Source organism: Mustelus asterias, chromosome 2, assembly GCF_964213995.1.
Source record: "Mustelus asterias chromosome 2, sMusAst1.hap1.1, whole genome shotgun sequence".
NCBI lineage: Eukaryota > Metazoa > Chordata > Chondrichthyes > Carcharhiniformes > Triakidae > Mustelus > Mustelus asterias.
The window spans coordinates 132,165,136-132,237,224 of record NC_135802.1 but is presented as its reverse complement, the minus strand read 5'-3'; the positions used below and the strand labels follow the sequence as shown (position 1 = coordinate 132,237,224).

The following is a 72,089-nucleotide window of genomic DNA, read 5'->3' as shown; positions in this document are numbered from 1 at the left end:
TCCCAACCTTGGTCACCTTGCAAACATGTCTCTGTAATGGCTATTAAGTCATTTGTATTTTTTTTCTAGCTGTGTTAATAATTCATCCATTTTGTTATGGATGTTACATTGAGATATAGAGCCTTAAATTCTATCTTTTTATCATTTTTGCAATCTCTGGCCTTACCTGCCAGTTGTTACAATCCCAGATGGTGTTATAACTGGACAGGAAGATCCCATAATGGAACCATGGCTCAAAAGATCATAACTTCTTATTTTTTTAGAAAACATGGAGGAACAGAGTCACAGGACTGCTAATGAAGTTTTACAACATGAAAAAAACATTTATTAAACATGAAAAGTTTAATTATGACACAATACTCCTTCACTCCCCCTTAGCTTCACAAATGTACACAGATTTTAATGTTAACATAGGTTACAAAGTATATCTTCAGCTACAATGGTCTCAGTAACATACAGTCCCTTTAAACACACAGGCTGGCTGTGGCCAGACACACACAGCTCTGAACCTGACAGAATTTCTGTGGAATTTTCCTCAGAATCTTCCCAGATATTATTACACAATGATCCACTTTGTCCTACTGAACTCCAGCTTCCACATGAGTGATTTCTAATTCCTCTTTAAATAGCCAGAATTCTCCGACATTCATGCCGGTGGAATTCTCTAGACCCGCTGTCGTGCGCTCCCTGCCATGGGTTTCCCAATGGTGTAGGGTGGCTCCAATGGGAACTCCCACTGACAGCAGTGGGACCAAAAGATCCCGCTGTCAGCGACCGGCGTGTTGCCTCCCTGAGAAAATGCTGAGGGAACGCTAGAGAATCTCGCCCATATTTTCAGATCTTTTAAACAATGCTGCATCCATCAAAATTTTGCTTTCAAGTTTTACACCACCCCCTTTTCAGGATTCCTCTGTCTCAACTGTTACACAAACTCTTCACAATTGCTTTAATTATCAATTCTCAGACTGTATTAAGATGGCACCAAACTTTTGATTTACTTCTGAAGTCTGCTTTCCCACTTTAAATCTGGTTACGGCAGCTGTCTCTTTAATCCAGAATACTTTAATCTGCTTTTCCCTTGAATTCTCCCTTGTTCAGTTTCTTTGTCTCTGTTCCCTTGACTTCAGTCTTCCCGAGACATTCTTCTGTCCCAATTCCCTGGTTGTGTGGACTTTATCTGGGAAGTCTGCCTTTTTGCAGCCCCCTTTCCTGTCCAGCTTTTCTTCAAGCTGGGCTGAGAGATGTTTACTCTCCAGTGTCCTATCTCCAACCGCAAATGAAATCAGCCAAGAACAAACCTGAAAACTACTCCAACCTTAAAAGGGGCTTCGGTGCCGATAACAACTTTATGCTTCTGCTGGCTACTATATCCTCTTCACACCTTAACTTCTCCAAGCACAACAGTTGTCTTGTCAGCTTGGATCGGAAATGTCTCAACTTGTTGAGACTCTGAATTGGACTTGATTTGATTGAATTGGAAAAGTATAAAAAAAAGAAGCACAGTTTGAATGGAAACCAAAACCCCACCACACATAGCACAGCAGTTATCACTGCTGCCTCACAGTGACAGGGACTCAGTTCTATTCTTGGGTGACTGTGTCGAGTTTCCTAAAGCCTCTGTTACAACAACTTAGCTCTTTTTCATTGCACAATGCTAGATTTAAAATAACCTGTTACCTAGTTGATCCTCAATGTACTGCTCTAGAAAAAACATCTTGCATACATTCCAAGACTTTGACCTCCATAACATTAGTACTAATAGGTTCACCCAGTTTATATGTAGATTGAAATCCCCATGAGTACTGTAATATCCTTGTTAAAAAGACCTCTAATTTCCTGATTTATACTGTGGTTTACATTATCACTGCTGTCTGGTGGCCAATAAAGAACTCTCAGCAATGTTTTCTGCCCCTTGCTGTTTCTTAGTTCCACCCATACTGATTCTACATCTTGATCTTTGGAACTAAGGTAATCTCTCACTACAGTATACTAATACCCTCTTTAATTAACAGAGCTACCCTACCACCTTCTCCCAGCATCCTGTCCTTTCTGAATGTCAAGTACCCTTGGATATTCAAGTCCCAGCTTTGGTTTTCTTGTAGCCACTGTACTATTTGAAGTTAAATTCCAATTGTATTCATTTGAAACTTTAACCACACTGGCAACAGGAGACAGTTTGGTGAAGTAACTCAGGACATTTTAATAAATTGTAAATTAATATTTATCAAGACAGGGCAGGACTTTACAAGTGCACGACCGTTCTTGCTTTCGGGTTTAACCTTGGATGCAGGTTGACACACAGTCTCTGTTCTCTCCCCATTACTTCTGCTTCCCCGTGGTCAGCAGGCTCTGCAAACTTCAATTTCAAACTTGCTGTGCACCTTGGTTAGTGAAAGCTGCTGCTTATTAACTCCTTCCAAGTCACAACCCACTGCGTGATCAGTGATATAATGACACTTTGACCAGCCCAAATAAGATGAGACTATCTCCTTATCGGGTGGCACAGTGGTTAGCATTGCTGCCTCACAGCGCCACAGGGATCCAGGTTCAATTCCAGCCTTGGATCAATGTCTGTGTGGAGTTTGCACGTTTTCCCCGTGTCTGCCTTCGGGGGCTCCTGTTTCCTCTCATCGTCCAAAGTAGTGCGGGTTAGGTGGATTGACCATGCTAAATTGCCCTTTAGTGTCAGGGGCACTGGTGGGGTTGCAGGGATAGGTCCTGTGGGGATTGTTGTCAGTGCAGGCTTGATGGACTGACTAGCCTCCTTCTGCACTGTAGTGATTCCATAAATGGTCCCTTAGTGTCCCAAGATGTGTAGGTTAGGGGGGTTAGCAGAGAAAATATGTATGGTTACGGGGATAGGGTGGGGAGAGTGCCTGGGTAAGATACTTTTAGAGAGCCAGTGCAGACTCGATGGGCCGAATAGCTTCTTTCTGCACTGCAGGGATTTTATGGATTCTATGGACATAGAAACACCTTTTTCCAGCAGGACTTGAACTCTAGGTTTACCCTTCCTTTTTGTACACAAAATTACTAAATTAAGCCCACTTAAAACTGTATCCATTTCTCATATTTACTAATACAAATATGTATCCCTTAAAACTACCTCTGTTTTCCTGACATGCTGCAGTATTAAGTTTGTATTCTCTGTCCCTTCCTGCCACATTTCCATTGCTCATATTGCTACCCTGCTCTATCATCTTTCCATTTCCCTTTAATTTATCACAACTCTCGTGATCCCCCCACCCCCCCCATTACTTAGCTGAAAGCCCTCTCTATTGCCCCAGTTATACAACAAGAACACTAGGCCCAGCATGGTTCAGGTGAAGACTGTCCCAATTGTACAGCTCCCCTTTTCCCAGTAATGGTGTCATTGCCTCATTGCCCCACGAAATGAAAACCATTTCTTCCATTTCTCTTTGAGTCACGTGTTCATTTCTCTAATCTTAATTACTCTACGCCAATTTGCTCATGGTTCAGGTAATAATCCAGAGATTATAAATTTGAAAAACAATTTACAGGATGTGGGCATCACCGGAGCAAGGCCGGAATTTATTGCTCATCCCTAGGTGCCCTTGAGCTGTCTTCTTGAACTGCTATAGTCCATGTGCTGTTAGGGGGTGAGTTCCAGGATTTTGAACCAGCGATAGTGAAGAAACAGCAATATACTTCTGAGTCAGGTTAGTACATGACTTGGAGGGGAATTTACAGATGGTAGTGCTTCCGTATATCTGGAACAAAGGGTGGGATTTTCCGGCCACGCTCACAAGGCTGGAAAATCCTGCCCGATGTCAACAGACCTTTGCATGGTCTGTGTCCCACCCGCTACAATTCCCTTGGCGGGCGGGATGGGAAAATTCCACACAAAGTAACCAGGTAACTTTTGCCTTCTCTGATGCATCGCCATGTCTGTAACTCATCCTCTAGGTCATTGACTCTGAGCCGAAGCTCCTTGAGCCACAAGCACTTACTGCAGATGTGGTTGCCGTGGATCACATTGCTGTCCACTAGCACCCACATACTGCAGCCACAACACATCACCTTCCCTCCCATCCTTGTATAATTTATTTTACTGAATCAATCTATCATTAACAAACGCTATTCCAAAAAAGTAAGGTTTACCACTGCCAGTAAGCCTTACTATTAATCAACTCTTCCTAATAAATTACCCGAGTTTCAAATGATACCTATTTTAGTATTTCAATTCAAGTTATACTGACCCTGATTAAAATGTCTTGGTTTAGATAACAGAAAAAGAAACCCTTTTCCCTTAACAGAACAATTAGTTGGAATCCTTCCCAGGACTTTAAAATACAAACAAAATTGAACAGTGCGCATAAATCCTTTCGGCACCATGGCCACTTTACGGAAGGTATTGATGCCTAATTTGCTTACGGACAACGAGTGTTGGTTCTGCTGAGTATTTGCATGTCACATCTGATCTGGGTGCTGCAACAATGTCAAAGTTTACAGATAAACCTTTCCACTGGTTGGGAAATTGACCTTCAAAATTTATCTTGAGATAAAGATAATCCCTCTAAAATAAAGCTGCCTCCACTTCCCTATAAAAATGATTAATAGAGGTTGGGAGCCAGAGGAAGAAAAGTCAGTGAAAGAGTTGAAGGTTGAAATAAATAATTTAAAAAAGCATTGTTGTATGCATAGCATTGCTACATGAACAAATATTGTCCACAGAGTGTTTATATTTCAATGTAAAATAATCATTTGGATGTGGAATTTAAAGAAGGACTTAAATTATATACGTTTAACAACCTCACAAAGCATTTTACAGCCAATTAAATACTTTTGCAGTGTGATCTTAATGTCATTTCAGCCAAACTGCTGTTTGTAGGTCATAACTGCAGACAATGAAATATTAACCAATGTTTTTAACAGTATTCATAGATCATAGAATCCCTACAGTGGAGGAGGAGGCCATTCAGTCCTTCGGGTCTGCACCAATCCCACGCAGGACCTAATCCCGTAACCCCACATATTTACCGTACTAATCCCCTGACACTAGGATCAATTTAGCATGGCCAATCTACCTAACCAGCACATCTTTGGACTGTGGGAGGAAACCGGAGAACCCGGAGGAAACCCACGCAGACACGGAGGGAATGCGCAAACTCCACACAGACAGTGACCCGAGGCCGTAGAAACATAGAAACCCTACAGTGCATAAGGAGGCCATTCGGCCCATCAAGTCTGCACCGACCACAATCCCACCCAGACCCGACCCCCACATATTTACCCGCTAATCCCTCTAACCTACGCATCTCAGGACTCTAAGGGGCAATTTTTAACCTGGCCAATCAACCTAACCCACACATCTTTGGACGTAATTGAACCCGGGTCCCCAGTGCTGAGGCAGCACTGCTAACCACTGTGCCACCCTGCCGCCCAATTCTTTGCAAAGCAAAAACATTTGTTTTCTATTCATTCATGGGTTGTGGGCATCACTGACGGACCAGTCCTAACTGCCCTTGAACTGACTGGCTCATTCAAATATTTCAGAATCAACCACATTGCTGTGGATTCAGAATTACTTGCAGGACTTACTGGCAAGGTGGATACAAAACTGGCTCGATCAAAGAAGACAGAGGGTAGCAGTGGAAGGGTGCGTTTCTGAATGGAGGGCTGTGACAAGTGGTGTTCCTCAGGGATCAGTGCTGGGACCTTTGCTGTTTGTAATATATATAAATGATTTGGAGGAAAATGTAACTGGATTGATTAGCGAGTTTGCGGACGACACAAAGGTTGGTGGATTTGTGGAGCGATGAGGACCATTAGAGGATACAGCAGGATATAGATCAGTTGGAGACTTGGGCAGAGAGATGGCAGATGGAGTTTAATCCGGCCAAATGTGAGGTAATGCATTTTGGAAGGTCTAATGCAAATAGGAAATATACAATAAATGGCAGAACCCTTAGGAGTATTGATAGGCAAAGGGATCTGGGTGTACAGGTACACAGGTCACTGAAAGTGGCAATGCAGGTGGAGAAGGTAGTTAAGAAGGCATACGGCATGCTTGCCTCCATTGGATGAGGTATTGAGTTTAAAAATTGGCAAGTCATGTTGCAACTTTATAGAACCTTAGTTAGGCCGCACTTGGGATATAGTGTTCAATTGTGGTCGCCACACTACTAGAAGGATGTGGAGGCTTTGGAGAGGGTACAGAAAAGATTTACCAGGATGTTGCCTGGTATGGAGGGCATTAGCTATGAGGAGAGGTTGGAGAAACTTGGTTTGTTCTCACTGGAGCGACGGAGGTTGAGGGGAGACCTGATAGAAGTCTACAAGATTATGAGAGGCATTGTCAGAGTGGATTGTCAGAAGCTTTTTCCCAGGGTGGAAGAGTCAATTACTAGGAGGCATAGGTTTAAGGTGCGAGGGGCAAGGTTTAAAAGAGATGTACGAGGCAGATGTTTTACATAGAGAGTGGTGGGTGCCTGGAACTTGTTGCCGGGGAGGTAGTGGAAGTGGATACGATAGTGACAATTACATGAATGAGTTGGGAATAGAGAGATATGGTCCCCGGAAGGATAGGGGGTTTTAGTTAAGTCGGGCAGCATGGTCGGTGCAGGCTTGGAGGGCCGAAGGGCCTGTTCCTGTGCTGCAATTTTCTTTGTTCTTTGACAGACCAGACAAGGACAGCAGGTTTCTTTCCCTAAAGGACATTAGTGAACCAGATGATTTTTTAATGACAATTGTTTCATGGGACTTCTTTAAATTCCAGATTTTTATTGAATTCAATTTTGCCGTGGTGGGATTTGAACACAAACCTCCAGAGCATTACCATGCGTCTCTGGATTACCAGTCCAGTGACAATACCACTACGCCACTGCCACTTGGGAAGGCAGATACTGCCTTAGTCTTATAAATGAGAATCAAGGACCAAATGAGCTGCGGTTGACAACTTAGAGTTAGTTATATTACAGTAGCATGATTTCCTCTATTATGAATTAAGCATGGACTTGCGTTTGGTGTCTGAAAGTGCTTCCAATACAATTAATTACTTTGAAATACACATAATTAAGTAGGCAAATACAGCAGCTTTTTTTTTGCACAGCAATTTTCCATTAAACGATATCTTGGTGGTATTGGATTTAGAAAAGAACATTAGCCAGGAGTCTGAGGTAACTTCCTGTTCTTTGGATTGCATTATTATATCAAATCACAAATGTTTTAACAACAGAGTTGAGTGCACTGAGTCAGGCTGCCACTTGGTTGAGCTGACGAGGAGCATAATGGCTGCGATCCAAATGTCAAGTGTCAGATTTCAGAAAAGGTTCCACAGATGCCAGTAATAAACAACAAAAGCTCTGGCAGATGTTTCCTATGTAACTAAAAACAAGCACATGGCAAAAGTGATTTTCTCATGTCCTGTTGCTTCAATCCAGCAGTAAAAAATTCTGCTTCCAATTGGAGGACTTCAATGTGCATTCCAGTTTGAATAATAGGAATGCTTAATCCAATACAAGAAATTTACATCCACAATAATACACTCAACAACTGAGAATGATTTGATTTTTGCTGCCTATATTTTTAACATTAAAGGTACTTTAATCAAACATGAAAATGTTTACTTTATGCTTATTTGTTTTTTGATAGGCAATGCTATGGAAGAGTTCATGATTGAACTTTAGTGATACGCATATTACTTTCAGCATGGAGTTTGTATGTTTCATTGCTAATTGTTCAAGGTATTGTAGGAATAAATAAAGAGCATACAGCCCCGAGAGGAAATCTAGCGTCTACACTCCCTTCAAAAACCAGTATAAAAGATCCCTGATACTCTCTAAAATCAATTAATCTTCCTTACATTCCATTATCTTAATGATAGTTTTCATTTTCGTTGTTTTCCCCAGATCTTTCCAAAGTCACTCACTTCTGGGGTACAATCCACAATGTCACTCACCTTCAGGTACTCCAGCCAAGTGGTTAGTCATCATTCATGAGCGTTGGCCAAATAGCAAAACTCTTGCCTCTTGAATCAGAAGATTGGGGCTCAGCAACTCACTCCAGAACTTTAATTCAGGTTGATGCTCTCAGTGCAGTCCTGAGGGAGCATTGCACTAAAGGATGTGCTGTTTTCTCAGATGAAAAGATCCCATGTACCATGTGGAAGCAGAGGAAAAATTATCATAAGAATCCCTACAGTGCAGAAGGAGGCCATTCAGCCACCGACAACAATCCCACCCAGGACTTATTCCCGTAACCCCACGTATTTACCCTGCTCATCTCCCTGACATTAAGGGGCAATTTAGCATGGCCAATTCACCTAACCAGCACATCTTTGGAGCGTGGGAGGAAACCGGAGCACCTGGAGGAAACCCATGTAGACAACATGCAGACTCTGCACATACAGTGACCCAGGGAGGGGAGCTTTTCCCTGGTGTCCTGGCCAATATTTATCCTCAACTAATAATACAAATATAAGCAGATAATTTGGTCATTATGTGAGGAAGCTTGCTGTTGTACAATTTGGCTGCCATGTTTCCTGCACTGCCACAATGATTACAATTAAAAAAGTACTCAACTGGCTGTGATGTGTTTTGGGATGTCCTTTGTGGAAGGAGTTATTTAAGTGCAATTCCTTTGCTTTCTTTATATAAGTATCCAATGTGCATGGTCAGGCACACAGAAAGTAATCTATATTTGTATTGTTGAATACTATATGATGATATTGTGCCTTTGAGAAATATGTTTTGCATCATGTATCTTGTGCATTATTTGTTTTAGCAATCAGTTCTATTAACTGGTGCCACTTTGGCTGTAACTGACAGCCCCTGTTGATACAGCAGAAGCATAATTGCTCCTAATTGCTGGAATGTTTGTTTTAATCTGGGTTAATGCTGTTGGTTATTTTAGTATTTTCACCTAACGTTTTTCAGAGTAGGGCTTGATTAGATTGACTGACAGGAAAAATCAGGTGATTGGGCAGGATGAGACTTACACAGAGAAATCAAGTCAGCTGCTGCTTGGGATCTTCAGAAAGAGGTAGCTTTCTCTGTCTCTCCTACTCTCTCTGGATTTGATCCTGGGACTGCCAGGAAATATGTCATTTTCTCTGGAGGCTGCTGTATGGGAATCAGGAGACAGGTGTCTTTCTCTATCTCTATCAGAGGGGCTAAAAGGCTGGAAACCCATGTGAGTATATCTGTTCCTTGTGCTAACTGCTTCTGAAGAAGGATGTATGCTTGTGGGGGATAATGCTTACATTGAAACTATAGAGATAGTTAACTGTTAAGGATTATACCTTGTCGTGTTTAAGTATTTCAAATGGTAAAAGTTATGCTAATTTTTTTGGTTATATTTTAACTGTGTTGTTAAATAAAGTTTGTCTTAATTAACAGCTAGTTAAATAAACTAGAGAAACGAAGAAAAGCTTTCAAAAAGTCTGAAGTTAAAAGAACAAAGAGAAACTGCCTTTTTGAAGCAGGATACTGCTCAGGGAAGTCAGAGTCTTCTGTGGGAGACTGAGTACCTGAGTTTGTGTAGAAATTTGGATCCTTTTTGCAATTCAAGATAAAGGAAGCCTGAGAGGTGGAAAACTTGGTGCTGGATTTCTTGTTAAAAGTGGAGTGGGAAGCTTTGTTCGAAAGGATAGTTTAAAAACCTGGAATGGATTCTTAATGCAAACAGCTAATGGAAGGCATTGTTTGAAAGAAGATATTAAAGTGTCTCTTTTTTGGAGTGGAGTTTGGAAACACTCGTGTGACAATCATCTGAGGGGATTGTGAGAAGAAATCCATGGAAGATTGGTTGGCTTCAGAGTGGGGTATTACCATTGAAAACTGTACATATTTGTGAAGCTAAAGGGGAGTAATGGAGCATTGTATCATAATCAAACTTTTCATGTTCAAAAACTTGTCTTGTTGCTAAAACTAATTAGTGGTCCTGTGGCTCAGTTCTGCCATGTTTTCTAAAAAAATAAATTATGATCTTTTGAGTCAGGGTTCCATTCTGGACCATCCAGTAGTGGCAGCAACTTGGATAATAATAGCACATGTAAAGCACCCACTGTTAATACATTATCAACCAGTGTACATATGTGTATAACACAAGTAAGCAAGAAGACTACATGTGCCAATCTGAGCTCTATAAATTAATAGAATATTAACTATTTAAACTTGTTTATTAGTATCACAAGTAGGCTTACATTAACACTGCAATGAAGTTACTGTGAGAATCCCCTAGTTGGAACACTGTTCGGGTACACTGAGGGAGAATTTAGCATAGCCAATGCACCCAACCAGCATGTCTTTTAGACTGTGGGAGGAAACTGGAGCACCCGGAAGAAATCCTGCAGACATGTGGAGAAGGTGCAAACTCTGCATAGCCAGTGAGCCAAGCTGGGATCGAACCCGGGTCCCTGATGCTGTGAGGCAGCAGTGCTAACCATTGTGCCACCCCTACTTGGGGGGGTGGGGGGAGGAAAAATTGAGAATGGCAACAACTTAAAGGGAGAGGCAACTCATGTAACCTACAAAGAATTATTTTAAAATACCACGCTGTTGTGTCTCCCCTCCAATTCGATTTTCAAGTTTGCTGACGACACCACTAATGGGTCGGATCTCAAACAATGATGAGACAGAGAATCTGGTGAACTAGTGCAGCAACAATAATCTCTCCCTCAGTGTCAACAAAACGAAGGAGATTGTCATCGACTTCAGGAAGAGTAAAGGAGAACATGCCCCTGTCTACATCAACGGGGTCGAAGTAGAAAGGATCAAGAGCTTCAAGTTTTTGGGTGTCCAGATCACCAACAATCTGTCCTGGTCTCCCCCCCGCCCTCCCCCCCCCATGCCGACACTATAGTTAAGAAAGCCCACCAATGCCTCTACTTTCTCAGAAGACTAAGGACATTTGGCATGTCAGCTACGACTCTCACCAACATTTACAGATGCACCATAGAAAGCATTCTTTCTGGTTGTATCACAGCTTGGTATGGCTCCTGCTCTGCCCAAGACCACAAGGAAGTACAAACGGGTGTGGATGTAGCCCAATCCATCACGCAAACCAGCCTCCTGTCCATTGACCCTGTCTACACTTTCCGCTGCCTCAGCAAAGCAGCCAGTGTAATTAAGGACCCCACGCACCCCGGACATTCTCTCTTCCACCTTCTTCCGTCGGGAAAAAGATACAAAAGTCTGAGGTCATGTACCAATCGACTCAAGAACAGCTTCTTCCCTGCTGCTGTCAGACTTTTGAATGGACTTACCTTGCATTAAGTTGATCTTTCTCTACACCTTGGCTATGACTGTAACACTACATTCTGCATTCTCTCATTTCCTTCTCTATGAAAGTATGTTTTGTCTATAGCACAAGAAACAATACTTTTCACTATGTTAATACATGTGACAGTAAATCAAATCAAATGTAGTAAATCTACAGTCGAAGCCATGTTAAAAGAAACTCAAGTTTCAATCATTGGAATTATTGTTAAAACATTTATTGTACAAGTGCAACGTGAACAAGATATCCGGAGATCTATAGAAAACAGACTAAAAGTAAGCAAATTTAATTTAGAGTATCATCAGTATTTTCCCTGACAGAAGTGTCCAAACCAAAACTGTTCAATAATCCATGTAGTACATTAATACGAAGGATTCCATCTAGTTAATTAGCAGCAGTTGTTCAGTGCAGCACAGTAACTCAAGCAAATTAGATCCACATCAACTGATAATCAGTAATATTTTGAAAAAGTGTGCTTTAAATGAGGTGTTTGGATAATGTTGCCCAAGTCAACAAGAACTGAAGGAAAGCTCAGACACATTTTCTCAATCTTTGGAAAGTTTAGATACTGAATTGAAGTCTCTAAGTAATATGAGTGTTCAGGTTCTCAAGAAAAGATGAATATTGAGGCCTTGAAATAGACAACTTTTGATTAAAAGGTAAAGAACAAAATGATTTAGAAAGTATTTAAATATCACACACGACAAAAGTGAACATTCTTGTTTTTTGTAAATTAAAAACTACTTGGGATTGCTGATTTTGACTGGCATACTTCTCCCTTCAACATTTCCTTTTACCTTAAAATGACTATTGCAGCCTTAAGTTACATCTGTTCCACCAAATACCACTTCTTGTAGCAAAATCTGGTGAAATGTCCCTAATGCAAGGCTGAAATAGTTACCTTGCCTGTTTTGCATTCAATTACACAATGTGGTAATGATCTGCAGGAGGCTAGATTTCCAACTGGTGATATTTCAATATCCCCATTAAAATAATAATTGGGAAATCCAGGCTAGTGTTTAACATCAGCAGTAACTATCACAAGCTGAACCAGACTGTTCTTAATCTTATCACATTCATTCATTTCCCAACTGAGCTTCCAACCCATCTTCTCCATCATAGAAACACCCGTCTTCATAATATTATCTGCCTCTATCTCTATCTCAATGCATCTTCTGTCAACATCCTCATCCAGGACTTTGCAAACTCCAAACTCTAGACTTGCTTCAGAATTCAAGAGGAGCTGTCGTACTTGACTCAAAATGTTAACTGTTCCTCTCATCACAGAAGCTGTCAGATCTGCTGGCTGGAATGTTACTGCCCTGCCTGCCATGGGAATTGGAGCGGACCATGGGAAGGTCCGTTGACCTTGGGCAGGATCTTATGGTTTCCGGGTGGAGCGAGGCCATAAAATCCTGCCCACTGAGTATTTCCAGCATTTTCTGTTTTTACTTTAGCTAACAGCAAACTGTTGTTACAGGCAAAGAACTGGTTTGTTTAAACTCTCACACTGCTGTTCTGGGACTAATGTCACAACTCTAGAAAGTGTTGATTTAATGAAAAGATTCCATTTGGAACTCTGGGTTTTCCCTTAATAGTTGTAAAGTAAATCCACACAGCTATATTAGATACATGTACACACTGTTCAGTCTTTTTATTTTCTCATTATCATACATTATTTTCCAGCTTATGTAAAATATGTGGATTCCGATGATATAAATTTTCAATGATAAAGATTTTGCCTCATGTCAATCTTGAACAACTAGAGTAATTTCCCTCATGCAGTAAGTTCTACTAAAGGGCAACATGGTGGCACAGTCATTAGCACTGCTGCCTCACGCCAGGGACCCGGGTTCAATTACAGTCTCGGGTGACTGCCTGTGTGTTGTTTGCAAGTTCTCCCCATGTCTTTGTGGGTTTCCTCCCACGCTCCAAAGATGTGTGGGTTATGTTGATTGGCAATGGTAAATTGCCCCTTAGTGTCAGGGGAGATTAGCAGAGTGGAGTTACAGGGATAGGGCTTGGGTGGGATTGTTGTTGGTGCAGGCCTGATGGGCTGAATGGCCTCCTCCTGCATTGTGGGGATTCTATGATGGAATACTAATAGTGCTACTGGCAATCAATAATATTTTGAATGCGTGTGTTTCAAAAGATAAATAACATTTGAATGTATTCACTGTTTTAAAAGCCTCTGATAGCTCCAGGATGGGGGAGTTTATTTTTATAGCTGTGAGTGCCATCTGTAAAATGTCCTGATCTTTATGGAACCTGTTGCTGGCTCTAACAGTCCTTACCCCACCACAGTGATGACGTAAACCGCTTCCATTCATTTCACTTTCTTTAAAGAGGCTAAAAATCTGGAAAGAAAACTGGCCTGTGCAATCTGAGAGATACACGTGTTTTCTGACACAGCCGAATTCTGGTAAAGATCACCCCCAAAGTCTCCACTTTGAGCTTGCACTATTTATAGCACAATAGCAAAACAAATGATATTTGGGTCAGGGTCAGAGCTCAGTGGCTCCCAGAAATTTCTTTGTAGCACTGGCCAAGGAACTAGGAAATGCAATACTCAAATCCTACGGCATCACCAATGGGAAGGTATCATTAAACAACGTAATATTTTCAACGGGGCGTTTCATTCTCAATGTAGGCATGAGAATTGATGAAAAAGGTTTGTGCAGGGAGCATACATAGTTACGAGATTATGTTCAATGATTTATGATCATGAGTAAAAAGCACAACACTGACATTACAAAGTACAATGATATCATGTTCCCCAACATTTTCACAATAACATACTGAACAATTAATAAACTGTTTAACAGTTTTAAGTTCATTAGTGTCACAAGTAGGCTTACATTAACACTGAATGAAGTTACTGTGAAAATCCCCCAATTGCCACACTCCGGCGCCTGTTTGGGTACACCGAGGGAGAATTTAGTATGGCCAATGCACCTAACCAGCCGGACTGTGGGAGGAAACCAGAGCACCCGGAGGAAACCCACGCAGACACAGGGAGGACATGCAGATTCCGTACAGACAGTGACCCAAGCTGGGGATCGAACCCAGACCACTGTGCCACCATGCCGCCCTAACAGACAGTCACATACGCAATGTGCAGTCAATTACTTTTATTTTGTCAACTTGCTGCGCAGATTGAGGATGCTGCTTTAAACATAATGTCGTTGACCTTTCCTCTGTATTCAAGCTGCATAGTGCAGCTGACACTATCATGGTCAGCATTGCTTGACCAGTCTTCTCTCAGCTATGGGCTACATCCCTGCTATGGGAAAACTGTGGATTATATTCCTGACTTTAATTAGTCTAATCATTTTTTTTGCAGTCAAGTGAAAATAGAAAGATGTTGAGGATAGCCCACAGTCAGTAGCTTGACGAAGGGTCATCCAGACTCGAAATGTTGGCCCTATTCTCTCTCCACTGATGCTGTCAGACCTGCTTTGATTTTCCAATAATTATGGTTTTTGTTTGAATCCAGCAACTTTTTGCCTTCACCATTTCAACCCACACCTGTTCAGTCAAATATTCCACCATCTATATACAGTGAAGGAGACACTTGGAATAGGTTGAGCACTTCCTATGCCTTGGCAACCACCTCTTTCAATAGACCACCATTGGAGATCACTGGATCAGCTGTGCCCATTCATCCTTTTACAAACTACAGCAGCGAGTGTTCGACATCAAAGGCCACCACACGTCAACAAAAGTCTTGTGTACAGAGCAGTTATCGTCACACACTCTCTTGTACTGCAGTGAGAACTAGACTGGACCGGAGACACACTGGAGAAATTCCATCTGCAATGCCTCCAATGCATCTTCCGGATTCAATGGGAGGACTGTCAAACAGGCAGAATGTGAGCATCCTTCTTGAAGCCAGGCAGAATGCTTGCAAAATCAACTACAATGGATCAGCATTCCAGGGGAGGACAAATAAAACACTTCAAAGACATTCTGAAGCTTCTCTTGAAGCACAGCAGCATTGATAAAATTATAGAAAAAGTTTGCAATGTCCCCCTCTTGGCACTTCATGCTGATCTATTCTGCCCATCCAAAAGGACAACTCCCACACAGAATGTCAACCCAAATTCCACCTGGACAAGTGAATGGAAATCACTGGACAGAACAAGTACCTGGTCTCAAACACAACAGCTGTCTGGTTTCAACTTTCCAAAGAAAAAGTAGTCCATCCTCAACGGGCTCAGGACTGGCCACAGCCCCTGCTTGGCCAACCTCCATAAATGGGGCATTAGTGTCAGCCCCCTATGTGCCTGTGGGAGAGAACAAACAATGCACTACATCATTGAAAAGCGTCCAATCCGTAGACTCAGCGAAGGCCAATCCAGCACAGCAGGACCAGAAGAAACTGCTTGGCTTAGGGATTTCGCATTTGCTAAATAAATTGACATTAATGCTTGGGAGGAACTTGCTCCCAATCATTAAAAATGATGACAACTTGTCCATCAATCTTTCTTAGAAATTAGGAGCAAGAGTAGGCCGCTTGGCCCCTTAAGCCATTCAATAAAATGAAGCTGCTTCAAGTCCAAACGTCTTGATGATGACTGGCAGCAAAGGAGAAATCTCATTATTTCCCTCCCCCACATGTTGAAAGATGTGCAGTTGAGAATCAACAAGTTCAGTTACATGAAGACCCAGAAACTTGTGACCCTGCATCGAGGTCAACCTCAAATCGAGGGACAGTCAATGGCAATGACGATGACAGTTTAGGTAAACTCACAGCTCTGCCAGGGAGGCAGTTCTAGGATTTTGACCCAGTTACAATGAAAGAACAGCGATATATTTTTGAGTTAGGATGGTGTGAGATTTGGAGGGGCGCTTGTAAGGGATGACAGTTCCTTGTGCCTGCATCCTTCCTCCTCCTAGGCGGTAGAGATAGTGGGTTTAGAAGGTGCCTTTTGCTGCCACTGGACCAGTGGTGGAACGATTGAATGTTTAAGGCAGTGGATGGGGTGCCAATCAAAGCAGGCAGCTTTGAGCTTTTTAAATGTTGTCAAAATTGTACTCATTCCAGCAAATGGAGAGTATTCCATCTTAAAACTTTACTTCCTTACTTTCATACTCGATGACCAGCTTGGAAAACCTTGGATCCTGTTTTGCTTTTTTTAAAAGCAGCCTTCTCAGTTTCTTCTCCCATCTGAAAATCCTGTGTACACCCTCAAAATTGTAACGTCACCACTCTTCCCAAAGAAACTGGTGTGTTAATCCACTGCTTTATACTGCTGAGCCACACTATCACACAGGTTCTCAACATTCTACACAGCACATGTAAACTGTATCTTCAGCTGCAGTCAAATATTCATAATTCTATATTTTCATGTTCCTTAGGAAGCAGAACATGGATTCCAGGAATGTCAGCATGATAATTTCTGAATATCCTCTGTAATCACATACATACTGTGGAAATGGAAACAATTTCTAAAATGAACAAAAATTCCAGTGCAGTCTGAATTGTGCACCACTAACAATTATACAAATAAAACGGTTTCTAACAACCCAATGACAGATGGATGGAAAATATAACACTAGTAACAATCCATTATGAATGCCAGTAAGTCTTAAATGAAAACAATTATTTTTATAAAGTACATTTAACAAGTGATATCTATATTGAGACTAAAATACAGTCACAAGTTATTACGGTACAGAAAACACCCATTCAGCCCATTAAATCCATGCCAGAGTGGAGTTTAAAGGGAATGTTTTGGTTAATCAACATATTTTCCAATCGGTGCTTATTCAACCACTGGTTGCCAGTGGAGTCCTATTTAAAATATACTGAATTAACGCTGGAGGCAAAATAGGTCAATCAGAAATTCTGGGTTCCTTTGTTTAATCCTTATTGTAGTTACACGCAATTTGTGGAATTGCCCATTTCATGAACTGGGCACTGAATGGGTAACGAAATAGGCCGCTTGACTGCTTGTTTCATAAAGTGGCCAGTGCATGAGTTTGAAAATCTTTTTTGTGGAATTGTTGCTCAAGGTTGTTGCGGTATACAAGCTTAACATCATGTACCAAGTGGCTCAATAATAGAATGAATAATGTAAATTTGGGAAAGAAAGTTTATTGCCGCACTGGCGGTTGGTGGAAGGTGTAAACTTTCATGCAAATTTCAAAAGGACAAGTTTATCGCTCTATTATACATAGATGAAAATATGACAGCATTCACACCCCCTGTAGAATAAGTCTATAAGCACAGAGATCTATACTAACTAACTTAACCCCAGCAAACACTGAAGCTGGGTGACTGCATTGAGAGCTGTTGTTTTGTGATCCGCTGAATATGAACAGAAGGTTATTGCTGTCCTTAAGTGTGGGAAAACTGGACTGAAACTCTCAAGAATATCACATCCAGAAAACTATCATGCTTGCATATCTATGCAACAAGTCCACATTGAAACTGGCCATAGTGGTAAAAAGACTTACAAGAAACTTTCTGAAAAGTATGCAAACATTCCATGATCCCTGGTAGGGCAGTACATTTGTTACTGATAGAGATGCACCTAAAAGCAGGCAGGAGACAACAGCAGAGGTGGTTGTGAGACCTCTGTCTGTCAACAACTTGAGTGAACGTGGACAATTAGACCTGGTTGACATGCAGACCTATGAAGGGCAGAAGCTATTGTTTAATACTGCACTACATGGAATACCTAACTAAATTCCTCAAAGGTGGCACAGTGGTCAGCACTGCTGCCTCTCAGCACCAGGGACCCAGGTTTGATTCCAGCCTTGGGTGAATGTCTGTGGGGAGTTTGTATGTTCTCCCCATGTCTGCGTGGGTTTCCTCTGTGTGCTCTGGTTTCCTCCCACAGTGCAAAGATGTGTAGGTTAGGTGGATTAACCATGCTAAATTGCCCCTTAGTGCTTCAAGATGTGTAAGTTAGGGGAATTAGACATTGTAAATATGTGGGGTTACGGAGATAGGGTGGGGAGAGGGCCTAGGTAAGATACTCTGTCAGGAGAGTTGGTGCAGAATAGTCTCCTTCTGATTCTATGACCTTCTTTGACTAGCCATTTCATGAAATGGGCAGTTTCACAAATTGGGTGTAACATATAGATTATCCAAAGGGTATATCAAAAGCACAAGGTGTAACATGTAACATCCAGTCAATCACCAATCCGCTGATCAAGATCATAGCTTTGGGCCAACTAGTATTGTTAAAAAGTGTATTAACTAATATATTATTGATTCATCTGGTAATGTTAGCAGCTGGTCACTCAATAAATCCATAAATATATTCCCTTGAATGTGAATATAAATTTGACGCAAGTGTTAACATGTTTAAAATAAATCAACCAGCACCTGCGATATAATAGCAGATAGAGGAACATAAAACTAATCATCATCAGTACTAATTTCTAGACTCAGAACAGTATAGTGATACAAGAAGCAACTACATTGTTTTGTTAATAGTTTAGCACAGTGTAAATGATTAAATGTTAATTTTCTGTCCACTTCAGTGGGATATATTCTCCCATGTGAATTATATGCACACCGGAATATTAAAATAAATACAATTCTCTACTACAAAATATGGAAAATATACAAAATAAAGTATTAATTACATTTTTTAAAAGGTGGGGCATGTGCCCAGATCCCCGGTGAGCAATCCCTATACACAGTGTACAGTATGTCCAATTTTACAACCACTAATACAACACTGCTTAAAACCTTTCCTTTTGCCTCTACAAAAAATATCTTCATATCTACTTACACAATTCCCAAACATAATTAAGCTATAATTACATTGCAACAGTAGCACACAGGTCAAGACTGTGACAAGAAAAGTTTTTGGGGTGAAACAAGGGTCAGAGCCCAAGCTGACTCCAGCAGTTCACTCCGAAGTCAGGTCAAGAATCACAAGACAAATTTAGAATTGGTACAAAAGAACACCGTTTAACACTGATACTAGAAATGCAATGGAAATGTAACTTGACTCATCTTTCCTCCAATTAGAATAGAATTAGCTCCCTTTGGCTCTCCTTAGACCTGATGTCATTCTTATTCCCTTTCTTTGATTTTCCTTTCAGTGTATCAGTCACATTGCAATTATTGATCAAACGTAGATTATAATACTTTTATGTTGTGTTTTACCAATGAGTAATAGATTGTGACAAACCCTTTCTTGAATTTATATTCGCTCCATGAATTGAATTGTAGATTCTAAAATATACAAAATATTTCTGCCCTTTAATGAATTTTCTTTCAACACTAGATTAATTATTACACTCAATGTTTTTGCAACACCTTACTGAATAAAATTCAGCTTATCCAAAACTCTGCTATCTCTATCCTAGCCTACACAACGTTTGACTCATTTGTTACCTCTATCCTTCATAATCTATTCTGGCTCCTAGTTACAAAATGCAAAATTATTTTCCTTGCATTTAAAATCTATTCGTGTGTCCTTTGGACTTCTAGCTTATTACCATCCCACATTCCTTTCACCCCACCTAGGTGGCTGTGCCTTAAACCAACTAGGCTTTAACTCTGGAATTCCCTCAATAAATCTATTTGCTTCTTTATATTAAGACGCTCCTTAAGCCCATCTTTTTGATTAAGCTTTTTACCATCCTCTGTAATACCTCATTCTTTGACTGGCATTCACTTTTATTTTACTATGATTCTGTAAAATGTCTTTGGAGGCAGTGGGCAGCGTTCCTGACTCTAAGGCAGAAGGTTGAGGTTCAAGTCCCATTGCAGGACTTGATGGCAAAGGTAGGCGCAATCAGAATGCGGCCAAACAGGTTGAGCGTCAACCTGCAAATCTTTCCAACATACGTCAACGACAGGCAGTAACAGCAGGAGACATCTCTGGTCAGCCATGTGAAAGAACTTTGGATCCTCTACCATCACTATCCATAGCTCCAGACTACAACGTGCATATAAAAATCCATGCTGCCACAGCAACTCGGACTCCCTGAGTGAACTGTAACTCACCACCACCAAAGTGCCTTTGGGTTTGTATCTACAGTAAAGTACAAGATTATTTTCTCTATATTCCTCACCAGCAGTTATTTTGTCAATACTCAATGCTGTTACATTTTTCAATATCAACAGTGATTTATCTGCTCAATTCCTACTTACAATACTTGGGAGTATTTTCATCATTGTCATAATTACCTGGCACAGTAATGCCTCCAAGGCTAGATTCCTTTTGGACTCAAGTGACCTATGAGAACTAAAACAAAGTACCCTCTGTTTCCTATTAATAATAAAATCAACACCGTACTCCCCTTTACATGAATCTTAACATCTTTGGCTTTCATTGTAGCTGTAAATCTCAAGTGGTGAACCTTATACCAACTGCTTTCTGAAAGTTGTTATATAATATCCAGTTTCTTTAACCTCATTAACTAATTGTTCCATCCTCAGAAAATGCCAATAAAATTTGTTAAACATTAGTTTCCATTCATTGACATATTAACTTGGATTAAGTTGCTCTCTTAATAATATACTCCAGTGTTTGCCCACCATAGTTACCACATTAACAGTTGATCATTTCTAGGATTATGCACAAGGTTTTTAAAAAACTCGCTTTTCTCCTCACACCGCCCTGTGTCCGAGTGGCTAATCTGCTTCTTCTTAAATATTCCACTGCGGTTTGGTGCTTTTTGATCAAGCAGCTGAGAGTTCCTAAATTAATATTCACTTGGTGGCCCCTATTTTCTGCATGAAATTGGATACATCCTGTTGCTTTAGTTGCCTGCTTGAGAATACTGCCAATGCTGTGTAGAAAATAATTTGTCGCTCCATCATATTGACAGCCTTCGTGTTGCATCCTTTGGATGGGGTACCAGTGAAGGAGGCACTGAGCAGGCGGAAGAGAAGAGAGAAAATAAAATAGAGGTTGCTCTTCCACATCTTCTAGCCGATGATTGCCCAACATTATTGGCAGGGACTTTGGGAGTGTTGGCCATCCATTCCTTCACTTCACTCTCAAATGATGCTCAACACAGAAGCCAAGAAGTTAAACATGAGAAAAAATATATAAAAATCTCAATGAGATACAAATTGGAGGACAAGGGAAGCAGCTAACGTTTAAAAGATAAGATAACGTTCAATCTAACCACATCGGATCATGGAAACTCTTTCTTTTCCGTGCCTCTTGTACATTTGGACCTCCTATCATTTCAAAGGAATGCTGCACTCATTGTTTTCAATGTCAAAGAAACACTTGTTGTTCTTAATGTGCCATTCTGGCTGAATAGGTACTTCAGACTGAGACAAAGTCCTTGGTCTTAACCACCGCTCCATGCACTGGGCCACTAATGGGTGGCTGTTGACCTCAAATTTGTTTGCAAATAAACTGTCCCTTTGGGCAAGCCATTCCAGATCTCCCAGTCCATACACACAGATGCTGCGAACATAGTGACCTGAAGGAAACAAAACAGATGAAAAAGGCAATTTAATTTATGTACAGTGATAGTTTTAAGTTCTATATTACAATTTTAGTCACAATTCAAAAATTAAACTGCATTTGTCTCTGACCTAGGCGGTGAAGGACAATCACCGTCAATGTTAATCAATAGGAACAAAGACTGAGGTACAAGAATTCAGCAAAAAGAAATCTAGATCAGTCGTTTTGGGAAGGCACAGTAACATCACGAGGAAAAGCCTGCTCACACTGGTTAAATTACCTGCCAAGCACCTGACAATATAAAGTACGAAGAATAAAGAAATGTCCAGCACAGGAACAGGCCCTTGCCTTGGGCCCTTCAAGCCTGCGTCAATCATGATGCCTGCCTAAAACCGTATACCCTTACCGAGTCTGTATCCTTCCATTCCCATCCTATTCATGTATTCGTCTAGTTGCCCCTTTAAATGCTGCTATCGTACCTGCTCCCACCACCTCCCCAGGCAGCGCGTTCCAGACATTCATCACCCTCTGTGTAAAAACACTGGCCTCTCACATCTCCTCTAATCTTTTCCCCACGCACCTTAAACCTATGTTCCTTAGTACTTGACTTTTCTACCCTAGGAAAGAGCACCTGACTATCCACTCTGTCCATGCCACTCATAATCTTGTGGACTTCTATCAGGTCACCCCTCAACCTCCGTCGTTCCAGTGAGAACAAACCGAGTTTATCCAACCCCTCCTCATAGCTAATACCCACCAGACCAGGCAACATCTTAGTAAACCTCTTCTGTACCCTCTCCAAAGTATCCACATCCTTCTGGTAGTGTGCACAATAGAATTGTACACAATAGTCTAAATGAAGCCTACTAAGGTTCTGTACAGCTGCAGCATGACCCACCAATTTTTATACTCAACGCCCCGACCAATGAAGGCAAGCATTCCGTCTGCTTTCTTGACTACCTTATCCACCTGCGTTGCCACTTTCAGTGATTGGTGAACATGTACACCCAGATCTCTCCACCTGTCAATACTCCTAAGGGTTCTACCATTTGCTGTATAATTCCTACATGCATTGGACCTTCCAAAATGCATTATCTCACACTTGTCCGGATTAAACTCCATTTGCCATTTCTCCACCCAAGTCTCCAACTGGTTTATATCTTGTATCCTCTGACAATCCTCTTCACTATCCGCAACACCAATTTTTGTGTCGTCTATGAATTTACTAATCAGATCAGCTACATTTTCCTCCAAATCATTTATACTACAAACAATGAAGGTCCCAGGGGAACACCGCTCACAGCCTCCCATTCAGAAAAGTACTCCTCAAATGCTACCCTCTGTCCTCTACGGCCAAGCCAGTTGTGTATCCATCTTGCCAGCTCTCCTCTGATCCCGTGTTACTTCACCTTTCATACCAGTCTACCATGAGGTACCTTGTCAAAGACTTTACTGAAGTCCATGAAGCCAACATCCACTGCCTTTCCCTCATCTATCATCTTCGTCACTTCCTCGAAAAACTCGATCAAGTTGGTGAAGCACGACCTCCTCTTCACAAAACCATGCTGTCTATCACTAATAAGTGCATCTGTTTCCAAATGTGAGTAAATCCTGTCCCTACGAATCCTTTCCAATAATTTCCCTACCACTGATGTAAGGCTCACCGACCTATAATTTCCTGGATTATCCCTGCTGCCCTTCTTAAACAATGGAACAACATTGGCTATCCTCCAGTCCTCTAGAACTTCACCTGTAGCCAATGAGGTTACAAAGATTTCTGTCAAGGTTCCAGCAATTTCCACCTTTTGCTTCCCTCAGTATTCTGGGGTAGATCCCATTAGGCCCTGGGGACTTACCTATTTTAATGCTTTTTAAGACGCCCAATGCTGCCTCCTTTTTGATATCGTCATGACCCAGAATATCTACACACCCTACCCTAGGCTCCTCATCTATCAAGTCCCTCTTTTTGGTGAATATTGAGGCAAAATAATCATTTAGTATCTTGCCCATTTCCTCTGGTTCCATGCATAGATTCCCTCCACTATCCTTGAGTGGACCAACCCTTTCCCTGGCTACCCGCTTGCTCTTTACATACGTATAAATAGTAGTTTACTGTTTTCAATTTAGCTTGACATGTCTAAAGATTATGTGACAGAGGCTACATAAGAATAAACATGCATCGAGATTAGAGAGAGCAAACAGTCCAATGGATATAATGGACGTGCTGGATATTCCTTATGCAATGCCGCAAAGTTGTTAGTTGTTAGCGTGCTTAATCAGACGCAGGTGGTGGACATTAACTAAGAATCAATTTGGGTTCCTATAAATAGGAACAGATTGAAACTGGGGTGAGAGTTTAGGAAATGTTTACGGTTTAGTCTGTAAAGTGTACTGTGAATAAAAGCTAATAAAAGTATCCAAAGATTGGCTTCTGTTTTATCATTCACCACTGGGCTTTCTGGATTTTAACATGGCTATAATGGAGAGCTGATGAAGAGGATGGTTGGAAACTAAACAACAAATTTTCCAGACAGAGAAACTAAAATTCTAGTGGTCATTGTAAATGGTAGAAAGCAAGTACAAATGGCTGGGATACTCTCTAATGTTCTCAAAACCTGAACCACAGGACCAGTGGAAGAATGAAAGGGACATGTGGACATAGGTTGCATTGCCACCACAGAAAAAGCAAGGTATGGCCTCCGTCTTGTCACTTTACACAAATATTTAGTGAGATGGGTGTCAATTAGTTGGATCGTGATGAAGACGTGGACTTTCTGTTTGGAAGCTCTTGGAGAAAGTTATATAGAAAGATCTGTTAAATGTCTATGAGACATGGTCAGAATTTGATAAGAGTTCAGAAAACAGCAATAAGAACAGAAAATGCTGGATAAACTCAGCAGGTCCAGGAATATCTGCGGAGAAAGAAACAGAATTAACATTTCAAACGTTAACACATCTTCCTGGTTCCCCAGTGTCGCACTTGGAGGGTATCCCAAAGATGTGCTGGGGAACCCCTCTGGGAAGTTCCCATGTAAGTATTTACCCAGCAATTGTCCAGAAGGGCTGACTTCCCCTGGACAATTGTTTTGGGCTGGGAACCATTGACAAAGCAATTTAAATCACTAACTTTGGATGGTTGCACCAGTTTTACATTTACTGTTACTCTGAAGGGTGAGAAGGGAAAAAAAACACTTTGAATTTCAGAGTAAGTTTATTAAACATCCAGACTGAGCCCCCACCCCGCACACACCCCAACCCCCAACTGGGCACCCCACTGATCACGGTATTTCCACCCACCAAGAATTCTCACCATCTCCCCTCCCCCACCCCACCAATCCCCAAACTGAATGACTCTCTAATATGCCATTGGCAATCGATCTTAACTGGGACATAAATGTCAGAGGAGTTGTATTACATGTCTGCTTTCTCAAAAATAATTCCTGGGGCAAAAGTAGTTTCCTTTAACTATGAAATTTTAGATTCAACAGTATGCATGATTGGTTAAATAGTTATCTTGTTTCACTAAGTAGTGAGGGTCGACACAAGGTCAAGCAATGTAAAAGTAATACTTGTTTCAGGTTTGCTGGTGACAATCCATTGAGGTTAGTGAAGAGAGTTGGTTTGCTCCAGCCATTTTATATGGAACTCTCTTTTATAATTGTATACGTAGCAATGCTGTTGAGTGAATGATCCATGAGCAAGGTACAAAGGAAACTTGAAACAGAGAATGACAAGACAAATTCTTTTTGGAAAGTTGGTGATCTGCAGCTTATCCAGTCAGGGTGTTATTAAAACCTGCTGTTTCTCAGCATGTTGGACATGTAATAGCACTGGGTGATGAGGTAAAACAAATTGTCTAAAATTACATAGGCATTTTGCTTCACCTTGTCAAAGGTTAAAAATCCTGCTAAGATGTAAATGTAGTTGAAGAGGATTATACGAGGTTAATAGAAGTGACTAGTTAAGAACACAAGAAATGGGAGGAGGACATTCAGCCCTTTAAGCTCACTCTGTCATTTGATGAGATCGTGGTTGATCTTCTACTTTGCCCGTTTTTCTTGCACTGTCACTATATCCCTTAATGTTTTTAATATGTAGAAATCTATCAATCTCAGTCTTGAACATGTTCAATTACCGACCCCATCTGGGGCAGAGAATTCCAAAGACTCGCCACCCTTTGAGTGAAGAACTTCCTCTTCATCTCAGCCCTAAATGACTTGCCCCTTATTGAGACCATGACCTCGGTTCCAGACACTCCCAGCCTGGGGAAACATCCTTCCTGGACTCTACCTGATTGAGCCCAGTAATTCTACACTCCAGAGAATAAAGGTCTAGTCTATTTAATCTATCCTCAGAGGACAACCCCTCCATTCTAGGAATTAGTTTGGTGAATCTTTGTTGCATTCTATTGCAAACATATCTTTCCTTAGATAAGGAGACCAAAACTGCACACAATACGCCAGGGTGTGGTTTCACTAAGGATCTATATAATTATATCTTTACTGTGATACTCAAATCCTCTTGTAACAAAGCCCATCATACATTTGTTTTAACTGCTTGCTGTACCTGCATGTTAGGTTTCAGTGACTCATGAAAAAGGACATGCAAGTCCCTTTGAAAATCAACATCTCCCAGCCTCTTAATAAATACTCTGCATTTGTTTTTCCTATTGAAGTGGATAACCTCACATTTCTCCACATTGTATTCCGTTTGTTAAATTTTTGTCCATTCACTCAGCCTCTTCAAATCTCCTTGAAGCCAGTTTGCATCCTCACAATTCTACCTCATATCACTTGCAAATTTGGAATTATTAAAGTTTAAGGTTTTAAAGTTTATTTATTAGTGTCACAAGTAGGCTTATATTAAAACTGTAATGAAGTTACTGTGAAAGTCCCCGAGTTGCCATGCTCCGACACCTGTTCGGGTACACGGAGGGAGAATTTAGCATAGCCAATGTACCCAACCAGCACGTCTTTTGGACTGTGGGAGGAAACTGGAGCACACAGAGGAAACCCACGCAGACACGGGGAGAATGTGCAGACTCCACACAGACAGTGACCCAAGCCGGGGATCGAACCCGGGTCCCTGGTGCTGAGAGGCAGCAGTGCTAACCACTGTGCCACCAATTACTACATTTCATCACCTCATTCCAAATCATTGATATAGACCGTGAATAGCTGGGGCTCAAGCACTGGTCTTTGTGGTCACTCCCTGTGAACCTGAAAATGACACATTTACTTCTACTCTGTTTTCTGTCCATTAACCAAATTCTCAATCCATGCCAGTATATGTCACCACCTCCTTCTCTCTCTTCCCCCCCTCCCCCACCTCCCCACCATCCCATGTGCTCTAACTTGGTTTACTAACCTCATGTGTAGAACCTCATCAAAAGTTTCTGAAAATCTAAATCTATCACATCCACCGATTTCCCCTCATCTATTCTGCCAGTTACTACATCCACAAAAACATCAACCGAGTGTTAAACATGATTTCCCTTTCAGAAATTCATTGATTCTGCCCAATCCTTGCATTATTTTTTAAGTGTCCTGTTATCACGTCCTTATTTTAGCATTTTCCCGATGACTGATGTTAGGCTAACAGTTCTCTCATCCCTGTTTTTTTTCTCCCTCCCTCTTTTCTTAAATAGTGGGGTTAAATTTGCTACCTTCCAATCTGCAGGCAACATTCCAGAATTTATAGAATTTTGAAAGCTGATCACAAATGCATCCACCATCTCTACAGCCACCTCTTTCAACACTGGGCTATAGATCATCAGGTCCAGGAGATTTAACTACCTTAATCAAATTCATTTCTCTAGTACTATTTTTTTGCAACTAATAATATCCTACAGTTCCTCATTGACACCAATCCCTTGAATCTCCATTATTTCTGGGAGGTTTTTAGTATTTTCCTCTGTCAAGACAGACACACATGCTGGAATTTTACCACCCCACCCGCTACGGGAATTAGAGGGGGGGGAGGTATGGACAATGGGAAGGTCCGTTGACCCCGAGAGGGATTTTACAGTTTTGGGACAAGTGAGGCCATAAAATCCTGCCCAAAGTATTTGTTTAGTTCCTTAGTAATTGTTTACTCCCCATTATAAATACTCTCGACTTTGCTTGTAATGGGCTCTCATTTGATTTTGCTCATTTTCTCCTTTGTACATACCAATAGAAACTTTTACAATCCACTTAGGTTTCTCACTAGTTTATTCTCGTATTCTGTTTTCCCTTTCTTAATCTTTCTCTTTGTCCTCCTTTGTGAAATTCTAAAATGCTCCCAATTCTCAGGCTGAATATTTTTTAGCAACTTTATACACGCCTTCCTTTGATCCGTGCAATCCTTGATTTCTTTCACTATGGTTGGAACACTCCCCTTGCTTAATTTAATGCATTTTTGCTATAAACTATATATTAGTTCTTTAAAATGTTAGCCATTGCCTATTCACTGCCATATCTTTCAACATAGTTTCCCAATCCACCGCAGCCAATTTTCCCCTCACACCATCATAGTTTCACTTGTTTAGTTTTATGACCCTAGTTTCTGATTCAACTACATCACTTTCAAACTCAATGTGAAATTGTTTCATATTACGGTCACACTTTCCTAAAGGTTCCTTTACAACAACTTAGCTCTTTTTCATTGCACAATGCTAGATTTAAAATAACCTGAGACCAGTTGGTTCCTCAATGTACTGCTCTAGGAAAAACACTTTGCATATATTCCAAGAATTTGACCTCCATAACATTAGTACTAATCAGGTTCACCCAGTCTATATGTAGATTGAAATTCCCATGATCACTGCACTATCCTTGTTACAAAGGCCTCCAAATTTCCTGATTTATACTGTACTTTATATTACCACTGCTGTCTAGTAACCAATAAAGGACTCTCAGCAATGTTTTCTGCCCCTTGCTGTTTCTTAGTTCCACCCAAACTGATTTCACATCTTGGGGGAGCCAATAGTCTAGTGATATTATCGCTAAGACTATTAATCCAGAAATTCAGCTAATGTTCTGTGGATGCGGGTTCAAATCTCGCCACGGCAAATGGTGGAATTTGAATTCAATAAAAATACCTGGAATTAAAAATCTACTAATGACCATGAAACCATTGTCGATTGTTGGAAAAACCCATCTGGCTCACTAATGTCCTTGAGGGAAGGAAATCTGCCATTCTTACCAGGTCCGGCCCACATGTCACTCCAGAGCCACAGCAATGTGGTTGACTCTCAAGTATCCTCGGGCAATTAGGGACAGGCAATAAATGTCGGCCAGCCAGCGACACCCATGTCCCACAAATGAGTAAAAAAATCTTTGGAATTAAAGTCATCTCTCACTACAGTATACTAATAGCCTCTTTAATTGACAGAGCTAAACAACATCCTTTTCCCAGCATCCTGTCACTTCTGAATGTTAGGCACTCTTGGATATTCAGGTTCCAGCTTTGGTTTTCTTGTAGCCATTGTACTATTTGAAGTTAAATTCCAATTGTATTCATTTGAGACTTTAACCATACTGGCAACAGGAGACAGTTTGGTGAAGTAACTCAGGGAATTTTAAGACGTTGTAATCCCCATTACTTCTGCTTTCCTGTGGTCAGCAGGCTCTGCAAGCTTCAGTTTCAAACTTGCTGTGCACCTTGGTCAGTGAAAGCTGCTGGTTATTAACTGCTTCCAAGTCACAACCCACTGCTGCCTCACAGCGCCAGGGACCAAGATTCAATTCCAGCCTAGATGATGTCTATGTGGAGTGTGCACATTCTCCCTGTATCTGCTTCTGTTTCCTCCGGGTGCTCCGGTTTCCTCCCACACTCCAAAATGTGAGATTAGGTGGATTGGGCATGCTAAATTGCCCCTTAGTGTCCCAAGGTGTGTAGGTTAGGGGGATTAGCGTATCCCGCTAATAAGGCATGCAGTGGGTCTGGGTAAGATAGTGTGTTGGAGAGTCAGTGTAGACTCGATGGACCGAATAGCCTCCTTCTGCACTGTAGGGGTTCTATGGATTGGCTCAAGGAGTGTGTGATCAATCTGTGATTGGTCTGGCTGGTGCATAATCAGTTTCTGATTGGTTTCTTGAGGGTGATGGTCATCGATTGATGTAATTTCCTGTTCCTGATCAAATCAGACAATGATAACCTAAGGAGTGCGATCTCCTTCCAGAACAACGTGCCCAGGTCATTTTCCCCTCCTGGACATGTTGCAATGTCTGTAGCTTAGCCTCCAGTTTGTTAACACTGATTCAAAGTTCCTTAAGCCACAGGCACTAACTGCAGATGTGGTTTCCATGGATTGCAGTGGCATCCAGGAGCTTCCACAGGCTGAAGCCATGATCCATCGCTTGTCTGGCTATGCTTACTGTGTTAATCAAATTTGCTTTTCTTAATTGTAATTCCTCTCTTCACCAAACCCCCTCACTCACCAAATCCCCAGCGACACACACTGTGCACTCAGACAGCACTCAGTGCAGACAAGAAGCACTCAGAGACCCGGTGGGGGTAAATCATTTAGGACGGAGATGAGGAGAAATTTCTTCATTTAGAATGTGGTGAACCTATGAAATTATACTAGAAGCCAAATTACTAAATATGTTTAAGGCGGAAATAGATTTCTAGGCTCCAAATGTGTCACGAGGTACGGGGAGAGCGCTGGAGTATGGCATTGTGATCGAGGATCAACCATGATCGTGTGGAATGGCAGAGCAGGCTCGAAGGGCTGAATGGCCCACCCCTGCTCTTATTTAAATGTGTCTATGTTTACACTCTCTGAAAAATAATGAGTCAGCTCTGCCACAGCTCAAAATCCAGTTTAAGCTACCTACCTACCTAGTTGGAATTGAAAATCTGTTTTAAAAAAAAAAGTTCCAAATTATGCTGTCTGCTCCATTCTCTAGGGTGAGATTTGAAACCACAACCCTCTGTTATAGAGTCAGGTGTGCGACCAACTAAACCCTGGCTGGCACCTACATAAGCGAAGGTGTAGTTTCTGCAAAGTGGTGATTGACATACTTGGCGGATCTATCTATAAGTATTGTAAACTTCTGCAGATAATACTGATTCATTCTAATCTCTTTAACCTCCTGCTCCTCTCGCAAAAATATTTCAAAATCTTCACAACATTGCTGCACTGGGGAAGGTTTGGGGCGTGACTGGGGGAGAAGGGAAACAACATACTGAAATGATTAAGATTTATACAGAAAGTAAGGGAGGGGGAGAGTATCACCAGTTACAAGAATTATGAGTTGGAGTTAGTCAGCTGCAATGCCAACATAAAATTATTTTAAAAAAAATCAAATCTGACGGTGTGAACAATCTGCGAAAATGGACACGCCCAACAACTAGTTTTGGTGAGGCACATAGTTTTACATCTAGCTATAGCTGCTTGTGAAGATTAGTGCTTCCAGAAACAGTCCACCCTCACTCGAGTATCACACAAAATCAAACCAATCTCTTCAAATTTTTAAACACAACAAAATTAATAAGATCTCTGCTTCATGTAGATGATGTTAAAAGACAAATACCAGCTTTAAAAGTTAGAGTCAGTGGAATTCATATTCAACTTGACACCTTCATTTACTTGGCTCCAGGTTAAGAGGAACAGACAGTCACTTTTTATTACCGGTTCTTTGGTTTTCGAATCATGACCAAAGCTCTGTGGCTATGCAATAACCAAAGGTTCCTGTGAAACTGTGCACTGGGACCTTTAGTTATTGTGTAGCCACACATAGTTGTCATGGGCTTAGATAGATCAAATTAAATAAATACAATTCTAAAAAAATATATAGGTACAGTACATGGGGAACCTAGATCGCAGGGCACAGTTTAAAAATAAAGTCTCTCATTTAAGAGGGAGGTGAGGGTCATTAATCTTTAGAATCCACTTCCACAAAGAGCAGTGGAAGCTGGGTCATTGAATCCATTCACCGCTGAGTTAGATAGGCTTTTGATTTACAAGACAGGCAAGGGGGTTATGGGAGAGCAGCAAAGTGGAGTTAAGGCCACAATCAGATCAGCCATTATTTTATTGAATAGTGGAGCAGGCACGATGGGCTGAATGGCCTACCTCTGCTCCTATTTCTGATGTTCTTATGTATGGTGCACATGAACATTCATTGCACAGTGGCACGCACAGCTGCCTCACAGCGCCAGCGACCCGGGTTCGATTCCCAGCTTGGGTCACTATTTGTGCGGAGTCTGCACGTTCTCCCCCTGTCCACGTGGGTTTCCCCAGGGTGCTCCGGTTTCCTCCCACAGTCTGAAAGACATGCTGGTTAGGTGCATTGGCCATGCTAAATTCTCCCTCAGTGTACCCGAACAGGTGCCGGAGTGTGGCAACCATGGGATTTTCACAGTAGCTTCATTGCAGTGTAAGCCTGCTTGTGACACTAATAAATAAACTTAAAACCCTAAATTTATACAGGATATTTTCTTCCGTTTACACTTCACCTTGAATGTGGAGCATGAATGAATTCAGTAAAGTCATCTAGAAGATGCACCAGTTCACATTAAGCTTCCCACTTTCACTCAGTTTCGATACAAATTACCCCGGTTCAGTTGTGAAGCCTATTGGTTCAGATGTGAAGAGTATCGACTTCCTGACTCGGTATGATTTTATATCTTTGTTGAAGAGGAGCTCCACCTTGTGATAGAGTTGGGAGAAAAAAATCCTGCCCGACTATTTGACATAAAGAGAGATCAGCTTTCTGTTGTGCAGCTGAGAATGTCAGGAGTGTTTTCAGCTACTAATTTAGGTAGACCTTGCAGAGAAATCACAGAAAGTGGTTTACCTGGGCTTACCTCATACTTAAAATGAATAGAAAATACAACACATTCAGCAAATGCCTACATTTTAACGGTAAACATTGTATTGGGGAGAAGCGCTTGCTTTCGGTGGATTTGGATTTTCCTGCATTTCAAAAATCATAACCAATATTCCAAGGCTACTGCCAAGAATCTAACCCTGTGATCTCAATGGAACTCACCACTTGAGGGACCTATTACAGGGTTAACATGTGTGACTCCACTAACAATCATACTTAAAAAGTAATCTTATTGAAGCAGATAAGATCCGGAGGGGACTTTGATAGGGGGATACCGGGAGGATGTTTCTACTTGTGGGGGAGTCTTGAAATGGGAACAAAGTTTAAGAATAAGAGGCCTCCCTTTTAAAGGTGGAGATGAGGAGGATTTCTTGCTCTGACAGGGCCATTAGTCTGTGGAATTCTCTTCCTCCGAAACTAGTGGAGGCTGGGTCATTGAATATATTCGGGGGCTGGAGAGGGGGGGAATGGAGTTGAGACCACAACAAAATCAGCCATGATCTTATTAAATGGCAGAGCAGGTTCAAGGGGCTGAATGGCCTCCTCCGAGTTCTATGTTCTTCTATTACTATGTTACTATACCCAAAATGTCACATCTACCAAGAGGCTACTCTGGTCAGGAGAAAATACCCGAATTTTTGGCTTCTAAACTAAATTAGTGCCATACTTTTCAAGTAAAGAATTTCTCCTTAAAGTAATGTTTCCTATCTCTGGACAATTTTGTCCCCTTTACCTCTGACAGGATGTAAACTGTAGTAATTCCATAGCTGACAGTCAATAGTATCTCACCCAAGAAAGATGTTTTTGTCCCTTCCTTGCCTCTCCAACATGTTTTTGACTCCTTGTCACAGATATGATTTGTGGAATGCCAGTTACCCTCCTACATCATGCCCACGTGGCCATTCTCCATGTCAGTCTTGACAAGTATGGCATAGCTATACACAAATGGGGCAGCATTCCAGGTACATCCCATGTTAATACATGTGAATTTCCTACAGTGGACCCTGGATTGCAGGAGCCTGGGTTGATTTTTTGGGGGGAGAATTGTAGGCATACTTACCAATGCCCCAGCTTAAAATCAAAAGATCAGGCAGAAACAGAGAGAGAGTGTAATACAGCACAACTATCTTTTTTTTTTCAAAGCACAGGTTAAAGAGATGTGTATTTGTCTCCAGACAGGACAGCCAGTGAGATTCTGCAAGTCCAAACCCCCACAGCTTGCCTCCTGGACTTGCAGAATCTCACTGGCTGTCCTGTCTGGAGACAATACACATCTCTTTAACCTGTGCTTAATGCTCCCTCTACTCACATTGTCTGTATCTTTAAGACCTGGTTGGCTGTAGAGATTCGCATTTTAATTAGTATTCTGTAACTTGATTTTGTGTCTCTGTATGCCCTGTTTGAGAGCAGATATCCACTCCATCTGACGAAGGAGCAGCGCTCTGAAAGCTAATGGCATTTGCTACCAAATAAACCTGTTGGACTTTAACCTGGTGTTGTTAAAACTCTTACTGTGTTTACCCCAGTCTAACGCTGGCATCTCCACATCATGAAAGCAGTAATCCCATACTAAAAAATAAATCTAAGGGATATATCAGAATAGGGGATGAAAAACCATTCCAACCTTAGTAAAGATTCAAAGGCACTTCAACCCGTAAGCTGCATTCAGCAAGACGAAAGGGAACAACATGAATCTGCAGGCAAGTAAGAGGGTAGACCAAGACCTAATTCCCTATTTAACATGGAGATGGTGCTGCATTGGATGATTGTGGGGAATGTGGCACTGTTTTGCATTAAAAGTTTCACTCCCATTTTTCTCACTTCTGCCACCTCTGGACATGATTTCTCTAATGCCCACCTTGCTGCCCGCCCAGTCCCCATAAACATTTCGGGCAAAACTTCTGCTCCCGAGTCTGGAAAATTCCCAACTCCACAAATCCAACTTGGGAAAAAGTACTCCGGATAGTTGGATTTTCATTGGGGGTTCAAATGGGAGTTGGACCCACCATCGCCAGAAACAATGCAGAAAACAGGCTGTCTGAGACCCCCATCTTGGTTTTGTCCCAGCTGGAAAGATGAACAGCTCTTTAGCCCTCACTCCTCACCCCCCACATACTCCTCAACCATTCCAACTCATGCCACCTCATGTTCCCTCACACACTGCCCTTGGCCCCTCATACCCTCCATGCCAACCTGTGGACCCTACCCACCAGCCATGGCCCTTAATAGCCCCTATGCCAACTTAGAGTCAGGACGCATTTTGGACATCCCATTAATGAAAATTGTATCTGTTGAAGGCAGCACTTTTACACATGCAGCTGCTTCTGTTTCCCCCCCTTCTCCCGGCAAAAATTATTGAGTGTTGGGTTTGAGAGTGGGGCTTCTGGAATTTGGGCACTGGCGCAATTCCTGTGAAAACTGATGTCCTAGTCCCAAACCTAGCTAGCCATACCCTGTCCTTGGGTTAAATCCAGATCTGAAGAATTCAATAGTTCAATCATACATTTTTTCACCTATAGTCCACTGGGGCTGGGCACTGTACAAAGTGAGCAGAAAGTTTGATGGATATTCCAACATTATACTTAATACAGTGCAAAAGCAAGCCATTTGGCCCACATGGTCTATGGTACTGTTATGCAGGAGCCTCCTCCCACCCTCTTCCTCTAACTTTGCCAGATTAACCTTCTATTCCTTTCTCCTTCAAGTTTATCTAGCTTCCCCTAATATAAATAATATTATGAAGAGAGGAGTATATGGTCAGTTCCTTGACCCTGTTCTGCCATTCGATGGGATCATGGCTGATCTGCATCCTATCTGCTTTAGCTTTGTGTTCCTGTGTACATGTGTACATGTGATTAGCAGAAATCAACCAATCTCAGATTTAAATTATAATTGAGCCAGCATCTACAGTGTTTTTGTGACAGCGTCCCACACTTCTACCATCCTTTGACTGAAGTGTTTCCTGACTTCTCGCTTGAACAACCTAGCTTTGATTTTAATGTTCTCTTCTCATCTTAGATTCCCCATCAGCAGAAAAGGTGCCTCTTTATCTTCCCTGTCAATTTTTTTCAAAATCCTACAAAAAGAATTCATTTGCCTTTTTGCTTATATTTTTGTATCTGACTTGTACTTTATCTGATTTATGCACATGGACTCTTAATGGACCTTCATGCTTCCTAACTTTTTCTCATTTAACTAAAATTCTGATCTATCCTTTCTTGGTTCAAAATGGATGACTTCACATTTAGTTGCATTAACATCCATCTACCACAAATTTGACCATTCTCTTATCAATAATTCTTTGTAATTTTATCAATCCCATCTATATTATTTACTGAGTAATTTTTGAGCTGTCACCAAACTTGGATATATGGCTCTCTATTGTGTTATCCAAGTCATTCATAATTTAATGAATAGTTTGAATAGTTAAGGCAGATCCTTGTGGGACACCACTTGGGGTGGGATTTTCAGCCCTGTGGTGTGTTTCGCAGTGGTGGGTGTGGCCGTCCCACCGGTGGACTTCCAAGCCCACCGCTGTCAATGGGATTTGCCATTCTTCAACCCTCTGCTGCTGGGGAATCTGTTTCAGAGGGTCGCTGTCAGCAAGACTGGAAGATCCCGCCGGTGGAAATGGCCGGAAAATCCCACCCTTGTAGTCTGATTGGAAGGAAGTGACAAACCTATTATCTCTATGATCCATTCTTCTACAATCACTGTCTGTGCTGATTGTGCATGTTCTCCGTGTGTGCGTGTGGGTTTCCTCCGGGTGCTCCGGTTTCCTGCCATAGTCAGAAAAACGTGCTGGTTAAGTGCATTGGTCATGCTAAATTCTCCCGCAGTGTACCCAAACAGGCATTGGAGTGTGGCGACTCGGGAATTTTCACAGTAACTTCGTTGCAGCGTTAATGTGAACCTACTTGAGACACTAATAAATAAAAAACCTATCCAATTCCCTAAACAGGTCAATAATTTGCTTTCAATTTCATGACTGTTAATCTTAGCGAACAATCTATGTTGAATCTTATTGAATACCTTCCGGAAGTCCTTTTTAAATTACATCCATAAACATTTTCATCTACCACTTTGGCTGCTTCCTCAAAAAAAAATCAATTCAATTTGTTAGACATGACCTACCTTTTACAAGTTTGTCTTGGTTCTATCTGATCAACTCCGATTTCTCTACATGCTCACTTCTAACTGCAGATTTCAAATAACCTGCCCACATCAGATATTAGACTAACAGGTTTATAATTATCTCATTTTTTTGCTCAGCTTTTAAAAATAATGATGTTCCATTTGCTTTATTCCAATCTAAAGGAACAATTTGTAAATCAACAAGAGCTTTGGTAGATAATGGCTCGAAACATTGACTATTTCCTCACCTGCTTCTTTAGAAATTCTGGGCAGTCCCTTGTTCTTGTCATCAGAATTTGTTAGTGGTATTACTTTCCTGAATACTCTTTCTTTACTTTAACTTTCGTGAGTTCAATTCCTTGATTCATTGTTTGCTTTCCTGGAATGTCAGGCACATTATCCTCTTTCTGAAGACTGACACAAAGCAAGTATTCAACAAGTCTGCCTCTTGCTTTTTATATCTGCAACATTAGACACATTTGTTTTTAAAAGGGCTGATATTAACATTGACTATTTTGTTCTTTTTCTTTTGTACTCTTTTATATAACTATTGAAAACATTTTGTATTAATTTTGATATCCATCAGTTTCCTTTTGCAGCTCTTACAATCTTTTCTGTTTGTTATTCTTTATATGCCCCCCAACCCCCACCCACTTCTGGATCTACACTATTATTTGAGCTTTTATTTGTTCCCTACTTTAGTTTTATGGTACCACTTACCCATTTTGTTGACCATAGCAGTTTTATGCAATCCACCTAACCTGCACACCTTTGGAGTAAACAAGAGCATCCGGAGAGAATGTGCAAACTCCACACAGTGACCCAAGGCTGGAATCAAACCCAGGTCCCTGGCGCTGTGAGGCAGCAGTGTTAACCACTGTTCCACCGTGCCGCTCATCGAGGGGTATATACTGGTGCTGTATCATTATTATTCTGAAATGACCTTGATGGTTCACTCCAGTTATGCCTTAACTGGTGTGACACTTAGGGTGGAATTTCCCCGTCCCACCCGCCACAGTGGGCGGGACAGAACCGTGCAAAGGTCCGTTGACATTGGGCAGGATTTTCTGGTCTTGGGGCGAGCACGGCTGGAAAATCCTGCCCTTAGTGTTTCAGAGTTCTTGTCAGTATGCCCAACCAGGGCACTAATATGGTCCGGGAGAAAAGTGACTTGCACCGCAAACCATGTAAATGCTGCAATGCATTATGAGACAGCAGGACATGACCAAGGCTGCAGTACTGTGTTTACAGCAATGCAATCCCCAACACATGTACATTGTGTGCAGTACAGAAACAATCATTTGGGTCTATGCTAGCATCATGTTCCACATGAGCCACCTCCTGCGATAGCATGCTCCACATTCTTACCATAGGCTTGGGTAAGGATGTTTCTCCTGAATTTCCCATTGGATTGAATAGTGACCATCTTATATTTATGACCTCTAGCTTCAGGCTACTCCACAAGTAGAAGCAATTCCTTTAAGTCTACCTTGTTGAACTCTTTCATTATCTTGAAGACCTCTATCAGATCACCCCTCAGTCTTTCCTTTTCTGGAGGATGGAGCCTCAAGCTGTTCAGTCTTTCTTGAGTTCAAAACTGGTATAATTCTTGCAACCTTTCTGTATCTTCTCTAAGGCCTCTGTATCCTTTTGATAATATGGAGACACAAACTGGGCACAGCACTCTAAGGTGTAGTCTAACCAACTTTCTTTATAGATTTAATATAACTTCCCGGCTTTTCAATTCTATTCCTTTAGAAACAAAACTTGGTTAGCTTATTTTAACCACCCCCATTAACTTGGGTGACTACATCTAGTGATTTGTGTCCCCGGATCTCTTTGCTCCTCTATCCATTCAGACTATTATTCAGTTGTATGCAGCCTCCTTTTTCTCCGACCATATGCACCACTTCTTATCTATATTGATGTCAATTACACACCTATTCTCTAAGTTTTTTTTAAATGGTTCCCATTAAAAGTATACTTCCTTTGTATACCTCCCAATTTGGTGCCATCTGCAAATTGTACTTCCAATTTCTGAGCTCAAATCATGAATGTAAACTGTGAGCATCACTGGTTCCAACGCCAATCCCTGTTGAACATCATCTCCCACCTCTTTCAATGAATATCCCTCCTCTCTGTTTTCTGTTTTGTAGCCAAGCTGCCATCCGTTCTGCTTCTTGTCACTATGCTCTGACTGCGGATTTAAGTCTATTATGCGATACCTTACCAAAGACCTTTTGCAAATCCAGATATATTACATCTATTGCAATACTCTTGTCTACATTTTCTGTTACTTCTTCAATATGGCCTTCCCTTTTGAGATCCATGCTGGCCACTCATTTTTTTATTACATATTTTGAGTAAAGATTCCACTATCTTTCCTACCATTATAATTCCCTGGGCTTGTTCGAATTGCTTTTTTCAACATAGGAATAACAATAGCTGTCTGCCAGTCAAAGACTCCATTTTCTTTTCTAGTGAATTTGAATTCACGAAGGTAGGGCAAAAAATTCCAAAGCTCCCTGGATGAAAAGGAAGGTAGAAATTCAGATAAAGAAGAAACAGTGTGACAGGTGTCAGGTAGAGAATACAATTGAGAACCAAGCAAAATACAGAAGGGAGGTGAAAAAGCAAATAAGAGGAATAAGAAAAGACTGGCAGCCAACATAAAGGGGAATTCCAAAGTCTTCCATAGGTATATAAATAATAAATAGGCAGTAAAAGGAATATTGGAGCTGATGTAAAGACCAGAAAGGGGATTTACACATGGGGGCAGAGGACCTCATGTTAAATGAATTCTTTGCATCTGTCTTTACCAAGGAAGCAGTTGCTACTCAGGTCATGGTGATAGAGATGGAAACTCTGTCACTAGAAGGGTTCAAAATTGATAAGGAGGTGGCACTGGATAAACTATCGCACTTAAAATTGACAAGGCACCGGGATTGGATAAGATGCAGCCAAGGATATTGAAGGAAGAGAGAGTGGAAATTGCAAAGGCGCTGGCCACAACCTTCCAGTCTTCTCTAGGCTCAGGAGAGATGCCAGATGACTGGAGAATTGCAGACAGTACACCCTTGTCCAAAAAAGGTTGCAAGAATAAGACCAGAAATTACAGAGCAGTCAGTTTAACTTCAGTGGTGGAGAAGTTTCGAGAAACAATTATTCGGGACTGAATTAATTAACACATGGAAAAACATGGGTTGATTCGGAAAAGCCAGCATGGATTTCTAAAGGGAAAATTGTGTTTAACAAACTTGCTGGAGTTTTTTGAGAAAGTATCAGAAAGGGTTGAGGGTAATGTTGTTGTGCGAATGGACTTTCGAAAGGAATTCGATATAGTTCCACACAACAGATTTGTGAGAAAAGTTCTAGCTGGAATAAAAGGGGCAGTAACAACGTGGAATCAGAATCAGTGGAGTAATAGGAAACAATGCATAATGGTTAAAGATTATTTTTCAAACTGGAGGATGGTTTGTATCGGGGATGGCATAGGGACCCTTGCTTTTCCTGATGTATATTAATGATCTAGAGCTTGGTGTGCAGGGGACAATTACAAAGTTTGTGGATTATACAAAACTTGGAAGCATTGTGAACTGTGAGAACAGGAACCTGGGTGTACAGGTACATAAGTTATTAAGGGTAGTGGGACAAATGGAGAGAGCAATTAATAAAGCATACTGTTTCCGAGATATTATTGATAGTAGCATACTGAACTAGTATAATGCAATAGGTTACTTCTCAGCTGGAATATTGTGTACGATTCTGGGTACCACACTATAGGAAGGCACATAGTGAGCGCATTGGAGAAGGTCACAGATCCCTATAGTGTAGAAGGAGGCCATTCGGCCCATCAAGTCTGCACTAACTCAGCATCTTACCCAAGCCCACGTAGCCCCCCACCCAATCTTCATAACCCCTAATTCACCCTACTTACAAACTTGGGACACTAAGGGGCAATTTAGCATGGCCAATCCACCTTACCTGCACATCGTTGGACTGTGGGAGGAAACCAGAGCACCCAGAGGAAACCCACGCAGACACAGGGAGAACGTGCAAACTCCACAAAGACAGTGACCCGAGGCTAGAATTGAACCCAGCTCCCTGGCGCTGTGAGGCAGCAGTGCTAACCACTGTGCCACCGTGAAGAGGTTTACAAGAATAGTCCCAGGGATGAGAAACTTCAACTATGAAAAGAGTAAAGTTTAAAGTAAAGTTTATTTATTAGTCACAAGTAGGCTTACATTCACACTGTGATAAAGGTACTGTGAAAATTAAAGATAGATGTAGAACTTAGGACTGTTCTCTTGGGAAAAAAAGGCTAAGAGGGGATTTGATAGAGATGTTCAAAATCATGAGGGGGCTGGACAGAGTATATAGGGGGAAACTGTTCTCACTTGTAAAAGGATGGAGAACGAGTAGACACAGATTCAAACTGATTTGTAAAATATGCAAATGAGATGTCAAAAAAGACATTTTCACAGTGAGTGGTTCAGGTCTGGAATGCACTGCCTGCGAGTGTGGTGGAGACAGATTCAAGAGGACATTAGATGATTATTTTAACAGAAACAATGTGCATGGTTAAGGGGAGTAAAAGTCAGGAGAATGGCGCTGAGTCATAATGCACATTCAGGGAACCGGTACAGACATGATGGGCAGAATGGTATCTGTCAGCACCATAACAATTGGAAGATTTCCTTCCCTAAAGGACATTAGTGAACCAGATGGGTTTTTCCGAAAATCGACAATGGTTTCATGGTCACCAGTAGATTCTTAATTCCAGATATTTTATTGATTTTTAAAATTCCACCATCTGCTGTGGTGGGATTTGAACCCAGGTCCTCAGAGCATTGCCCTGGGTCTCTGGATTACCAGTCAAGCGACAATACCACTGTGCCACTGCTTCTGAAAATGAGAAGAAACGACTAATCTGAGCAGCAAGTTGCCCAGTAAAACTTCTGGGATTTTAAAAATTAATAAAAGGTTTATTAACAATAAAAGAAAACATGAGTACACAAGATTACAGTTAAAATAGTCTTACAAAACAGTCCTCCAAGAGACTCCCTACTTGGTCAGACCAACAAATGAACACCGTCAGGAAGCAGAGGTAGTTTTAAGTAATCTTTGTACTGTTGTAGATTTAAAATAAGGTAGAGATTCAAGTGAGTTTATTTTAAGTGTTTCTGTGCAGGATAGAGTAAAACTCTAGTTAGATTCATATTAAACAAAGGTGTTTTCATTTTTGGAATACTGAAAGGAGTGTTAAAAATCCTGGAAGTGGAGAGTTGAAAATCCTGGAAGTGGATCCTTGCTGAAAACAATGAGAGAAAGTTTTGTTTGAAAGAGGATTCTAAGGTGTGTCTTTTACAGAGTAGAGTTTGGAAACTTGTGTGGAAGCTGGAGTCACGTGAGACCAGTTGGCTCACAGTGTAATCATCATCTGGGGGCATTTAAGAATGCAACAGAAGTTCAATTAGGGTGGCATCTGCCACTTGGTTTTAGAGAGGAGTGCGTTTGAGTACAGTTAGTCTGTTGGTTTACAGGGACTGTATATTTACTGAGAACATTATACAATAAGATATATTTGGTAACCGTGTTATCCTTAAAATCTGCATACATTTGTGAAGATAGGTGGGAGTGAAGGAGTATTGTACTACAGTCAAACTTTTCATGTTTCATATTTTTTCTGTTGTTAAAAGCTAATTGGCAGTCCTCTGACTCTGTTCACCTTGTTTTCTTAACAAAAGTAAAAGTTATGGTCTTTTGAGCCAAGGTTCCTTTCTGGGTCCTTCCCATCCAGTAGTAACATCAACTGGGATCATAACTAAAGCTTCCAGACAAAACTGCCCGGTAGCTGTTTAATGATAAAAATCCAGTAATATTACTCCAGGCAAGACTGCTGTCACTTTAATAAAAGTATGCACACAACTTCTCAAACCCAATTTCATACTGCTGTGGAAATCCATGAAACTCAGAAACAAGTCAGCTTTCTGAAACCCAAGACTTCTTTGGCTTGACTGGATAGCTGATTCAAACGTCACACCTTCTCCCAGCACAGAGCCAGGTTGTCTTGCCCACAGCCAGGACAACCCAGATCAATATCTTTTCTTAAGTATCCTTTATCCCTTTCCTATCAGATTCCATTGTCCTCAGTCCCCTTTGAACTTAACTTTTCCAAAATATAAACATTTTTCATGTCTTTCCTATTGCCCCCACATTTGAATCAAATAAAATTTAATAACCTTCCTTTGTTTACTTATGAAACTTCTGTAAGATGTAAAAGCTTTTTATTCCCCTTTGAAATTTAACAGCTGAAAAAATAAGACCCTCTCTATCTCCTAATGCAAATTTCTAAACTTTATTTACAAGTCCACTTGACCCTCGCTTCATTACAAATGCATGCATTTATCACTTGTACTCCTTTTCATCTCTGAATTCTCCAGACAAGCTGAATCTAATAACCTTTTACCAACAAAATTTTTTACATAGACTTCTTTACAGAATAAGACAATATTCCCTGAAAAATATTTTTTAAAATAACATCCATTCTTGCATTGTGATAGTCTGACCTGTCAACTTTAGCCTGCATGAAGCACTGTTGTTCTGAAAGGTGATAAAGCTAACCCTCTGTCTTGTGTTTCCAGTAATCTGTCATGCTCCTGTGGCTTTAACCCCTCTTCTGTGCACATGCTGATCCCACAATGGCACTGCCGTGGATGAAAATCAACTTTTTCATCTGCTGTACTGTCAAATACATCCACTGTACTACCCATTCTCAATCTGTCACTTTAAAAGGCTCCAAAGTTTTGAAAACGATACTTAGTCCCTCTACCACAGCCATTCCTGAGGGTTATAATTTCAGCAAAGGTTCCTTGGAGCTCATGAAATTATCTTGTGAAGCAGAGGTGTGATTGCCTGTGGTTCAGTTGGGCATTTAAACTTATTAGTGTCCCATCTGATTAAAGGTCACTATAGCAGCTGCTACCTTGAATATCTGCCAGTATGTGCTTGTACAGTGTTTTTCAACCATGCAGGATTTCAAATGGATGAGAGGAGGTGGTATTGTGGAGTCATTTGACAGCATTTCAGAAGTGGAGGGTCAAATCGGGAAAGTTTTCAGATGGAGGGGGACATTGGGGCTCATTGTTCATCTTTGGATGAGGGGAATGTAGTTTAAGTTTTAAAGTTTATTTATTAGTGTCACAAGTAGGCTTACATGAACATTGCGATGAAGTTACTGTAAAAATCCCCTAGTCGACACACTCCGGTGCCTATTCGGGTATGCTGAGGGAGAATTTAGCATGGCCAATGCACCTAACCTGCACGTCTTTTGGATTGTGGGAGGAAACCGGAGCAGCTGGAGGAAACCCACACAGACACGGGGAGAACGTGCAGACTCCACATAGACAGTGACCCAAGCCAGGAATCGAACCCAGGTCCTTGGCACTGTGAGGCAGCAGTGCTAACCACTGTGCCACCATGCTGCCTGTAGAGGAGGAAGAGCAGAAGGTTGGAGATGATCACCCATTGCTTGACCCGCCCTTTACATTATTGTTGTGGAAGTGTTTCCATCGCAAAGTTTTATCCTGTGTGAAATATTACAAATTAAATCCGGAGGTCCACACCCACTCACCATCACTCCCCCTCTCTATGCACTTAACAGTCCTTCCACATCTATTGCACATCTGCAATAGATCCAGTCATGTGCTAACATTCAGTGTGAAGCAAGAGAAAGGGCAGTCTGGCACTTGGGGTGGAGTAATGGGCAAGACATGGAAATAGTGCTGAACAATGAATGTATTGTGGCATTATCAAAATGCCCATATTGCATACCCTCACTGAATTACAATTTCTTCAACTTCTGCTTCTTACTACTGCTAAATGCCATGTCCCACATGGCATCAGCAAAGAGGCAGGCTGCTCAGATCCCTGCCTTGATTGCTGAGATATTTTTGACCTACACTAGGGGTCTACAACCTGCAGCTCCGAAGCTGCAAGTGGCCCTTTAACATCTCACTTGGGGGGGTCCCAATTTTTTTCAGTTGGATCATAATGTGGGGGTAGGATTAGTAAGTTTATGGATGACACAAAGATTGGCCGGGTGATTAACAGTGAGGCAGAGTATCTTGGCTACAAGAAGATATAGACAGAATGGTCAAATAGGCAGAGAAGTGGCAGATGGAATTTAACCCCGAAAAGTGTGAGGTGATGCACTTTGGAACGAGTAATTTGACAAGGAAGTATTCAGTGAACGGCATGACACTAGGATGTTCTGTGGAACAAAGGGACCTTGGCCTGTGTGTCCATAGATCTCTGAAGGCAGCAGGGTATGTTAGTGGGCTGGTGAAAAAGGCATATGGGACACTTGCCTTTATCAACCAAGGCATAGATTGCAAACGCAAGGAAGTTATGTTGGAGTTGTATAGAACTTTAGTGAGGCCACAGCTGGAGTACCAAGTGCAGTTCTGGTTGCCACATTATAGGAAGGATGTGATTGCACTGGAAATTCACCAGGATGTTGCCTGGGCTGGAATATTTAAATTATGAAGAGAGGTTGGATAGAACTGGGTTGATTTTGTTGGAGCAAAGACATAGTGGGGGGTGTGGGGGGGGGGCACAAGATTATGAGGGGCATGGACAGTGTGGATAAGAAGCAGCTGTTCCCCTCAGTTGAAGGGTCAGTGACGAGGGTGAACAAGTTCAAGGTGAGGGGCAGGAGGTTTAGAGGGGGGGATGTAAGGAAATATGTTTTTACCCAGAGGGTGGTGACAGTCTAGAATGCACTGCCTGGGAGGATGGGGGGGTGGGGGGTGGGGGGTGGGGGGGGGGGGGGGGACTTGCCTCAGTTCCTTTAAAAAGTATCTGGATGAGGACTTGGCATGTCATAATATTCAAGACTAAATGCTGGTAATGGGATTAGGTGAGAGGTCCGCTGTTTCTCACGTGTCGGTTGAGACTCGATGGGCCAAAGGGCCTCTTCTGCACTGGGTGATTCTATGAAAGAAGCCTAAAATTAAGACAAGAAAAGTTTTTACTGTGGGGCTGAAAAGCTAATCTTTCTGCTGCATTTCACAGTTTCAAGTGATTATCTTATCATGGTGCCCTAGATAAACCTGTTCAAGTGGCATAGCTACACCAAGATTGCTTCATTGAACAACTTTTATGGTTGTGACCATTACTGCTTCCAATATAGCAGACAAGAAATTATTCTGAATGTACTCTTACATTAGGTCTGTTTTAATTTCGTTTTTTTTCGACTGAATCATAGAATCCCTTCAATGCAGAAGGAGGCCATTCGGCCCATCGAGTCTGCACTGACCACAATCCTACCCAGGTCCTAATTCCATAACTCCACACATTTACCCTGCTAATAACTCTCACACTAGGGTCAATTTAACATGGCCAATCAACCTAACCCGCACATCTTTGGACTGGATACTGATGGATAAATGAAATAGATAAATATTATATATGTAAATGGTACACTCTACCAGAGGCACATCATGATTTGCCAAGTCTTCAGTTTAGAATGTTGAACTTTTGATTTGCAATTTCCAATAGCTTCTATTTTAAGCAATTTGTTTGAAATAAAAACTCTTCAGGTTAAAAATAAAGAAGGTTGTCAACCCTTGGTCTCCACCCTCTGGGTTTTAAAGTCCTAAGGGGCCTCGCAACAAACTGCTTCACCTTCACTTACGCAGGGCAGGTTATACTGGCTTTATTGAGATGAGACAGCATGTTAGGTGTTTGGCGGAACATTTAAATGATGAAGAGAGGTTGGATAGAATTGGGTTGATTTTGTTGGAGGGGCGTGGGGTGGAATAGTGTTTCCAGTTCCATATGTCCGCAGTTCCATATGTTCCTGTGCCATTATTCGGTTGATTTTGTTGGCAGGGCGTGGGGTGGAGGAGAGTTCCCAGTTCCATAGGTTCCTGTGCCATTATCACTACCCTGGATCATTGCCATATCATTCCTGCTGCTCTGCTGCAGACCAGGTGGTGAGGATTTGTGACAAGTTCCAAGGCCACGGACAAGGAATGTGCTCCTCTTTCAGGTAGACAAGGTGGTATCCAAAAGTATGCATGGCTGTGACTAATTTAGTAACTTGTTTATTTAGTAACTGCTGCAATAAATACTTACCGCTTGTGCTAATTGAGGTCAGAACAGGCTCGAGGGGCTAAATGGTCTACTCCTGTTCGCTACTAATGTTCCAACTTTAGCAAGGAGGTTACTCACAGGGCAGGCGTTCAAAGGAGAAAGGGGGCTTAGCAGTATAAAAAATTGGGAGCCGACTGAAGCTGAAGCAGACCTAAGCCAATAGCAGGATCAAGTGTATTATTTAACTGACATAGGTTGAAGTCCAGTACATAAATAAAGAATGGACAAATTTACTATACGAAGAGCAAAGACAGAGGTTATCAATGAGCACTCCACACACAGCTCCCAGTAAATGAACACAAGAACAAAGCTGATTTTAGCAAAATCCGTGGCTTTAAAACCAACACAGCACCTGGCTGTTTACTATCAGTGACAGACCAAAGTGGCATTTCACCCAAGTCTTGCACACCTCAAAATGTTCTCTCCTGGGAAAAATCCAAGTTTTGGATTTATAATCAGTACATTTTATTCAAACCCTCATGATAACCACTACACGGAATTATGGAATTATCAAGAGGTCCAGATACTGTGATCAGCATTTCTACAATTATCCATCATTATTGTAACTTTTGGCAAAAAAAAAAGAGCACCAGTGATGCTGTTGTAATATGCTATGAGCATTAATGTTGCTGCAATTGTATTTGAGTTTACCTTTACAACCATTGTGGGTCACTTGAGCCTGGTCCAGCCATTTAATTGATCTTACATTGCCTTCCCACTCTGCATTGGGATCAGCTCCTGGTGCATCTGTTAAAAGGAAAAGCACAACTTTGTTAATTTGAAGTAAATATGTTTCCCGATCCTTAAGATGCCACTTCTGTAGATTTTTCAAATAAATCCTATTCGGTCATGTCTAGGTAGATTGGAAGTGTATCACTGTAATTCCCAGGCTTGGTCTGCCATTATAAAACAAAGTACATGGCAACACTGTACGACTGGAGATTGATTGGTGCGCATGTTCTGACAACAGAAACATGCACTTTGAAAAAAGCAAAATACTGCAGGTGCTGGAATCTGAAACAGAAAATGCTGGAAAATCTAAACAGGTCTGACAGCATCTGTGGAGAGAGAATAGAGCCAACGTTTTGAGTCAGGATGATATCACGGACACTGATATCATAGGCACTGACACTGCATGTGCAGGGAGTACACCCTTTGTGTTTGCAGTATCCACAAATACAACCTATCTTAATTGAAACATGAGATAAAACATCAAACTTCCAATGTGTGTGCAGAGACCCTGAGTTATCAATTCCTTTCATGTTGCCAATTCATCATATAGTGAAAAAGTAGCAGTGCCAAGTAAATTGCATATCTCAAAAACAGAAAATGCTGGAAAATCTCAGCAGGTCTGACAGTATCTGTGGAGAGAGAATAGAACAATATTTCGAGTCAGGATGACCCTCCGTCAAAGCTGAAGACGAGGAACATTTACACTGTAGGGTGGGGTGAGGTGGGGGGTGGTGGTGCTGTAAGGATTCCGATCTCTTAATGGATATTTGTAGCATCATTCTCAGCCTTTATCATCATCATTTACATTCCCCTTGTCGTCTTGTGTATGCCATTCCTAACAATTACAGCCCCCCCCCCCCCCCCGGCCCCCTACTATTGGAAACAGTTTCTCTTTACCAACTCTCTCAAAAGCATCCTAAGTGAACCACCTCAGCTTCTCCAATGTTTCTCTTGCATCTCTTTAGCAGGGCCTTTGACAAGGTACCGCATGGTAGGTTGTTGCATAAAGTTAAATCTCACGGGATCCAGGGTGAGGTATCTAAATGGATACAAAGTTAGCTTCTTGACAGAAGCCAGAGGGTGGTTGTAGAGAGTTGTTTTTCAAACTGGAGGCCTGTGACCAGCAGTGTGCCTCCGGGATCAGTGCTGGGTCCACTTATTTGTCATTTATATTAATGATTTGGATGAGAATTTAGGGGGCATGGTTAGTAAGTTTGGTGGCATAGTGGACAGTGAAGAAAATTATCTCCAATTGCAACGGGATCTTGATCAATTGGGCCAGTGGGCTGACAAATGGCAGATGGAGTTTAATTTAGACAAATGCGAAGTGATGCATTTTGGTAGATTGAACCAGGGCAGGACTTACTCAGTTAATGGTAGGGCGTTGGGGAGAGTTACAGAACAAAGAGATCTAGGGGTACAAGTTCATAGCTCCTTGAAAGTGGAGTCACAGGTGGACAGAATGGTGAAGAAGGCATTCGGCATGCTTGGTTTCATCGGTCAGAACATTGAATACAGGAGTTGGGACGTCTTGTTGAAGTTGTACAAGACATTGGTCTTACATTGGTAAGGCCATACTCGGAATACTGTGTGCAATTCTGGTCATCCTATTATAGAAAGGATATTATTAAACTAGAAAGAGTGCAGAAAAGATTTACTAGGATGCTACCAGGACTTGATGGATTGAGTTATAAGGAGAGGCTGAATAGACTGGGACTTTTTTCTCTGGAGCGTAGGAGGCTGAGGGGTGACGTTATAGAGATCTATAAAATAATGAGGGGCATAGACAAGGTAGAAAGTCAATATCTTTTCCCAAAGGTAGGGGAGTCTAAAACTAGAGGGCATAGGTTTAAGGTGAGAGGGGAGAGATACAAAAGTGTCCAGAGGGGCAATTTTTTCACACAGGGTGGTGAGTGTCTGGAACAAGCTGCCAGAGGTAGTAGTAGAGGCGGGTACAATTTTGTCTTTTAAAAAGCATTTAGACAGTTACATGGGTAAGATGGGTATAGAGGGATATGAGCCAAATGCGGGCAATTGGGATTAGCTTAGGGGTTTTTAAAAATAAAAAGGGCGTTTTGGACAAGTTGGGTCGAAGGGCCTGTTTCCATGCTGTAAACCTCTATGACTCTGTGTTGGACTTGACTTTGAGATGAGCTTCTGACTATATATTGTAAGATTTAAGAGCTATTTCTGAGAGTGCAAGTAAGGTAGAATTTTATTTCAGTATCACATCTCTCTCAATTGTGTTGACATGTCTGAGCAAGGTAGTGACCTCAGAAACAGAGCAGCCAATACCTTACTCCATCTGTCAATTAAGCAGTTCAATATTCACCTGACCAGAGTCATTGAATTCTAAATTTCAAATCCTTTCACTGTACAACCCTCGCAACACTGTCCAATATCAGTAACCTTCTCCAGTCCCACAACCCGCAAAGATCTCTGCATTCATCTGACTACACTCTCTAGAGCATCCCAAAATGTATTTGCTCCACCACTGGTCCTGTTTAGCTGCCTAGGCCCTGAATTCTAAAATTCCCATCCTAAACTTTGCGGCCTTGCCTATCTTTCCTTTAACATTCCTTAAAAACCTATCTCTTTGATCAAGCTGTTGCTGGATTGTTTTAATGCCCTATGTGGCTTGGTGTCAAATTTTGCTTTATAATGTTCCTGCGAAATGCCTTTTACTATGTTAATGGCATTAAGTAAATGCAAACTGTTGTTAACATAATTTTGTTGCCTTTGTACTGTGCTCATCCAATAATAAAGCTAAGGATCCCATTTTTTTAAAAAAACATCCTCAATATGCTTGGCTAAATTCAAAGATTTGTGTATTTACCCCAGTCTCTGCATTCTCTTCAAAACTATCCCATTCTGCACACAACTGACTAGGATTTTGCTGTAGTAACAGCAAGATCAATAGCACTCACTGTTATTAACGGGGGTAAATCTGACAGCATGTACTGCCAATCTGCACATGCCAAGTTAAAAGTGAAAATTAACTATCAGAGAAGTTCTGCTCCAACGCAGGGTGTGCTGTTGCAGTCCTCGCCCATAGATGGAGCAAGGAAATCACCGTATGCTGTGGTGTGAAACTTAGGCTACTCATCAAGGGACCAGCACTGGTTGAAAATAAATAGGGCTGTTAAATTAAACAGTAAATTAATTCTTATAAAGTATAGTGAGCAATAATTACTGAACCACCTCGCTGGCCCTGAAAACATATGAAGAGACTCATTATCTAGGAAGAAAAATAATGTTGCCAATTGTTGAAAGATATAACCTGTTGTAATTTTATTTTTCTGTCTCCTCTAGCATGCTACCTTAATCACATCTGTATTTCTGAATTGTAATTTTTCATCCTGAAAATAATTTAAATGCTACATTTCCTGATTTTTTTTTTTGGAAATGCTTATTACCCTGTATGGTTCATTGAGTTTCTGCAATCTGATTAAAGAGTTTTATTGTTGCTAGTCCTGGTCACACACCACAGATCCCCTGTAGAGAGCACTGCTGTGAAGCACTTGGCAGATTAGTAGAAGTCTGTTGAAAAACACCCGCATAATGTCTGAGAGAGAACAGAATGGTGAAAGCCGTCCCCTCACCACTGAAAGCTAAAATCTAAGCGATTATCTCCATCTCCATTTTCAAGTTTGCTGATGACACCACCGTGGTGGATCGGATCTCAAACAATGATGGAGTACAGGAAGGAGATGGAGAATCTGGTGAAATAGTGCGATGACAATAATCTCTCCCTCAATGTCAGTAAAATGAAGGAGATAGAAATCAACTTCAGGAAACGTAGTGGGGGACATGCCCCTGTCTACATCAACGGGGATGAAGTGGAAATGATCGAGAGCTTCAGGTTTCTAGGTATTCAGATCACTAACAACCTGTTCTGGTCCCTCCACGCTGATGCTATAGTTAAGAAAGCCCACCAATGCCTCTACTTTCTCAGAAGGCTAAGGAAATTCGGTATGTCCACTATGACTCTTACCAATTTTTACAGATGCACCATAGAAAGCATCCTTTCTGGATATAGATATTCAGAAATACTGATGTGATATAGATAATCTAAGTGAGTGGACGAGGGTCTGGCAGATGGAGTACAATGTTGGTAAATGTGAGGTCATCCATTTTGGTAGGAATAACAGCAAAATGGACTATTATTTAAATTGTGAAAAATTGCAACATGCTGCTGTGCAGAGGGACCTAGGTGTCCTTGTGCATGAATCACACAAAGTTGGTTTGCAGGTGCAGCAGGTAATTAAGGCGGCAAATGGAATTTTGTCCTTCATTGCCAGAGGGATGGAGTTTAAAAACAGTGAGGTTATGTTGCAGCTGTATAAGTGCGGTGAGGCCACACCTGGAGTACTGTGTACAGTTTTGGCCTCCTTACTTGAGAAAGGATATACTGGCACTGGAGGGGATGCAGAGGAGATTCACAAGGCTGATTCCAGAGTTGAGAGATTGTCTTATGAGGAAAGACTAAGTAGACTATGCTCATTGGAAATTAGGAGAATGAGGGGGCATCTTATAGAAACATATAAAATTATGAAGGGAATAGATAAGGTAGAAGCAAGGAGGTTTTTTCCACTGGCAGGTGAAACCAGAACTAGGGGGCATAGCCTCAAAATAAGGGGGAGCAGATTTAGAACCGAGTTGAGGAGAAACTTCTTCACCCAAAGGGTTGTGAATCTGTGGAATTCCCTGCCCAATGAAGCAGTTGAGGCTACTTCATTGAATGTTTTAAAGGCAAAGATTGATAGATTTTTGAACAGTAAAGTAATTAAGGAGTATAGTAAGTGGAGCTGAGTTCACGAAAAGATCAGCCATGATCTTATTGAATGGCGGAGCAGGTTTGAGGGGCCAAATGGCCTACACCTGCTCCTACTTATGTTCTTATGTATCACAGCTTGGTATGGCTCCCTCTCTGACCTAGACCGCAAGAAACTACAAAAAGTTGTAAACGTAGCCCAGTCCGTCACACAAAGCAGCCTTCCATCCATTGACTCCATCGACACTTCCCGCTGCCTCGGAAAAGCAACCAGCATAATCAAGGGCCCCACGCACCCCGGACATTCTCTCTTTCACCTTCTTCCATTGGGAAAAAGATACATAAGTCCGAAAACACGTACCAATCAACTCAAGAACAACTTCTTCCATGCTGCCATCAGACCTTTGAGTGGTCCTATCACATATTAAGGTGATCTTTCTCGTCACCCCATTGGTACCTGCAACACTATATTCTGCACCCTCTCCTTTCCTTCTCTCCTATGTACTCTATGAACTGTGTTTTTTTCTGTATAGTTTGCAAGAAACAATAACTTGCACTGTATCCCAATACATGTGACAATAATAAATCAATTTAATTCATTCATTTTCAATATATAGAAAGTAAGGAAGAGGCAAAAATAGCCATTGGACCGCTGGAAAATGAGGCTGGAGAAGTAATAATAGAAAACAAAGCAATGGCAGAGGAACTGAATAGTTACTTTGCATCAGCCTTCATGGTGGAAGACACCAGTGGGATGCCAGAGCTCCAGGAGAGTCAGAGGGCACAGGTGAGTGTCATGGCCATCACTAAGGAGAAGGTTCTGGGGAAACTGAAAGGTCTGAAGGTGGATAAATCACCTGGACCGGATGGACTACGCTTCTGGGTTCTAAAAGAGATAGCTGAGGAAATTGTGGAGGCATTGGTGATCTTTCAGGAATCACTGGAGGCAGGGAGGGTACTAGAGGACTGGAAAGTAGCTAATGTAATACCGCTGTTTAAGAGAGGGAGGCAGCAGACGGGAAATTATAGGCCAGTTAGCCTGACTTTGGTCATTGACAAGATTTTAGAGTCCATTATTAAAGGTGAGATTGCAGAGTACTTGGAAGTGCATGATAAAATAGGACTGAGTCAGCATGGCTTCACCAAGGGGAGGTCATGTCTGACAAATCTGTTAGAGCTCTTTGAGAGGAGGTTAGATAAAGGAGAACCAGTGGACGTGATGTATTTAGATTTCCAGAAGGCCTTTGACAAGGTGCTACATAGGAGACTGTTAAATAAGTTAAGTGCCCATGGTGTTCAGGGTAAGATCCTGGCATGGATAGAGGATTGGCTGACTGGCAGAAGGCAGAGAGTGGGGATAAAGGGGTCTTTTTCAGGATGGCAGCCGGTGACTAGTGGTGTGCCTCAGGGGTCAGTGCTGGGACCACATCTTTTCACAATATACATTAACGATTTGGAGGAAGGAACTGAAGGATCTGTTGCTAAGTTTGCAGATGATACAAAGATATGTAGAGGGACAGGTAGTATTGAGGAAACAGGGGGGCTGCAGAAGGACTTGGACAAGTTAGGAGAGTGGGCAAAGAAGTGGCAGATGGAATACAATGTGGAAAAGTGTGAGGTTATGCACTTTGGAAGGAGGAATGGAGGCATTGACTATTTTCTAAATGGGAAAATGCTTAGAAAATCAGATACACAAAGGGACTTGGGAATCATTGTTCAAGACTCTCTTAAGGTTAACATGCAAGTTCAGTTGGCAGTTAGGAAGGCAAATGCAATGTTAGCATTCATGTCGAGAGGGCTAGAATACAAGAGCAGGGATATACTTCTGAGGCTGTATAAGGCGCTGGTCAGACCCCATTTGGAGTATTGTGAGCAGTTTTGGGCCCCATATCTAAGGAAGGATGTGCTGGCCTTGGAAAGGCTCCAGAGGAGGTTCACAAGAATGATCCCTGGAATGAAGAGCTTGTTGTATGAGGAACGGTGAGGACTCTGGGTCTGTACTCGTTGGAGTTTAGAAGGATGAGGGGGGATCTTATTGAAACTTACAGGATACTGCGAGGCCTGGATAGGGTGGATGTGGAGAGGATGTTTCCACTAGTAGGAAAAACTAGAACCAGAGGGCACAACCTCAGGCGAAAGGGACAATCCTTTAAAACAGAGATGAGGAGGAATTTCTTCAGCCAGAGAGTGGTGAATCTGTGGAACTCTTTGCCGCAGAAGGCTGTGGAGGCCAGGTCATTGAGTGTGTTTAAGACAGAGATAGATAGGTTCTTGATTAATAAGGGGATCAGGGGTTATGGGGAAAAGACAGGAGAATGGGGATGAGAAATATATCAGCCATGATTGAATGGCGGAGCAGACTCAATGGGCTGAGTGGCCTAATTCTGCTCCTATGTCTTATGGTCCTAGCAGAATATATCACTTCACACTGCTCTGCATTAAATTTTATCTGTCATGGTCTGTCCACTTCACCACTCTCTGACCTCCTGAAGTCTGTGGCTTTCCATATAATCCCCCAAAAATTGAAATTTGCCCTGTTTATACAAGTCCCACTCATTAATATATATTGAAAGGAGCAGTCCCAAAATCAATCCCTTAGGAACACTGCTGTTTCCTTTCTTCAAATCTGTAACTGCATTAACCGCGACTTTCTATCCCTTTCACCAATTTTGTCTCCACACTGCCACTGTCCTTTTCATGAGCTTTATTTTTGCTAACATATTTATTATGTGATACTTTGTCAAACACATTTTGAAAGTCTATAAATGCAACAGCACTATCAGGTTTAATCTTTCTAACCTTTTCTTGAAAAATAACAGGGGTATAATGTTTGGAATCCTCCAGTTTTCTTGCATGACCTTCACATCCAAGGAGAATGGGTGGAATATGGCCAGAACCTCTTTAATTTCCATCTTTACTGTCCTCACCAACCGAGAATGTATCCCTTCCGAACTAGCCGACATTTGTGCTTGAAAACTGCCATCCCATTTCTACCCATTTTTATCATACCCAATATCGCTGCTGCCTCCTCCTTTATCGCTCAATGAAGAATAGGATGTTGCCAATCTTTTTAGCAAATCAAATAGAGAAATAAAACAAACTGAAGGACAAAGTAAAAGGAGTGGCCCCTTAAAGGGGGGAGAGGGGACCACTCGAAACAAAAAACAAAGCGTAAAGGAAACTTAAAACATCAAAGTAAAATGTGATTAACGGGGTCAATAACTCACTCCAGTCCCTGCAGTGCCAGACAAACACGGAAGGCCTCAACGGCACCCGTGGACACTGCATGCTCCCTCTCTAAGAACATCTAGCTGCGAGTGTAGCTGTGGTAGAGGGGCAAAGAATAGGATGTTACCAAAGTGTTCATTTATTAACCCAGCCCTCTGGCTTCAAATGTAGCGGAGATGCCGGCGGTGGGCTGGGGTGAACACAGTCAGAGCTTGCCATCGTCTTCCCTAACTAGCCCCAACCTTCCTTTTGCCACAAATGTGCTTGCAAGACAACCTTTAGGGTCCCTTTAATGAAACCCTATCTAACCAACAAATTTCTATAGACCCACATACGGTCACATTTCCATTATCATATCAGGTCACATTTGCTGAACAAGTCATTTGTTACAGAGTCCTATTATTTCAGAACAATTGAGCAGTATGAAAAAATATGCAAGTCTGCATTTGACACAGAATTGCAACTTAAGAACTGGGTGGTATAGTGGGCTGGAAAATGTTTCCTTTTAGCTTGGGAGCCTGAGATAAAGTTCAGTCTATCTTACAGCTGCTTTAAAGTGTGAATACCCTACAGGTACTTAATTAGGAAAGATTCGACTTGGCTGCCAGGAAGAGCAGGTACAGCAAAAGCCGACTACCACGATTGATCAGGGCACAAGGATTGCTAATATGGGAAATGGAAAACAAAAATTACAATGGGGTTGGATCCTCTTGGGCAGGGTAAAGAGAAGCACATTGTTGGAGCAAGCATAGATCCCACCAGCTGCAGCAGATGTGGGAGTGCTCCATTAACCAGCATTTGAATCATTCATCTGATGAGCAAAGAATTTACTCAAAAAATTTTAAATAATAAATTGTAACCCAACACTTAGTCTATGTCACTGATACACTAGAGAGGAAGGGATAATAATGTGTTTGTATTCTTGAGAATATTGACTGAAGGCATTCACATTGATACTATGTTGTCACTTTTTGTATCAATTGCTTGTATTATACTGACATACAAGTAGTCTGTTTTATATTTGTATTACAAAGAACACAATCCCCAAAGGGCCTAACAAAAGCTCTCAATTTACTCTTGATGGAAGTGTTTGAATTGTTCTAGTTGTGTCAAAAGTGGAAACATTTTGCTACACATGGTCTCCGAATGATGTCCTATTTACACAGTAGAATCACACTGCACTGAAATCATTTTTGCCACATCAAAATTTCTACCTCCTTCCATCTCAGACTTTCTCCTTGCTTCTCTTGAATTACATCATGCTGCAGTATGCCTCTGTGGACCGGAACTTCTCATCTTTCCCATTATGTTGACCAGTCTGTCTTTTCCCATTCGTGCCAAGGACAACCTCCCTGGGCAATAGTCACTGGCTAATGGGAGTCAGCAAGGTGAACAGAGAAAACAGGACTTCCCCTAGAGAACTCACCAAAGCTCGTGCTACCAAATAAACATGTTGGACTTTAACCTAGTGTTGTGAGACTTCTGACAAATAAAGTTCAATCTGCTTCAACTGAAAGCAGAAAATGAGAATTTAGTTCCCATTGATCGATAAGGAGCACAAAATAAACCGCTGGCATTTAGATTTTCATTATAAACAGAAAATAATTTAACCGCAGGAGTGTCATTGAATGGGACAAAGAACATTCTTTTTAGTTCACATAGTTATATTTAACGGAATTATTTTTGACAAACTGATGTGGTTTGAATATGTGGTTAGGAATCAAACTGCTGCCAATTCCATTCAAATTTCCCAAAATGAAACACAAACTTAAAACAAAATGCCAATGCAATGCTTAAATAAAGCACAAGCTCCGGAATCTTTCCGTCCCACCCGCCACAGGAATTGTAGCGGGCAGGATAGGACAGTGCAGAGGTCTATTGACCTCGGACAGGATTTTCCAGTCTTGGGGCGAGCATAACCAGAAAATCCTGCCCAATGTTAAAAGCAAAATGCCATTTCAGCTTTACATCATTGCTTAATCTCAAAATGGCTTTGGCCCATCCTAACGCTTTGATCATCTTTAACCCCCATATTCTATTTTGTTTTTTGTTGCTCTTCTTTCTTCAGCCTACACTGCACTGTTCTCTCTGTTCTACCTCCAGTGAATCAGAAAAATATTTTCTCCAGGATCTTCTGCAGAATAGATCTTTTAGATCCAAACATGTTAATATCCGCAACGTGTTGAACTGTGCTACGTAGGACATAATATCCCCTGTTGTAACTTTATATTTATGGGATCATGACATGAAACTAATAGTTGACTTTGTGCCTGTTGAGGGATGTAAGGGAGCTGCTTGGCTTCAGAAATGTTGAAATGAGTTGCATTATCGGCACAAAATCAAAATTTAAAGTTTATTTACTAGTGTCACAAGTAGGCTTACATTGACACTGCATTGAAGTTACTGTGAAAATCCCCTAGTCGCCATAATCCAGCGCCTGTTCGGGTACACCAAGGGAGAATTTAGCGTGGCCAATGCACCTAACCAGCACATCTTTTCAGACTGTGGGAGGAAACCGGAGCACCCGGAGGAAACCCATGCAGGCACAGGGAGAATGCGCAGACTCCACACAGACAGTCATCCAAACTGGGAATTGAACTCGGGTCCCCGGCGCTGTGAGGCAGCAGTCCTAACCACTATTCCACCCCATTAGACTCAAGTTCTAATATTTAATGTATGCAAAACTGACTTAAAAGTATAGAAAATTAAATTTCTCTGTGCAAGACTGTTCAGCATAAGTATCCCACAAGGTCATTTAAGCCATGATGTGGACTGGGGTAGGCACAGTAAGAAGGCTCACAACACCAGGTTAAAGTCCAACCAGTTTATTTGGAATCAAGCTTTTGGAGCACTGCTCCTTCATCAGGCGGGCCACTCGTGATTCCAAATAAACCCGTTGGACTTTAACCTGGTGTTGTGAGGCTTCTTACCAAGGTCATTTAAAATCAATCACCTCAAAACTTTAATCATTAACAGGTTGCACCTAAGTATAACTTTTAAATTTCTTCTATAACTACTAAATAAATACTTTGGAACACGTTTGCGTATCAAAGATCAATTTGAATATAATTACTTTGCCTTCAGCCATCGTGCCCTTCCACTCTGAAATTCTCTTCCTAAACCCTTCCTTTTTATGCACATCTGTCATTAAAAACATCCTCTTTAAAACCTCTCTCTTCAACCTCTCTTTCTCCCCTCTAATCCCCTGCGCAGTATCTGTTTCCCTCTTTTATGTGCCCACAATGACTCAGTGGGCAGCACTTTCACTTCTGGGTCAAAAGATTGTGGGTTCAAGTTCTTCAGGGCTTGAGCACAAAAATCAAGGCTAATACACAAGTGCTGTGCTGAGGAAGTGCTGCGCTGTTGAAGATGTCACCTTACGGATGTGACATTAAACTGAGGCCCTGCCTGCCCTCTCAGGTGGATGTAAAAGATTCCACGGTATGAGTTCAAAGAGCAACAGCGGAGTTATCCCAAGTGCCCTGGTCAATATTTATCCCTCAATCAACAGCACAAGATCAGATTAAGGCAAAATACTGTGGATGCTGGAATCTGAAACAAAAACAGAAAATGCTGGAAATTCTCAGCAGGTCGGAATCAGATTTATCTAGCCAGTATCACACTGTTGTTTGTGGGAGTTAGCCAAGTGGAAATTGGCTATTGTGTTTCCTACATTACAAGAGTGGCTACACTTCAAAAGTACTTAATTGGCTAAAAAGCACTTTGGGATGTCCAATGGGCATGAAAGGATTTATATTAAAAAGACAGACTTGCTTTACTTTTCACTTTGGGAGCATCTCATTATCCTAGGTAAATGCAATTTAGCAGAAAACACTGGGAAACTGTAACAAAAACAGAAAATGCCAGGAAATCTCAGCAGGTCTGAAAGCCTCTGTGATTAGAGAACAGAGCCAACGTTTTGAGTCTGGATAACCCTTCGTCAGAGCGATAGAATGCTCAGTGTACTTTTGCACTCTCTGGGCTACTGTGTCAACAGCTATCACATCACAGCCAAAACATTGGAGTTTGCAGAAAGTGATTTCTGCTATATTGCTGCCATCTCCAGCTTCGGCAATATGTTTCTGAAATACAGAACATTTGGCTGTGGAAAGCTATGGACTGATAACTTTACATCCCAGAGATACAATTGAAGTTGGTCCTTTGTTGGAAATTTGCTGAGTGAAAGTACCATTAGCCTCATTACGGATCAGTGGAAACAAGCTGCTCCAGGTTGTACACATTCAGTAAAATGGGTAAGAGTTGAGAACAGCAGATCATAGAAACCCTACAGTACAGAAAGAGGCCATTTGGCCCATCGAGTCTGCACCGACTACAATCCCACCCAGGCCCATATCCCTACATATTTTACCCACTAATCCTTCTAATCTACGCATCCCAGGACACTAAGGGGCAATTTTAGCATAGCCAATCAACCTAACCCGCACATCTTTGGACTGTGGGAGGAAACCGGAGCACCCGGAGGAAACCCACGCAGACACGGGGAGAATGTGCAAACTCCACACAGACAGTGACCCAAGCCGGGAATCGAACCCAGGTCCCTGGAGCTGTGAAGCAGCAGTGCTAACCACTGTGTTACCGTGCCGCCCAGTTACCTGAATCTCCAGTTACCTGGATGTGCAGAGAGCTGAAAATGACTGACATAAAAATCACAATTGAATATAAACACATGGTCACACACTAACTGATTCACGCATTGCATTCTGACAAATACAACTATGGTTGCTCGTTAGGGAGCCAGGGAGAAGTTCTAAAAAAACTTCAATTTTCCTCATTTTCCAATCCCTGTCTCATGGTCAGATGATGTTTCACTTCATACTTTTATATAAATCAAGGCAGAATCATAGAATGGTTGGCAGCACAGAAGGCCACTCGGCCTGTTGTCTCCATGCTAGCAGTTCCGCAAGAGCATCTCAGCTAACGCCTTTATTAAAAAATGAATAAAGCAACCCAAAATTGCAACTTTTGCTTTGACAGTATTACGCTGGACAAAAATCAAATTAAAATGGGATAAAAATTTAAAGCAAAACAAATTAAAGGCTGAATTAGATTCCACTCAGGAGAGGACGGTAAGAATGGGGAATTCTGTTACAAGCTGCTATTGAAGCAGATGCCATGAATTATTTCAGAGCCATAGAGTTTTACAGTATGGAAAGAGGCTCTTCAGCCCATCGTGTTTGCACTGGCCGTCAAGCACCTATCTATTCCAATCCCATTTTCCAGCACTTGGTCCGTAGCCTTGTATGCTGTGGCATTTCAAGTGTTCATCTAAATACTGAAGTGTTGTGAGAGTTCCCATATCTATCATCCTTTCAGGCAGCAAGTTCTAGATTCCCCCCACACTCTGGGTGAAGACGTGTTTCTGCACAACTCCTATAAACCTCCTGCTCCTTAACTTCAATCTGTGCCTCCTGGTTACTGATCTCCTTCCTAGGGGAGAAAGTTCCTTCCTATTTAACCTATTGATGCCCCTCATAATCTTGTACACTTTAATCAGGTCCCCCCTCAGTTTTCTCTGTTCCAAGGAAAACAGTCTCTCTTCATAGCTGAAACGCTGCAGCCCAGGCAACATCCTGGTGAAATTTAAAAGGAAAATTAATTAGTTCTTGACGAAAAATGTGTTTGGGTGGGGTGGGTTTAGATGATTTCACTCTAAATGTTATTACAAATTCAATCAACACTCATTTTGTTTGGGACACCGAGAGGTTTCTCTCTCTGCAGGGCGGTTAAATCAGGAGTGCTCCTGTATCTGGCAGCACCAGGGTGGTGGCGGGGGTCTGGACGCATCAGGATGGGGTAGGGGGGTTTGGATGCCCCAGGGTGGGTTGGGGGGGGTCTGGACGTGCCAGGGTGGGGTGGGGGAGGGACGCGCCAGGGTGAGGTGGCAGGGAAGGTCCGGATGTGCCAGGGTGGGGTGGGGGTCTGGACGTGCCAGGGTAGAGTGGAGGGGGTCCGGACGCGGGGGGGGGGGGGGGGGTCCAGACGCACCAGGGGTTCCGGACGTGTCAGGGTGGGGGGGGGGGGGGGTCCGGACGCGCCAGGGTGGGGTGTGGGGGTCTGACGCACCAGGGTGGGGGTGGGGGGGAGAGTCCGGACACTCCAAGGGGTCTGGACGCGCTAGGGTGGGGTGGGGGTGTAGTCTGGGCACACCAGGGTGGGGTGGACGGGGTCCAGACACACCAGGGTGGTGGGGAAGGGTGCCCGGACACGGCAGGCTGGCGGGGAGGGGTCCAGACGAGCCAGGGTGCCGGGGGGCTGTCCGGACGCATCAGGGTGGGGTGGGGGAAGGGGGGGGTCCGGACGCGCCAGGGTGGGGTGGGGTGGGGGGGTCCGGATGTACCAGGGTGGTGGGGGTGGGGGTCCGGACGCACCAGGATGGCAGGGGCGAGGGGGTCCGGACGCACCGGGGTGGGGGGGGGGGGGGGGGGTGGTTCAGGACGCACCAGGGTCTTAGAGTCATAGAGGTTTACAGCATGGGAACAGGCTCTTCGGCCCAACTTGTCCATGCCGCCCTTTTACTTTAATCCCCTAAACTAATCCCAATTGCCCGCATTTGGCCCATATCCCTCTATACCCATCTTACCCAGGTAACTATCTAAATGCTTTTTAAAAGACAAAATTGTACCCGCCTCTACTACTATCTCTGGCAGCTTGTTCCAGACACTCACCACCCTCTGTGTGAAAAAATTGCCCCTCTGGACACTTTTGTATCTCTCCCCTTTCACCTTAAACCTATGTCCTCCAGTTTTAGACTCCCCTACCTTTGGGAAAAGATATTGACTATCGAGCTGATCTGTGCCCCTCATTATTTTATAGACCTCTATAAGATCACCCCTCAGCCTTCTACGCTCCAGAGAAAAAAGTCAGTCTATCCAGCCTCTCCTTATAACTCAAACCATCAAGTCCCGCTAGCATTCTAGTAAATCTTTTCTGCACTCTTTCTAGTTTAATAATATCCTTTCTATAATCGGGTGATCAGAATTGCACACAGTATTCCAAGTGTGGTCTTACCAATGTCTTGTACAACTCCAACAAGACGTCCCAACTCCTGTATTCAATGTTCTGACCGATGAAACCAAGCATGCCGAATGCCTTCTTCACCATTCTGTCCACCTGTGACTCCACTTTCAAGGAGCTATGAACATGTACCCCTAGATTTCCTTGTTATGTAACTCTCCCCAACGCCCTACCATTAACTGAGTAAGTCCTGCCCTGGTTCAATCTACCAAAATGCATCACCTCGCATTTGTCTAAATTAAACTCCATCTGCCATTCATCAGCCCACTGGCCCAATTGATCAAGATCCCATTGCAATCGGAGATAACTTTCTTCACTGTCCACTCTGCCACCAATGTTGGTGTCATCTGCAAACTTAGTAACCATGCCTCCTATATTCTCATCCAAATCATTGGTATAAATGACAAATAACAGTGGACCCAGCACTGATGCCTGAGGCACACCGCTCGTCACAGGCCTCCAGTTTGAAAAACAACCCTCTACAACCACCCTCTGACTTCTGTCAAGAAGCCAATTTTGTATCCATTTAGATACCTCACCCTGGATCCCGTGAGATTTAACCTCATGTAATGACCTACCATGCAGTACCTTGTCAAAGACCTTGCTAAAGTCCATGTTGACCACACCAACTGCACTGCCCTCATCTACCTTCTTGGTTCCCCCTTCAAAAAACTCAATCAAATTTGTGAGACATGATTTTCCAGGGGGGTGGGGTGGCAGTGGGGCCGGATCCGCCAGGGTGGGGTGGTGTGGCTGGGGGTCCGGACGCTCCAGGGTGGGATGGGGTGGCATGGGATCCAGACACGGTGGGGTGGCGGGGGGTCTGGACGCGCCAAGGTGGGGTGGAGTCTGGACACGCCAGGGTGGGGTGGGGTGGAGTGGAGTCCGGACATGTCAGGGTGGGGTGGGATCCGGACGCGCCAGGGTGGGGTGGGATCCGGACGCGCCAGGGTGGGGTGGGTGTCTGGACGTGCCAGGGTGGGGTTGGTCTGGATGGGTCAGGGTGGGATGGGGGTCCGGATTTGCCAGAATGGGGGTGGCATCCTAACACGTCAGGGTGGGCTGGCTGGCACTGTCAGGGTGACGGGCTGGCTGGCACTGTCAGGGTTGGCTGGCTGGCAGTGTCGGGGTGGGCGGGCTGGCAGTGTCGGGGTGGGCGGGCTGGCAGTGTCGGGGTGGGTGGGCTGGCAGTGTCGGGGTGGGTGGGCTGGCAGTGTCAGGGTGGCGGGCAGTATCAGGGTGACGGGTTGGCAGTGTCGGGGTGGCGGGCTGGCAGTGTCGGGGTGGGTGGGCTGGCAGTGTCAGGGTGGCGGGCAGTGTCAGGGTGACGGGCTGGCAGTGTCGGGGTGGCGGGCTGGCAGTGTCGGGGTGGCGGGCTGGCAGTGTCAGGGCTGTTTGGCAGTGTCGGGGTGGCGGGCTGGCTGGCAGTGTCAGGGTGGGCGGGCTGCTGTGTCGGGGTGGCGGGCTGGCACTGTCGGGGTGGCGGGCTGGCACTGTCGGGGTGGCGGGCTGGCACTGTCGGGGTGGCGGGCTGGCACTGTCGGGGTGGCGGGCTGGCACTGTCGGGGTGGCGGGCTGGCACTGTCGGGGTGGCGGGCTGGCACTGTCGGGGTGGCGGGCTGGCACTGTCGGGGTGGCGGGCTGGCACTGTCGGGGTGGCGGGCTGGCACTGTCGGGGTGGCGGGCTGGCACTGTCGGGGTGACGGGCTGGCACTGTCGGGGTGACGGGCTGGCACTGTCGGGGTGACGGGCTGGCACTGTCGGGGTGACGGGCTGGCACTGTCGGGGTGACGGGCTGGCACTGTCGGGGTGACGGGCTGGCACTGTCGGGGTGACGGGCTGGCGCTGTCGGGGTGACGGGCTGGCGCTGTCGGGGTGACGGGCTGGCGCTGTCGGGGTGACGGGCTGGCGCTGTCGGGGTGACGGGCTGGCGCTGTCGGGGTGACGGGCTGGCGCTGTCGGGGTGGCGGGCTGGCGCTGTCGGGGTGGCGGGCTGGCGCTGTCGGGGTGGCGGGCTGGCGCTGTCGGGGTGGCGGGCTGGCGCTGTCGGGGTGGCGGGCTGGCGCTGTCGGGGTGGCGGGCTGGCGCTGTCGGGGTGGCGGGCTGGCGCTGTCGGGGTGGCGGGCTGGCGCTGTCAGGGTGGCGGGCTGGCGCTGTCAGGGTGGCGGGCTGCGCTGTCAGGGTGGCGGGCTGGCACTGTCAGGGTGGCGGGCTGGCGCTGTCAGGGTGGCGGGCTGGCGCTGTCAGGGTGGCGGGCTGGCGCTGTCAGGGTGGCGGGCTGGCGCTGTCAGGGTGGCGGGCTGGCGCTGTCAGGGTGGCGGGCTGGCGCTGTCAGGGTGGCGGGCTGGCGCTGTCAGGGTGGCGGGCTGGCGCTGTCAGGGTGGCGGGCTGGCGCTGTCAGGGTGGCGGGCTGGCGCTGTCAGGGTGGCGGGCTGGCGCTGTCAGGGTGGCGGGCTGGCGCTGTCAGGGTGGCGGGCTGGCGCTGTCAGGGTGGCGGGCTGGCGCTGTCAGGGTGGCGGGCTGGCGCTGTCAGGGTGGCGGGCTGGCGCTGTCAGGGTGGCGGGCTGGCGCTGTCAGGGTGGCGAGCTGTGTCAGGGTGGCGGGCTGTGTCAGGGTGGTGGGCTGGTGCTGTCAGGGTGGTGGGCTGGCAGTGTCGCGGTGATGGGCACTGTCAGGGTGGTGGGCTGGCAGTGTCGCAGTGATGGGCACTGTCAGGGTGACGGGCTGGCGCTGTCGGGGTGGCGGGCTGTGTCAGGGTGGCGGGCTGGCGCTGTCGGGGTGGCGGGCTGTGTCAGGGTGGTGGGCTGGCAGTGTCGCGGTGATGGGCACTGTCAGGGTGGTGGGCTGGCAGTGTCGCGGTGATGGGCACTGTCAGGGTGACGGGCTGGTGCTGTCGGGGTGGCGGGTTGTGTCAGGGTGGCGGGCTGGCGGGCTGTGTCAGGGTGGCGGGCTGGCAGTGTCGCGGTGATGGGCACTGTCAGGGTGGTGGGCTGGCAGTGTCGCGGTGATGGGCACTGTCAGGGTGACGGGCTGGCGCTGTCGGGGTGGCGGGCTGTGTCAGGGTGGCGGGCTGGCAGTGTCGGGGTGACGGGCTGGCACTGCCGGGGTTCGGGGTTTTACCTGCGATGCGGTTCAAGGTGACCCAGTAATGCTCGTCCGGGCTGTACGTGTCCCGGGACCACTGCAGCAAGTCCTGGGCCCGCGGGTCGCTCAGCACGAAGTTGACGAACTCCCTGGTCAGGGCGTAGTAAGCGGAGCCGAAGTAGAGGGTGAGGCCGTGCGGCACCCCCGCCGCCTTCCTGCGGTGGGTCTTGATGACATACGAGTGTCCGGGGGAGATGTACTCGCGGTGGATGTGGCTGGTCCTGGGCTTCATGTGCTGGGGCTGCAGGATGCCGGGGGTGATGTTCTTGCCCTTCCAGCGGCCCTGCAGGAAGCGCACCAGCTCCCGGTTGGTTTTGAGCGGGTAGTCCTGGCCGCACAGGTTCAGCACGTACTTCCAGCGGGGGCGGCCGCCCGCCAGCTCCCGCATGCAGTTGATGTCGGCCTGCAGGCGGGAGAAGCCGCCGTACACCACACTCTCGCTGCGGGCCGCCACGAAGACGTTGTGGAAGCAGGAGGCGAGCTGCTGGACCCCCCGGCGGAAGGCCGCTGAGGTCTTGTTGTCCACATGGATGCAGTAGGTGTTGTGCGGGGCGTAGATGGCCCTGAACAGCCACTCCAGCGTCTCCAGGTCCTTGTGCACGGCCAGAATGAAGGCCAGCGGGAAGTCCGCCTCCTCCCGGGACAGCGTCTCGGTGATGTACGAGTGCGAGGCCCGCAGCCGGGAGCAGTTGAGCGGGCGGCCGGCCTGGAGCTGGCTCTCGATCCCGGCCTCGGCCTCGGCCCGGTGGAGCCGCTCGCACTGGGCGCCCAGCAGCAGCGCCGCCGCCTTGCCCTGGAAGAGCGCGGCGCACAGCTCGTCCGGGTAGTCCCCGCAGCCGGCACAGTCCAGGCCCCAGGCCCGGGGCTCGGGCCGCCGCACTCGGCCGGTCAGGTAGATGCCGAGGCAGACAGCGGCGCTGACAGCGGCGCACAGCAGGAAACTCCACTTGGCCGCGTTCATCTGCCTCCCCTCAGCGGCGCGCTCTCACACTCTGCCCCCACCCCCATCCATCCGACAGCCCGCCGCCTCTCTGCGCTCCAGCCCATTGCCTGTCCGCCCTGTTACTGGCTGGACATACTGCTCCCCACCCACACCCCCCACACAGACACCCACACCCCCCACACAGACACCCCCACCCCCACACAGGTACCCTCAGTGACACCCCCCCCACCCACAGTGACACACACCCCCCACCCACAGTGAACACACCCCCCACCCACAGTGACACACCCCCCCCACCCACAGTGACACACCCCCACCCACAGTGACACACCCCCACCCACAGTGACAACCCCCACCCACAGTGACAACCCCCACCCACAGTGACACACCCCCACCCACAGTGACACACCCCCACCCACAGTGACACACCCCCACCCACAGTGACACACCCCCACCCACAGTGACACACCCCCACCCACAGTGACACACCCCCACCCACAGTGACACCCCTCCCCCACCCACAGTGACACCCCTCCCCCACCCACAGTGACACCCCTCCCCCACCCACAGTGACACCCCTCCCCCACCCACAGTGACACCCCCCCCCCACCGTGACAACCCCACCCACAGTGACCCCCCCACCCACACCCCTCACACAGACACCCCCACCCCCACACAGGTACCCCCACCCACAGTGGCACCCCCCCCACCCACAGTGACACACCCCCCCACCCACAGTGACACACCCCCCCACCCAGTGACACACACCCCCACCCACAGTGACACACCCCCCCACCCACAGTGACACACCCCCCCACCCACAGTGACACACCCCACCCACAGTGACACCTCCCCCACCCACAGTGACACCCCCCACCCACAGTGACACCCCCCACCCACAGTGACACCCCCCACCCACAGTGACACCCCCCCACCCACAGTGACACCCCCCCACCCACAGTGACACCCCCCCCACCCACAGTGACACCCCCCCCACCCACAGTGACACCCCCCCCACCCACAGTGACACCCCCCCCACCCACAGTGACACCCCCCACCCACAGTGACACCCCCCACCCACAGTGACACCCCCCACCCACAGTGACACCCCCCACCCACAGTGACACCCCCCACCCACAGTGACAACCCCCCACCCACAGTGACACCCCCCCAACCACAGTGACACCCCCCCACCCACAGTGACACCCCCCCACCCACAGTGACACCCCCCCCACAGTGACACACCCCCCCCCACAGTGACACACCCCCCCCACAGTGACACACCCCCCCCCACAGTGACACACCCCCCCCCACAGTGACACACCCCCCCACCCACAGTGACACACCCCCCCCACCCACAGTGACACACCCCCCCCACCCACAGTGACATACCCCCCCCACCCACAGTGACACACCCCCACACCGATACCCCCACCCACACTGGCACCTCCCCACACAGACGCCCCCCCACGCGGACGCCCCCCCACGCGGACGCCCCCCCACGCGGACGCCCCCCCACGCGGACGCCCCCCCACGCGGACGCCCCCCCACGCGGACGCCCCCCCACGCGGACGCCCCCCCACGCGGACGCCCCCCCCACGCGGACGCCCCCCCACGCGGACGCCCCCCCACGCGGACGCCCCCCCACGCGGACGCCCCCCCACGCGGACGCCCCCCCACGCGGACGCCCCCCCACGCGGACGCCCCCCCACGCGGACGCCCCCCCACGCGGACGCCCCCCCACGCGGACGCCCCCCCACGCGGACGCCCCCCCACGCGGACGCCCCCCCACGCGGACGCCCCCCCACGCGGACGCCCCCCCACGCGGACGCCCCCCCACGCGGACGCCCCCCCACGCGGACGCCCCCCCACGCGGACGCCCCCCCACGCGGACGCCCCCCCACGCGGACGCCCCCCACGCGGACGCCCCCCACGCGGACGCCCCCCCACGCGGACGCCCCCCCACGCGGACGCCCCCCCACGCGGACGCCCCCCCACGCGGACGCCCCCCCACGCGGACGCCCCCCCACGCGGACGCCCCCCCACGCGGACGCCCCCCCACGCGGACGCCCCCCCACGCGGACGCCCCCCCACGCGGACGCCCCCCCACGCGGACGCCCCCCCACGCGGACGCCCACACACACAGACACCCCCCCACACACACTGACACACCCCCACATAGACACCCCCACACACACCCCCACACACACACCCCCACACACACACCCCCACACACACAACCCTCACCCACACAACCCTCACCCACACAGACACCCCCACACACACACCCCCCACCCACACTGACACACCTCCACACTGACACACCCCCACACACACCCCCCCCCACCCACACAGACACCCCCCACCCACACAGACACCCCCCACCCACACAGACACCCCCCACCCACACAGACACCCCCCCACACAGACACCCCCCCACACACACAGACACCCCCCACCCACACAGACACCCCCCCACACAGACACCCCCCACACACACAGACACCCCCCCACACACACTGACACACCCCCACATAGACACCCCCACACACACCCCCACACACACACCCCCACACACACACCCCCACACACACAACCCTCACCCACACAACCCTCACCCACACAGACACCCCCACACAGACACCCCCACACACACACCCCCCACCCACACTGACACACCTCCACACTGACACACCCCCACACACACACCCCCCACCCCCACAGACAACCCCACACAGACACCCCCACACACCCCCCCCACCCACACTGACACACCCCCACGCTGACACACCCACACCCCCACACCCACACCCCCACACCCACACCCCCACACACACACCCCCACACACACACCCCCACACACACACCCCCACACACACACCCCCACACACACACCCCCACACACACACCCCCACACACACACAGACAACCCCACACAGACACCCCCCACCCACACTGACACCCCCCCACACTGACACAACCCCACCCACACTGACACAACCCCACCCACACTGACACAACCCCACACAGACACCCCCACACACACTGACACACCCCCACACACACCCCCCACCCACACTGACACACCTCCACACTGACACACCCCCACACACACACCCCCCACCCACACAGACAACCCCACACAGACACCCCCACACACACCCCCCCACCCACACTGACACACCCCCACGCTGACACACCCCCACCCCCACACACACACCCCCACACACACACCCCCACACACACACCCCCACACACACACCCCCACACACACACTCCCACGCACACACAGACAACCCCACACAGACACCCCCACCCACACTGACACCCCCCCACACTGACACACCCCCACCCACACTGACACACCCCCACCCACACTGACACAACCCCACCCACACTGACACAACCCCACACAGACACCCCCACACACACTGACACACCCCCACACACACCCCCCACACCCACCCCCCACACTGACACCCCCCCCACACAGACACCCCCACACACACACCCCACCCACACAGACACCCCCCCACACACACACCCCCCACCCACACTGACACACACCCCATCCACACTGACACACCCACACACCCCCACACACACTGACACACCCCCACACACACCCCCCACCCACACCGTCACACCCCCACACACACAGACACCCCCACACACACAGACACCCCCACACACACAGACACCCCCACACACACAGACACCCCCACACAGACACCCCCACACAGACACCCCCACACAGACACCCCCACACAGACACCCCCACACAGACACCCCCACACCCCCCACCCACACAGACACCCCCACACAGACACCCCCACACAGACACCCCCACACACACACCCCCCACCCACACTGACACACCCCCACACAGACACACCCCCACACCCACACAGATACCCCCAACCACACTGACACACCCCCCCATCCACACTGACACACAACCACACACACACCCCCCCCACCCACAGTGACACACCCCCCCCACCCACACTGACACAACCCCCCCACCCACACTGACACACACCCCCCCCACCCACACTGACACACCCCCACACAGACATCCCCCACCCACACTGACACCCCCACACTGACACCCCCCCCCAACAACACTGACACACCCCCCACCCACACTGACACACCCCCCCACCCACACTGACACCCCCACACTGACACACCCCCCCACCCACGCTGACACACCCCCACCCCCCCCCATTCGCTGCTTCACCCACCCCCCCCATTCGCTGCTTCACCCACCCCCCCATTCGCTGCTTCACCCACCTCCCCATTCGCTGCTTCACCCACCCACCCCATTCGCTGCTTCACCCACCCACCCCATTCGCTGCTTCACCCACCCACCCCATTCGCTGCTTCACCCACCCACCCCATTCGCTGCTTCACCCACCCACCCCATTCGCTGCTTCACCCACCCACCCCATTCGCTGCTTCACCCACCCACCCCATTCGCTGCTTCACCCACCCACCCCATTCGCTGCTTCACCCACCCACCCCATTCGCTGCTTCACCCACCCACCCCATTCGCTGCTTCACCCACCCACCCCATTCGCTGCTTCACCCACCCCCCCCATTCGCTGCTTCACCCACCCCCCCCATTCGCTGCTTCACCCACCCCCCCCATTCGCTGCTTCACCCACCCCCCCCCACCCGCTGCTCCACCCCCCCCCACCCGCTGCTCCACCCCCCCCCACCCGCTGCTCCACCCCCCCCCACCCGCTGCTCCACCCCCCCCCCCACCCGCTGCTCCACCCCCCCCCCACCCGCTGCTCCACCCCCCCCCACCCGCTGCTCCACCCCCCCCACCCGCTGCTCCACCCCCCCCACCCGCTGCTCCACCCCCCCCACCCGCTGCTCCACCCCCCCCACCCGCTGCTCCACCCCCCCCACCCGCTGCTCCACCCCCCCCACCCGCTGCTCCACCCCCCCCACCCGCTGCTCCACCCCCCCCACCCGCTGCTCCACCCCCCCCACCCGCTGCTCCACCCCCCCCACCCGCTGCTCCACCCCCCCCACCCGCTGCTCCACCCCCCCCACCCGCTGCTCCACCCCCCCCCCCGCTGCTCCACCCCCCCATTCACTGCTCCACCCCCCCCATTCACTGCTCCACCACCCACCCACCCCCCCCATTCACTGCTCCACCCCCCCACCCACCCCCCCATTCACTGCTCCACCCCCTCACCCACCCCCCCCATTCACTGCTCCACGCCCCCACCCACCCCCCCCATTCACTGCTCCACCCCCCCACCCAGTCTCTCCAGCCAAGACTGCACAACACCTCAACCCTCCTGCAACAGGAAGCCGCGCTTCGTGAAACTGAGGCTGAAACTTTAACTCTGCACATGCTGCTCAGCGTTTCCAGCAGTCTCGCGTTTCCAGCCGCGACAACAGGTTGCCAATCCTTCAGCTTCACTGAAACCATCAATAGCCAGCGCCGTAAACCTGATCAAACC

The 72,089-nt window shown here is 45.5% G+C and overlaps 1 protein-coding gene across 3 annotated transcripts; it reads right to left on the bottom strand.

The window, feature by feature from the left end:
* Positions 1 to 11,456: 11,456 nt before the first annotated feature.
* LOC144511420 (putative beta-1,3-galactosyl-O-glycosyl-glycoprotein beta-1,6-N-acetylglucosaminyltransferase 7) lies at positions 11,457 to 66,698 on the bottom strand. 3 transcript variants are annotated; one of them, XR_013500821.1, is made up of 5 exons: positions 65,640 to 66,698; positions 47,402 to 47,497; positions 38,981 to 39,117; positions 36,841 to 37,053; positions 21,598 to 21,654 (listed from the first exon to the last, which is right to left on the bottom strand). XR_013500821.1 is itself a non-coding variant. In XM_078241763.1 (3 exons), exons 1-3 carry the CDS (start codon positions 66,622 to 66,624, stop codon positions 21,407 to 21,409), a joined length of 1,329 nt encoding a protein of 442 aa, XP_078097889.1. In that variant the 5' UTR covers positions 66,625 to 66,698; the 3' UTR covers positions 11,457 to 21,406. The 3 variants fall into 3 exon arrangements, 1 of the variants encoding a protein (XP_078097889.1); XR_013500822.1 differs by lacking the exon at positions 38,981 to 39,117; XM_078241763.1 differs by lacking the exons at positions 36,841 to 37,053; positions 38,981 to 39,117 and having other exon boundaries at positions 11,457 to 21,654.
* Positions 66,699 to 72,089: the final 5,391 nt, after the last annotated feature.

What these genes read in the sequence shown, in the direction of transcription:
- LOC144511420 (XM_078241763.1), bottom strand. Translation starts at nt 66,624, where the DNA reads ATGAACGCGGCCAAGTGGAGTTTCCTGCTGTGCGCCGCTGTCAGCGCC. An exon ending in CACCTTGAACCGCATCGCAG is followed by an intron (nt 47,498 to 65,639) that starts GTAAAACCCCGA and finishes TCCTTTTAACAG; the next exon opens with ATGCACCAGGAGCTGATCCC. An exon ending in GACCCACAATGGTTGTAAAG is followed by an intron (nt 21,655 to 47,401) that starts GTAAACTCAAAT and finishes TGTTTCCTTCAG; the next exon opens with GTCACTATGTTCGCAGCATC.